General features: G+C 44.6%; 1 protein-coding gene across 1 annotated transcript; it reads right to left on the bottom strand.

The window, feature by feature from the left end:
- Window positions 1-28,519: 28,519 nt before the first annotated feature.
- SPRED2 (sprouty related EVH1 domain containing 2) lies at window positions 28,520-57,590 on the bottom strand (the record flags this gene model as incomplete). The annotated part of the gene is made up of 5 exons (XM_084234710.1): window positions 57,230-57,590; window positions 48,660-48,828; window positions 45,766-45,830; window positions 31,314-31,463; window positions 28,520-29,191 (listed from the first exon to the last, which is right to left on the bottom strand). Exons 1-5 carry the CDS (start codon window positions 57,455-57,457, stop codon window positions 28,520-28,522), a joined length of 1,284 nt encoding a protein of 427 aa, XP_084090836.1. The 5' UTR covers window positions 57,458-57,590.
- Between the last annotated feature and the right edge of the window lie 14,499 nt (window positions 57,591-72,089).

Here is a 72,089-nt window from a genome sequence, read left to right as displayed (position 1 = left end):
GACTTTGTAGGAAACAATTTTTTTTCCATAGCTGGATAATATTTTATCCCGTGTTAGTTGCAATCTCTTGACTGCGAAGCTTGCACATAAGGTCAGGCATCCCATTGTTTAAAGATCTCAGGCTGCATTTCCTAAGTCAAATGGTCACTAGGGTAAAGTAACTTCCCAAGACATTCAGAAGAACTTGAAAGTGTGCTGTCCCCTCCTTCCCTTTTTAAAGGAGCTCTCAAAAACTGGTCTGAAATTAGGGATGTTTAAAATCATTCATATTTGTGTGAAAGTCTCTGGAGTTTAGGAATTGAAGGAGTGAAGTATTCTGGGGCTGGAACCTGCCTAAGAGGCAGCCTGAGATGATGGTAGTATTTTCCCAAGAATGTTCTGGGGACCCAAGTCCAAGCAAGAAGCCTTACAACCAGGTCATCTGTGTGGTCCCATGAGTGAGAGAGATGCCACACAGATTTTGCTGGCAGCACAGAGGGGAAGTCCTTTTACCAGAAATTCTGCAGGAAGGAAACTTAAGAGACTTCATCCAGGGCAAAGGCTCTCACCCATTCAAAGCCTCCTTCCCTGTCTCTTTTCTTCTCTCTCTGGCCACCACCTATTGACACTAGGCAAAGTACATTCTGGAAAATTCCACTCCTACCCAGTAGCATGGACAACTGTAGGTGTGGCCATAGTTGTTACTTTGAGTCTCTTCCTCAAAGTTTCTCTTTAGAACTAAGATTTGAGGATTTTTAAAAAAGATTTATTTATTTATGCATACAAGAGCTGGGGTATAGGCCAGAGATGCGGTGGGGGGGGAAGGGGGTGAGAGGATTCACCAGAGACAGAATGGGGAGCAGAACAGGCAGACTGACTGAAATACACTGCTGAGGGGAGCAGTGGGCGAGACAGGAGAGGTCTGCTGTGCCATGTGGGTTGCTCCCTGGCCAGCCAGGGATCGAACTCGTGCTGCAGAGGCTGTGGATTGCTTCATAGTGCGGTGCTTAACCCCTTGCGCCACCAGGGAGGCCCAAAATTTGAGGATTTTACAGATTTTTTTTTTTCACATTCAGAATAAGACATAGGATGCCAAAACAACATCATCAAGAGAGAGAAGACAGTAACTGAAAAGACAAATGCAATAAATTAACGAATATAAAGAAAATCTAGAAACTAGGTGCTCCCCCTGGATGGAAGTTCCTACACTGGTCTGTTTTAGTAGGTCATGATCGGTGGCCACCAAACATCTTTTGAACTCTCTTCCCATACTGAGGAGCTATTTTTGTGTTCTGCCCCCTAGGACAGAAGCCCCTAACTCTCCCTCCCAGCCTTTCTTGCAGCTGATCTGCCCATCAGACACTTGGGAAGCAGGAACCAGGGGAGCCCTTCCCTGGCCAGGGGCAGCACAGGCTTGGGGACCTGGTGGGGCCAGGCGCCTGGTGTCTAGTCCCGGGTGTCAAAGGGCGGCACAGAAGCTACGGCCAGCAGGGGAGGTGGCAGGGGTCCCTGCTGGAGGCCTCGTCCCTGCCTGGTTGGTCTCCAGCTGGACTCTGGCCCTCCCAGGGATCCCAAATATTACTTAGTAATTTCTTTTAAATCACCGAGGACAGGTTATGTGGTTTGCAGCCGAGACTCTGATTTAATGTAGGTACATCTGCCAAAAATGGCTAGGATGCCTTTGTCTTAATGAAACGGATGCTTAAGCAATGAAGGGCACTGGAAGGAGTTCCAAAAGATTTAACTCAATAATAGAGTGTGTTTATTATCTCAAAGATCTGGGATAAGAACTCTGTATACCATACATAGAGACAGGCTCAATATTTGTCAACTTAAAGACAACTTTCTTTCTCAAGTAAGAGGCCTCTCTCATCCCCGCCCATCCATCTGGTAGAAAGAGACTCTGAGGTAAGAGTTTCATAACAGCAGGTCAGGAGAGCAGAGAATGTACTCAGGTGGAGCCTGCTGAGTTGTGTGTTTTTTTTTATCCTGTGAATATGGGAAGAGTAATGAAATCCCAAATAAATTTCCAGGAAATATTCACGAATTTATAAATGAAAATGAAGTAAGAGAAATTCGCAGTAGGGTTTCCTCCTTTCTTGAAGGAGTTGGGGATAGCGTGGAGGATGGGTGGGTGAAGGAGCAGAATTTTATTTGTGCCATCTCCAAAATCAAACAGAAGTGTTAGAAGCGAAGAAGCCACTTAAAAAAAGACTTTTTCTTGATTCAGGAAACTGTGGGACCGTTTAATCAAATGAAAACAGATTTTGAATTCACTGTCTGCTGTGCGAGTGCCCTGTGGCTGCGGTGAGGAATTTGGCTGCAATGTTTTTCTGCAGGTTTGAGGGTCGTACCCCTTGGAGACCTTGTGCCCCTTGACCTATTCATGTCTCGGGGTGAATGTCCAAGAACAGGATATTCTCTGCACAGCGATAGCGCAGATGTCAAGCTCAGGAAGTGTGACGTGGTGACAATGGTGTTTTCTTTTTTTAAAAAAAAGATTTATTTATGCATACAAGATATGGGGTGTAGGCCAGAGGTGCTGGGGGATGAGAGGATTCACCAGGGACAGATTGGGAAGCAGAACAGGCGGATCCACTGAAATACACTGTGGAGGGGCGCAAGTGGCTGAGACAGGAGAGGTCTGCTGCACCAGTCCTCTCCCTGGCCGGGGATCCAACTCTTGTCGCAGTGGTTGGCCATAGCTTGATAGCGCTGAGACTTTAACCCCTGAGGCCCAACAGGGGTGTTTTCTATTCTAACTTCAGGGTTCTAGTTTTGTCCAGTGACCTCAAAGCACTTCTCTGGCCCCACACTGTACTCAGAGGTGATGGCTCTTGTTTTCTTTACTGGGGAATAGTTCACTAGTCTTTCTTTGTCTTTTATGACATTGAGACATTTAAAGAAAAGAGGCCAGTTTTTAAATTAGCACATTCCTCACTGTGTTTCTCGAATATCTTTCCTCATGAGCAGGTTCAGGTCATGCAGGCCTGGCCAGAGGTGATAGAAGTGATGGTGGGTGTTATCCATCTGCTAACGTCCATTTTGGTCATATGGTCCATGTGTGTCGGGCCTCTGCGCTGCATAGTTACCATTTGCTCCTTGGCAACTGATAAGTGGTTTGAGGGGTGATTGATAAACTGTCTTTTAAAGGACCAGGCCACACATTAGTGGAGGAAGCTGCTGAGGGCAGGGATGAGAACTGGCTTGAATCCTGACACTGCCATTCACTGGCTGTGTGACCTTGGACAAGTTCCTTAACCACTCAGGTGCACAGCTCCTCATCTGTAAAATGGGATAGTATTTCTACTATTTCCCTTCCAGTATTGTCAGTGGGTTAAATATGTAGAATGGTTGAGCACTTTTTCTTCTTTTGAAAGTTACTTTGAGAAGAGTGGTGTGTTGATCTCTTGCTATTGTTTCTGATGCTGTGAAGGGACAGCAGGACAAGCAAGTCACTCAACCAAGGCTGGGGACAAGATACTAAACACTAGATATGTAACAGGGGCCCAGTAGGAAAGGACAGAGTTCTCATTGGAAATGGCGGGAGCAGGGTGGAGGCAGCCACAGATTAACTATCTTGAGGTGCATGGTCATGCTCAACTTAGAGTCAGCCGTCAGGAAAATGGTCAACACAGCCTAAAGGGGTGACCCCAGCCCCAGGACTCCCACTCTGTAACATCAAGGACCTGAGGGCTTCACCCCCCAGCCAGGCTGGAGGCTGAGGATGCAGGGCTGAATGTGCCTGGGAACACCACCAATCTTCTCTGAGTCTCCATTTCCTCATTTGAGAAATAAGGGGTTTTGACCAAATCTGTAGCTGTTAATCCATTACAATCAGTAGGGGAATTTTAAGAAAATGCCAATGCTTGGACCTATCCCCAAAGAATTAAATCAGAACTCAGTCATCAAAATTTTTCAAAAGTTTCCCAGGTATTTCTACTGTAGGCCAAATTTGAGAACCGTGGGCCTAAATAATCTTAAATGTCCTTCCTAGCCACAAGTTTCTTTGAGTCCAAGAATGGAATATTCTGAGGAACTGAGTGTTCTCCTGAACTTAGAATTTACCATCATAAAGTCCTTTTTGTTTCTATTCCTATTTTTAAAAGTGCTTCTACAATGTGTCTAAAGAATCTTGAAGGTCCTTCCTACCTTAATGCTTCTATGGACGGTGAGAGGATCTTCTGAGGAACTGAGTTGTCAGTTTCCACCAAAAAAATTCCTTTTTTTTTAACAATTTATTAATTGTTTTATTTATGAATATAAGAACAGAGGTGCAGGGAGGGGGTGGATGTAGTGAGAGGATTCACCAGAGACAGAGTTTGGAGCAGAACAGGCTGATCTACTGAAATACACTGCAGAGGGGAGCAGCAGACGAGACAGGAGAGGTCTGCTGCACCATGTGGGTTAGCTGCCTGGCCGGGGATCAAACTCATGCCACAGTGGCTGGCGATAGCTTGATAGTGTGGAGACTTAACCCCTGCACCATCAGGGAGGCCCTCCTCTTTTTTTTTTTTTTTTGAAATAGTTATGCATACAAGAGCTGGGGTACAGGCCAGAGGTGCGGGGGGGTGAGAGGATCCACCAGAGACAGAGTGGGGAACAGAACAGGCAGATTGGGTGAAATACACTGCTGAGGGGAGCAAGTCAGGAGAGGTCTGCTTTGCCATGTGGGTTGCTCCCTAGCCAGCCAGGGATTGAACTGGTGCTGCAAAGGCTGTGGACAGCTCCATAGGTTGTGTCTTAACCCCTTGCACCACCGGGGAGGCCCCCTCCTTTTCATTTTTTTTCCAAACAGACAATCACTGCTAGCCTAGAGTCTACCACATGGGACCTCCCTAGCCCGGGCTGGTGATACTTACCTCTGACTGCCTTCAAACCCCGCTCATCCTGAGGCAGTCATGACCAGTCAGTAGACATTTGGGATGACACCCATTTGCCATTCTCAGTAGGGAATTTAGCTCAGTGCGTCTTTCATAATGGGATGTCTCTTCAAAAGTAAGATTCCAAATAACCCTCCAGCCCAGATCCTCCAAGAGTGTAGGCCACAGAATTGGTGGTTAGGGGGCCGTGCTGGGTGTGTACTAGTCTGGGTAAACTCTAGATATAAACACATACAGTTTCTATAAAAGTATGCTTTGCTGCAGTTTAATTCTACTGAATACAGAGATGTTCTGGGGAAACAGCGGAGCAAAGAATGTAAGAACTTCTACCATTCACTAGTTGGGTCACTTTGAACAAGTTATCCAAACTTTCCTCTTCATGCCACAGTTTTCTCATCTACAAAAAATGACTGGTAATAGTTTCTACATCCTAAGGCTATTATTAGTGTGAGTGATGTAACAGACCTGACACCAGCGAATGCTCCATAAGTGTTCTCTGTTTACCTTGTTAACACTGCTCAGCCAGGACATAAATAAGTGAATTATGATCAGTCAAAATTACATGGAAATAGTAGCAACGATACTAGAAATACTTATATCACGCCACGAACACCAGCCAAAGAGAGTGTTGGCTAAGGCAATCTTGGGAGGCTGCACCCCACATCTGAGACATGGTTCTGTAAGCCTGGAGTACTCAACAGGTGCTCCTGGGCCCCAGAGGGAGCTTTTGAGAGTTGGTTTGTGTGTTTCTTTGTTGACATTTGGGGATGGGGAGAAAGCTAGATGTTTGGGAGAGTCCCACACAATGGAAAACTGTCTCGTGTCTTATGTCACATGTGCCCCAGACCAAACTCATTACAAATGTAAATCAGCAATACTTGGAATACTTGAAAATAAGTTCTAAGAAGTTACTTGGAAAGACCAGTCATTGAGAAGATCATTCCATAGAGAGAAAGTTAAACACTAGAAAGAGCTTGTCTAAAATTACTGAGTAACTGTTCACACCAAGCCAGTTGCTATCCAGTTGCTGGCTCTATGCATTAGCATTTCTAACTATAAGTTTTCCTGAAAAGGATTTCAATGTACAGTAGGGTGGTCACTGTACATTGAAACCAATGAAAATATATACTAGATATTTGAGATTTCTTTGAACAGAACTTGAACAAGATATAAATTAGCAGACTTGTGAAATGCAAGGACCTCACTGAATTTCATTAATGTTGTTTTAAAAGTGATCGTTCTATTGTTGTTCTGTATACATATATAGATATATAAAAATTTAGATGTAGCAATCTAGGTTGAGAATGCCACCTTAAAATTCTTTATTTTCTAGTTACCTGTTCTCAGCATTATTCTTTCGTCTTCCCCACTATGTGGTCTCTTCCAATTCATCCTCATTGTCCTTCACCTCTCACAGAAGACAGTCCCCAAGTTTCGGGAGTGCTGGAGACTCCATCACTAGGGCAATACTCATGGCCATAAAATAGGGAACCACTCTGTCCCTAAAAGTCTACTGTACTTATGAATAAGCCCCAGGTCATTTATGACTTTGAGCCTGAAGCTTGACTTAGTATACTATCTCTATTTTATTCTTTTCTCTTATATGTAGATAAGTGTTCTCTTATCATTACTTGTTATTACTTAGCCTAACACTAGTTTTTATGCTAATGTTCACCCACACTCTGCCTTTCATTTTCTTGTTCTTGTATAAACAGCTTCTGACCTTCTTCTCTTAGACCTAAACCCATTCATTAGTAGTAGGTGCAGGAAAGCTGGCTGCCTCATTGTATCCTCTGGTGCAGCTGTGCTTGAGCATTTATGTTTTGAGAGACATGTTGCTGTAGTGTACAATATTGCCTTTTTATTTATCCTTTATGTTAGGAGAGCAGCTCTCAATGGGGTGCAACTTAACCCTTCAGGGGACATTTGGTCATGTTTGGAGACATCTTAAGTGGTCACGTCTGAGAGCAAGGAGCTGTTGACATCTCGATGTGGTGATGCCACTAACCACGCCGCAGCCACAGGAGGTCCCACAAAGTCACGTGGCTCCATGTTCATAGCTCTGAGCTTGAAGGTCCTGTGTCAGAGTTAAGGTATTTACTACTTATGCAAAATGCTGAGATAACTTACACCATCCTGAATTGTATTTGGGGTATTAAAGGGAGTTTGCAGAATATTTATTATACAAACAAGCTATAATCCACTGGCATAAATCAAAATAAGAGGAAGTTGTCTGGGTAGACTTTGGATTCCCCACTTTCATCACAGCCCTTGAGCCAGTTAGGTTAATAGAAAACGACTTGGAAAAATTTTCTGTCCCTTAATTTTGTAGGGAAGCCAAAGGTCAGATGTGAGGCCGCAGTGTGTGTATATGACTGAGTGTCTATCCTTCCAGTCGTGCTTCTCAGCATTCTGGTTTCAGGCGACATTTGTTCAGCATCCGGTGAATGCAGACTTCCCCTCCCATTTTGATGGTGAGATTTTAGGGGATCCTTGAAAGGGTCTACAGTCACGCACAAGATTTGGAAGCACTTGCCTCTGAGCCAGCGCCCATTCTGGGTCTTCATCCCAGTCCCTAGCCTAGAGGGCACAGCTGCAAGGAGGCACTGAGGGCTTCCTCCCTGTGCCACAAATATCTTGAGAAGAATGTATGAGAATTATTTAAAGGCGTGACACTTAGTGTGGCTAATATGTGGGAGAAGTGAGTTTGTATATAGGACCATTCAGCACATTCTTTCTCAAGATGCATCAGGAAGTGTTCACTATAAGAGGCATTAAGCTAATGGAATGGAAAATTCCAGAGTCTGCAGACCTTGAAGGAGTTGCTTACTCTCTTCTGGAGTAGTAAGTCGGTAGGATCTGGACCCCAGTTCTATTATTTGTGATGCAGTGTGGCTTTGGGCATATCCTTATTTCCCACTGATGGTGTCTTTGTAAGAGGGATAAGGAAGCACCTGGCAGATGCCTGACACACAAAGATGCACCCTAGGCTGCTTTTGCTTAATGTGTTCAGAACTGTGCAGGAACGGCCGGGTGGGCTCACCCATGTCAAAACTGGAGCTTACTTTAAATGAGTGACATTTCAGGGCTGCTTAGTTCGTGCTCTGCGGGGGTCCGAGGTGTCAAGCCTGCTTTGTACTCTGAGCATCTTACTTAGGCACTAACTTTGGACATTCAAACCCTGTGGTCAACATGTGCCAGATTATATGTGCCGTTATCTCCGTTTCTTCCCACACTAATCCAAACTAAAGGTGCTGTGGTGCCTTTTAATGCAGGAGAAAAGTGAGGTCCAGAGCAGGGAAACAATCTGCCAAAGTTCAGGGTGGCAAAGGCCCTAAAGACCGAGGCAGGACTGTGCCAAGGCGTGGATCTTACCCACTGCACCTGGTCAGGGCCTCAGCCCTTCCTTCTGGGGGGAATTGCTGCCAAATCAGACTCACACCACCTGGGGGAGAACAGGAGGCAGCTGCGTGAGGCCTGCCAGCCCTTCTCTGGGGCTCCCAGCGCCTGAGACTTCTTGCTTCCTCTCTCCTGCTCTCAAGGCAGCACCAGCCCCTCAAGCCTTGGCTCCCGACTACCATATCTGCTTGGTGGAGAAATGGGAGGAACCCCAAGAGCAGATTTATTGCCTCTCCAGCACCTTGGGCTCCGTCCCAGCCACACAGAATTGCAGCAATGATGAGGATAAATGTGTCTGACTCCAGAGTCAATCACTGAGGACTGACTTATCACCTGCAGGAATAAAAAACCATGCCACAGAACAAGGCACCCGGCAGCCGTCTGGGGAGGCCTGGAGGAGGGCGGGCTTGTTCCTGGTTGCTTGCAACCTAGTGCTAGAGCAGAGGTGGCTCCTTGTAGACTCTAAGAGGGAACAAGTGAGATAGCTTTGGGGCCACCCCAAAGCTGAGAGCTCTGAGGTCACACAGCCAGTGAGAAACCCAAGCTGCAGAGCCTGTGACATTCACACAAGCTTTTTTTCCCTTCCTTTTTAAACACATGTGGAGGGGCCTCCCTGGTGGTGCAGGGGTTAAAGTCTCAGCACTATCAAGCTATGGGCAGCCTCTACGGCATGAGTTCAATCCCCAGCCAGGGAGCTCACCCACTAGGTGCAACAGACCTATCTTGCCCGCTGCTCCCCTCAGCAGTGTATTTCAGTAGATCCCCCTGTTCTGCTCCCCACTCTGTCTCTGGTGTCTCTGTCTCACCCCCCACACCTCTGGCCTTCACCCCAGTTCTTGTATGCGTAAATAAATAAAATAAATCTTTAAATAAATAAACACACATGGAAAAATAAAATAGAAAATATTGCTAAGTGACAGAAAAATCACCCCATATCCCACTGTCCAGAAACAGCCAGCTTGGTCTCTCTGTGCCTCAACTTATAAGCTCTGTGTGTGTGGGTCAGGCCCCTGCTAGTCTCCCTCCCAACATGCACCATCGTTCCTGTGGTTGCATATGGACAGGGAAAGGGGATGCTTCCCAGACTTGCACCCCACTGCAGGTAGCATTGGAGTACAAGGGGGTGACCTTCTGCAGGGCCGCAGAGGGTGGGTGGTGTGGGAGGCTGTTGAAGGGGACCAGTTCAGCTCTGGGGGCTGCAGAGGAGGCAGAATGGAGAAAGGGTGTGTCTTGGGGCTGCTGTGAGTGAGAGGAGGAGCTGGCAGCCATTTTGTGGAAGGAAAGTCCCATCCTCTGGGTTCTTAAGTAACCAAAGCAACAGACTTTCCTGCACCTTCCTACACACCTATTCAGGCACACTTCAGTTGAAAAGAAAGCACGGAACCAGTGTTTTCCAAAATGTGTCTCAGGGAACAAAAATCCCAAAAATCTAGGGAAGGGGCAGAACAAAAGTTGGAGAACCATGAACTGTGGTGACCTCATCCTGGAGAATCACAACACGGAGAAGTTCACCCACCTCTAGAGAAGAAAGATCAGCTTCATCCCACATTTTCCAGGTGTATTCTTAGACTGGCTCTTACCATCCATGGAATTCCTCCCACTCTGAACCTAGTGACATTGGATAAGGCACCACAGGGCAACTGCCTGGGAGTCTGCCCTCATCGAGGTGACTGAGATGACATTCAGGAGGAAGTGCAGCAGGCCTGAGGTGCCACACCTGCCCCAGGGCCCTGAAAGGGCAGAAGGCAGCAATCTCAAGGCCTCCTTCAGCTCCAACTTTCTGTTTCTGAAATTCACCTTGGTCTCATTTTACCCATGGGGCATGGTGGTCTAAGCAGTTGAATTTGTTATTTAAATGTACTCATTTACCCAACAAATATTTAAGTTCCTATTTGCCAGGTGCTGTTCTAGGCATTGGTGATTCAGGAATGAATGACATCTTTTCCCTTATCACTGTAACGGAAAACGGACTACAAACAATGACATAATTATGTCATCTAAGAGCTGTAAGGAGAAACAAAGTAGTATAAGCAGAGAGCAGCGGATGGGCATACTAACAGGGAATGCTATTTTAGGTACAGTGATCTGGGAAGGCTTTTCTAAAGAGGTAACATTTGAGCAGAGACTGAAAGGAAGCAAGTATGAAGCCACGCAGAGATCTCAAGGTAGAGCACTGCAGGTGGAAGGGAGAGTAAGTTCAAAGGTCCTGGGGTAGAGCATGCTTGAGGAACAATACGGGACCGGTGTGGCGGAGGGAGTAAAAGATGGGGAGATTGTTAGGAGATGAGTTCAGGAGATAGTGGAGGTCCTGATCTTGTAGGACTGCTAAGGTCATGGTCCGAACTTTTCTTCAGAGTGAATCAGGAAGCCAGTGGAGGAATTGAGCAGGGGAGCAACATTTCTTAAATAGAATGAACTAGAGCAGGCGACACAACCCCTGTTCTCAGGTTGACTTTTATTTTTTCCTTTGAGAGTAATAGTTTTTAATGTGATTTGTACAAAAAGTTTTCAGTTTCAGTTTTCTGTAACGAGGAAAGGTGTGCAATATGCTGCTTCAGTTCTTGTGAAAGATGCTAAATTTATTTTGACTGTAGAACTGGAACAGATATATTTTCCGTTTTTTCTTAGAAGTAGGACTTTTAGGGCTCATCTAGCTGAGTTGAGAAACCTGGGTTTGTCCCTTAACCTTTTCAAATTCCTTGACCTCTCCAAGCCTGCTTCTCATCTGTTCTATACTCCAAGACTTATCATCTGTCACAGTTGGTCTTTTGCTAGAAACAATAACCAGTTGAAGAGAATTTCATTTGTCTATTCGCGCATGTTCTACTTTTGCTTCATTCCCTGGTAACTCAAAGAAATTTTCATTCAACTCTTTTTTCCTTCAGTCTTTGCCTTTTTTTTTTTTTCCCTCTTCCTTTTTCCTGTTTTGTTTGTGAATTATGAACAGCCAGATGGAGAGGTGCAGAGGATGAATCCAGAAAGGGCCCACATTCAGGAACTTCTGTCCCCATGGACTGGGGTGCACCACCCTCCCCACATTTGGAAGCATTCATCAAGTCAGCAGCTGCAAGTTCATTTTTCAAAGATCACTTGAACTCTGGGTAATGGGAATCAGGCTGGGAATGTTTGTAGGGGACCCACCAGCTCACCTGGATGCTCTGCTCAGCTTAGGAGGCCCCCAGCTCCCCTTTGTTCAGGAAACGGGGGTGCTGCAGTGACCTGTCCTCTCCTGGGCACAGCCCTGTCAGTAGAGGGTAGATGTCAGTTGGCACAGTCCTACAGCATTAATGAAGTTTAGGATGTGCTTAGCTGAAAAGGCCACAGTTGGGGTAATTGAATTGGTGTCCGACATAATGGCTTTGAGAGTCTTTCTCCCTCGTTGGTAAGAAGAGCCCTTTCCCTCACATCCTCAGTAAAAGCTCAAGGAGAAAAGGATGTTCACCCAGCTATATATCAACTCTGTCTATTGAGTAGGAGTTTTGGGAAACCATATGGAGAAGCACACTTTTTAAGAAGGCTTTGGGGACTGTTAAAAGCAGGCTGGGCAGGGCACAGGAAGAGACTATAAATGAGTGTTTTCCACGAGATGCTGCCAGGTGATAAAATATTAAAACCAATACCAACACTCGCTCTTCAAGGAATGGTCTTAATGATTCTGTCAGATATCTGGGTCCTGTGGTCAAACGGGCAGTGAGCTTTGGCTTTATCCAAAATAGCTTAATGGGTACCATGAATGGGTGCCAAGAATACTTAATGGTGCCAGGCCCTGTGCTAAATGCTTACACATCATCTCATTTAATCTGACAACAATCCAGTGAGGAAGGCACTGTCATCCCCACATTGCAGATGCAGGAACTGAGGCTTGCCCAAGATCCTATGATTATGAAGTCAGTAAAGTTCAGCTTGAAATTTAGAAGCGGGATTTCAAGGCCGACAGTTTTCCTTTTCCTTTTTTGACAACTTAATGGAAGACAGACTACATCAAATATGGTGAAAGATAGTACAGAAGAGTTTACAATAAAATTTAACTCTGTCCCACCAGACTCCAGTATGTGGCAGCCACCATTAGTGTTCGTGGCTTGCGGTGTGGCTATGCAGAACCATGTGTGCGTGTACACTTGGGAGTGTACAGATGACGGTGCTTTCCATACTATCTGCACCTTGCTGTCCCCATCAACAACATTTCTTGGAAAGTTTGGTGTCAGTATAAAGAGGGGCTGCCTGAGTTTTTATTGGCTAAATCATGGTTCATAGATTAGATACACAGGAACCTAACCAGTCTGCTCCTTGGTCTACATTTAGGACTTTCTCGATTTTTACCATCAGGGACAATGTTGCACTAAGCATCCTCAGTTATAAGTCCCTGCTTGAGCAACATTGTGCTTTTGATAACCAGAGAAAGATAACATCGATTTGGAGTCACTCTGCAGGTTGTTGGCTTGGAGACTGCACTTCTATCAACTCTAGGGCATTGGGGACGAACCCAGGGACCAGACAGGCTCTTGGCTTTGAGACATGCGGTACACACAACCCTTCAGGCCTGATAGACCTCAGCACCGCCGGCCCCCTGGGGACACTCCTGAATGACAGCAAGAATATGGATAGCGGGGCCTCCCTGGTGGTGCAGCCGGTTGAGTGCAGCACTGTGAAGCTGTCCGCAGCCTCTGCAGTGCAGGTTCGATTCCCAGCAGGCCAGGGATATTCCCACATGGCGCGGCAGACCTCTCCTGTCTCGCCCGCTGCTCCCCTCAGCAGTGTATTTCAGTCAGTCTGCCTGTTCTGTTCCCTGTTCTGTCTCTGGTGAATCCTCTCACCCTCCCATGCCTCTGACTGTACTCCAGCTCTTGTATAAATAAATCTTAAAAAAAAAAAAAAAAAGAATATAGATAGCAGAGGTTCCTCTTTCCAGCCACCATTTCATCACATCCCATTTAGGGCAGTGAGGAGGGCAAAGGTCATGGTTCAAGTGAGTCGCCACAGGCAAGTAGAGATCTTCCCAGCCTGGGTCACCAACAGGTACAGAATGAAGTCCTGAGGGATGAAGCAGTTGCCCAAAGTCACATGGTGCAGAGGACAATGGGCAGGACTGGAGTGTTCTTCTCAGCCCCTATTTGGTTCCAGAAGGTCTGCTCAACAGCCCATTCCCAGTTCTCTAGGTAGTGCTAAGGCTTGAGAAGATGGAAAGCCACGTCTGGGCTGAGGGGAGAAGGTGTGGGACTGATCATTGACCCCTGCCCTGCAGGGAGGAGGAGCTACCACCCTCTTGTCATCTTTCTGCCTTCCCTTCACGAGGGCGAAGCTGTCTCCTTATCTGTACCGCCACGGTCCTTGCCTCAGTCAAGGCAGTCTGCGGTGGGAAAAAATTAGATCCCAAATTAAACGGGTTTAATATCAAGGCTGATATTTAACAGACATTCAGTCCCTGACTTAGGTGACCCCCCCATGTCTACGGCCAGTGGGTGGCCACCATGCCTGCTGGGGGCCGGGGTGCAGGGCTGGGGAGAAGAGAGGAGGCAGGACGCCCACATTCTGACCCTGCAGTGCGCCTCTGGGTGACAATGCTCACTGGCAGGACTGGCCACATGGCCACACGTAGTTGCACAGGACTGAGTAGGGTGTGTGGTGGGGTGTTGTGTCACATGGATAATCCTGAGCAGTGTGTCTGCCACCCCCAGGTGGTTGGGTCCGGTGAACACTGGCTGCACTGAGCAGGGGGGCCACGAGGCTGTGTGAGCCATTGTTAACAGTAGATTGGGAAGCAGTATTAGATTTTTGGTGCTACTCAATTGCTAATTTGTCTATAGCGAAGTTTTATTTTTTTAACTATTTTTTTAAAAGATTTATTAATGCATACAAGAACTGGGGTACAGGCCAGAGGTGCTGGGGATGAGAGGATTCCCAGAAACAGAGTGGGGAGCAGAACAGGAGGAATGACTGAAATGCACTGTTGAGGGGTGCAGCGGGCGAGTCAGGAGAGGTCTGCTTCGCCATGTGGGTAGCTCCCTGGCCTGCTGGGGATCGAACTCACGCTGCAGAGGCTGCGGACAGCTTCATAGTGCGGTGCTTAATCTCTTGCGCCACTAGGGAGGCCCCAAACTTTTATTTTTCATCATCAGCTGGCTTCGTCAAACAAAACATAGAAAATCCCACATGCCAAATGCAGAGCATGCACTTCGTAAATTATAAGGCAAAACACCAGTGAAACTGCCCCTCCAGGCAAGAGTAGACTTCATTCTGGTAACTCAACCTTGCATCTAATGCAGCTTTAGAACAGAAAAGTTTTGAGTTTCAGATTATAAAACTCCATTTTTACACAGATGGCTGTCTGATCTTAACAATGGACCTGCAATCCGCTGGTGATGGAGGGAGTGTGGTTGTCCTTTCATCTCACGAGGAAGGTGCGGGGAGCATGGATGCCTGGGGAAGCTGCTGTCAGGCTCCTCTTTCCCATTTGTCCTAACTGGGCATGTGAGGTCCTGGGGGTTAGCTTGCAGGTCATGACCCTTGCGACCTCAGGGCACACGAGTCCCAGCACGGCCACCACACCCATTGTGTGGCCCCTCCTCTAGGCCAAACTGCAGCTTGGAGGTCAGCCTGACCCCGTGGACTCCCAGCTCTGGGCAGGAACCCCATCATCCCTGCCAAGGTATGTGTCAGCCTCCAAGCAGCACACCATGTTTTGGTAACTTGCAAAAGCCAAATCCTAGAAAGACTGCATGTTCCTGGCTGTGGGCCGCTCAACCTTGGCCATGCCTGCCCCCACCTCCAGGGAGCCCGCACACCTGCTGGGAGACAGCCCTGGGCAGGGCCCTCTCTCAACACATACTTGTACACTCTAGTCAGAGTTGGGAGAGCACCGCTTTCTCCCCTCCTCACATCCTGGTCCTCCCTTACCCTTGAAGCAGCTGACCCAGTTTTTGATAGAAAAACAAGAATCTTCTTTGTCAGATGAGAGGAGAGGAAGCGAATGTCATGCTGCTCTAATCTAGCCCAGACAGGACCTTCCTTCGGAGGAAGGAACGAGGAACTTGGGCCTGCTCACTCTCTCTCTTTCTCTTGTGAGCATTTGGAACAAACTCCCAAAATATCAGAGGCTGAGTGCAAACCTCTTTTGCTGTTGAGAGGAATGATGAATCATGCAAAACACACAGTTTCTCTTGCCCCAGAAAACTGCATACACACTTACATTTAGTGTTATTTTACATGTGCAAGGTATTTAAAAAAAAATTCTTTTCTCTTTTTTCCTAAACAAACACCAGCTGTAAAACCCACTGCTTCCTTCCCCGCCAAGTCTGCAGTGGTAGGAGGTGGCGGCAGCAGACAGCCGGGCCTGTGCTCTGACTCAGGCCTCCCTCTCGGTGGCTCTCTGCCTGCAAAACAAACTTAAAAGCTAGTGAATGGCACTTAGGGGCCCGCAAGCACGCAGGGAGACCTAAAATATTTGCAAAGACACATTACCCTGTTCTCGGAATGAAAGGCCACTATGTAAATATCTGGGCCGTGTTGGGCGAGGAATTTTCAAAGTGGCTTCTTGCAGTCATATCCAGGCAGGGAGGAAGCAAAGACCTTCATTCAAAAGCAGCATGCAGGAACCACACCACAACTTCCTGGCCCCGGAGGGTAGACTCAGAAAGGGACCACAGCCCCGGGTCCCGTGTTTCTCCTTTTCGCCCTTTCTCCTTTACTGCACGCTGTACAGGATGGTTTTGTGCCGGCTACAATGTCAGCTTTCAGGGCTGGGCAGACATGATCAATTTTCTCTTTTGGCAGGGAAAGGTTCTTTTGGAAGACACTCAAAAGGCAACCATAGTTACTAATGGAGCATGGCAAGCATGAGAGAGGTAGTTATTACCCTGGCTTGACAACGGAGGACAAAATGTGGGATGGTTTTTGCATCAAGCCACAAATATTAATTCCAATAACTCCCAGGTGAGTGTAGCAGCAGATCAGACATACCTGATAGCCCCTTGCAGCATCCCTCAAGATTCCCAGAAAGTCTTTCATACAAATGTGAAACCTGGCAACGGTTCTATAACCAAAGATGAGGCCATGAGCCAAAATCCAGGCAGAATTTTCACTAACCGCATTGTCCACTGGGGTGCATTTGCAACATTCCTGGACTTTGTGCCATTTGTGTTGCCCCCCACCCCCATCCTGAACCACAATAGGATATCAGCCCCCAGGAAGGACGGAAATAGTGTTGTACTCCGTCCCCTTGTCAGAGATGGTCTTCTACCCAGACAGGCAGGAATTATGTTCAAGGTTAGACAGCCTAGTTCTATCTTCCTTTCCTGCCTCTCTCCAAAGCAATGAAGACTGCAGCACCCGGCATCCCAGACGGTGAGGGAGAGGACAGCTACAGGCACGTGCCATCTCCTTGAGATGCTGAATTGCTAGAGGAAGTGTTAACAGTGGCACAAAAGGGAAGGGCGCTGGGAATAGCTGCTCAAAAGGCCGTAAACTACACTGGACCGTCCAGCCTACTCAGGGACCCCAGAACATGTGACTTTAGTTTGGGTCAGAAATACCCAGAGAAGCTCACCAAGGTGAGCTCCATGAGGGCAAGCTGCCAGCACCAGCTGGGAGGCCAAGGACATTGCAGTTACCTTGTCTGATGACTAGAGTTGAGCGTGCACAGAGGCTCTCCGTGTGATGGAAAAATACCAACAAGGGACCAGTGAAAGATAATAGAGCCTGACCAAGAAGTAAACTGTTCTTAAGACCCAGAGGCAGTAGATCTTTCTGAACATAACTGCTCTACGAGAAACAGATGCTCATCTCAGATAACTGCTACCCTCTGCTGTCCTCTGACAGATGCAAAAAGATAAGGCCTCAGTGGAACAGGCTGAAGAAGGAACTAGAAGGACAAAATGCCCTGAGATAAGAGATACAGAGAAAACTGGCTCAAATAAGGAGATAATATAAAGTGCCCCAAAGAGAAGAGCTAGAGTCAAAGCTCATTTGAAGAGAATAATTGACTGAGAAACAGGCTGTGAACCAAGGGGAGGAAAGGGTCACACTTTATTCTCAGCGTGCCTCTAGTCTCTCTGAGGACCTCAGAGAGCTTTGGTTTAAGTAATAGCTATGGATATGCTTGCATTAGAAATTAACTGAGAAATTTTTTAAATACTGATAAAAACTTCTTTTAAAAAGAACCAACTTTTGCATGTTAACACAACACTTTTTTAAAATATTTTATTTATTTATGCATACAAGAGCTGGGGTGTAGGCCAGAGGTGCAGGGGGTAAGAGGATTCACCAGAGACAGAGCGGGGAACAGAACAGGCAGATGGACTGAAATACACTGCTGAGGGGAGCTTGGGCAAGACAGGAGAGGTCTGCTGTGCCATATGGGTTAGCTCCTTGGCCAGGGATTGAATTTATGCTGCAGTGGCTGGCGATAGCTTGAAAGTGCTGAGACTCAACCCCTTGTGCCACCAGGGAAGCCCCTACATAAGTAACATTTTTAATGAAAAACATTTTCTAAAACTTTTAGTGAGAAGAATCACTGACTTACGTTTTGCAAATCTCTAATGTCTGTCTATGTAGAAGGCATTCTTTTTCTTTTTTTTTTTTTAAAGATTTATTTATGCATACAAGAACTAGGGTACAGGTCAGAGGTGTAGGGGGTGAGAGGATTCACCGGAGACAGAGTGGGGAACAGAACAGGCAGACCGACTGAAGCACACTGCTGAGGGGAGCAGTGGGTGAGGCACTAGAGGTCTGCTGCGCCATGTGGTCACCGCCCTGGCCGAGGATCCAACTTGTGCTGCAGTGGCTGTGGATAGCTTCATAGTTCTGCATCTTAACCCCTTGTGCCACCAGAGAGGCCCCAGAAGACATTCTTATAGCTGCTTCATAGATTTTTACTGATGTTATAGGTATTGTATCAGTTTCAGGTATACAACATAGTGACTTGATATTTATATAAGGTGAAATGATCACCTCGAGTCTCGGTAACATCCATCATCACACAGTTACAATTTTTTTTTTGTGGCAAGGAATTTTTCTTTTTTTTTTAACTTCTTTTTTTTTGGGACCCTCGCTGGTGGCCGGGGAATGAACCAGTGCTGCAGAGGCTCAACCGCTGTGCCACCAGGGGAGGCCCGAGGAATTTTTCTTTTTTAAGATTATTTATGCATAGAAGAGGTGGGGTACAGGCCAGAGATGCGGGAGGCGGGGGGATGAGAGGATTCAGCAGAGACAGAGTGGGGAACAGAACAGGCAGACTGACTGAAATACACTGTTGAGGAGAGTAGCAGGCGAGACAGGCGAGGTCTGCCTTATATGGGTTGCTCCCTGGCCAGCCACAGATTGAGCTACAGAGGCTGCGGATTGCTTCATAGTGCGATACTTAACCCCTTGCGCCACCAGGGAGGCCCTCAGTGTGGTGAGGAATTTTAACATCTACTCAAAACATACTGCTTACCTACAAAAGATGTACAGTCATCATGCTGTATACTACACACCCAGGACTGACGATAACAAAGTTTGACTCCTTTCACCGTTTCACCCACCTGTAGCAATTAGTTGTTCTCTGTTTGCTCTGGCCATTTGAGGTTGTGTTCCCACACAAATTTCAGAATTTTTGTTCTATTTGAAAAATACTATCAGGATTTTAATATAGATTACATTGAATTTATAGACTTTTGTGTACTATGAATATTTAAGTATTGAGTCTTCTAATCCATGTGCATGGAATATCTTTCCATTGCCAGTTTCATTCATCAATCTCATATTTTTGTAGAGGTCATCTTGCCTCACTTGATCGTGGTGTATGATCATTTTAAGTTACCACTGCCTTGGTTAAATTTATTCCTAGCATTTTTTTTCTTTTTAGCATTTTATTCTTTTTGATGCAATTGTAAATGGGATTTTTTTTTTTTTTTTAAATAGAGGCATGTTTTATTTATTTATTTATTTGTTTGTTTGTTTGTTTTGTTTATACATGCACTGGGTAGAGTCAGAAGTGCGGGAGGGTGAGAGAATTCACCAGAGCCAGAGCGGGGAGCAGAGCAGGCAGAAGGACCGAAGTACACTGCTGAGGGGAGCAGCGGGCGGCAGGAGAGGTCTGCGCGCCATGTGGGACCCTCCTCTGGTGGCCGGGGAGCAGCCGGGGATCGAACCGGTGCTGCAGAGGCCGCGGGCAGCTTCGCAACCCAGCGCTCAACCGCTGCGCCACCGGGGAGGCGTAAATGGGATTTTTTATTCATTTCTTTCTGATAATTTGCTTTTAGAGTTTAAAAACACAATTGATTTTTGCATATTGGTTTTGTATATTTTGAAACTACTGAATCTGTTTATTAGGTCTATCTTTTTTGTTGGAATCTTTATAGGATTTGCTCTATCTGTCTGTCATCTACAAATAGTGAGTTTTACTTGTTCCTTTTCAATTTACTGATCTGGCTAGGACTTCCTAAGTTATGCTATGTTGAATAAAATTGATGAAAATGGATCTCCTTGTTGTCTTCCTGATCTCAGAGGAAAAACTTTCAGTTACTCTGTAATCAGCTTCTATTGTCTTTTGAGTATGGCTGGTCTATAAGGCTAGTTATGGCTTGTGTTATATGACTTTTATTTTGTTGAGGAATGCTCCTGCCATACTCATTTCATTGACAAATTTTATCATAAATAGATGTTTAATTTTATCAAGTGACTTTTCTGCATCTATTGAAATTATTATGACTTTTACTCTTCATTTTATTAGTGTGGTGTATCACATTAATTGATTTGCAGATGTAGAACCATTTTGCATCTCTGGAATAAATCCCAATTGACTGTGATCTCTTTAATGTATATTGTTGAATTTGGTTTGCTCATACTCTGTAGTATTTTTGCATCTGTGTTCATCAGGGATATTGGCCAGTAGCTTTCTTTTCTTGTGTTCTTGTCTTGTTTTGGTATCAGGATAACAGTGGTGGCCTTTTACAATGAGTTTGGAAGTATTCCTGTCTCTTCTATTATTTATTTATTATTTTAATTTTTTTTTAAGATTTATTTATTTATACAAGAACTGGGGTAGGCCAGATGCGCGGGAGGGTGAGAGGATTCACCGGAGACAGAGCAGGGAACAGAACAGGCAGACTGATGAAATACACTGCTAAGGGGAGCAGTGAGCGGGACAGGAGAGGTCTGCTGCCCCATGTGGGACCCTCGCCGCCGGGATTGAACAGGCGCTGCAGAGGCTGTGGATAGCTTCACAGCGCTGTGCTCAACCGCCTGTGCCACCAGGGGAGGCCCTCTTCTGTTTTTTAGAAGAGTTTGAGAAATATTTCTATTAATTCTTTAAATGTTTGGTAGATCAACCAGTGAAACTATCTGGTACTAAACTTTTGTTCGGGACCTCCCCGGTGGCGCAGCGGTTGAGCGCTGGGTTGCGAAGCTGCCCGCGGCCTCTGCGGCGCCGGTTTGATCCCCGGCTGCTCCCCGGCCACCGGAGGAGGGTCCCACATGGCGCGCAGACCTCTCCTGCCGCCCGCTGCTCCCCTCAGCAGTGTCCTTCGGTCCTTCTGCCTGCTCTGCTCCCCGCTCTGGCTCTGGTGAATTCTCTCACCCTCCCGCGCTTCTGACTGTACCCAGTGCATGTATAAACAAAACAAACAAACAAACAAATAAATAAATAAAACATGCCTCTATTAAAAAAAAATAAATAAATAAACTTTTGTTCGTTGGGATGTTTTTGATTACAGAATCAGTACCCTTACACTAGTAACCAGGATGTTCATATTTTTAAATTCTTTATGATCCAATCTTGGTAGATTGTATGTTTTTAGGAAAATATCCATTTTTTTCTAGGTTGTTCAATTTGTTGTTATATAGTTGTTTTTTTTTTAATTTTTTTTTATAGAGGCATGTTTTATTTATTTATTTGTTTGTTTGTTTGTTTGTTTGTTTTGTTTATACATGCACTGGGTACAGTCAGAAGCGCGGGAGGGTGAGAGAATTCACCAGAGCCAGAACAGGGAGCAGAGCAGGCAGAAGGACCAAAGTACACTGCTGAGGGGAGCAGCGGGCGGCAGGAGAGGTCTGCGTGCCATGTGGGACCCTCCTCCGGTGGCCGGGGAGCAGCCGGGGATCGAACCGGCGCTGCAGAGGCCGCGGGCAGCGTCGCAACCCAGCGCTCAACCACTGCACCACCGGGGAGACCCTGTTGTTATATAGTTGTTAATAGTAGTTTCACATGGTTCTTTGTAATTCTGTGGTATCAGTTGTAACATCTTCATGATTTTATTTATGCTCTCTTTTTTCATGGTGAGTCTAGCAACGGTTTGCCTATTTATCTTCTCAAAGAACCAGCTCTTAGCTTCATTGATGTCTTCTGTGTCTTTTGCCTTTCTGTTTTTGCTCTGATCTTTGTTATTTCCTTCCTTCTACTAACTTTGTTCTTCTTCTAGTTCCTTGAAGTGTAAAATTAGGTTATTTGAGATGATTCATGTTTCTTGCTGTCAGCATTTACCTCTCTGACTTTCCCTCTTAGAACTGCTTTTGTCGCATGCTATACATTTTGGGATGTTGTACTTCCATTTTCTTTTGTCTCAAAGTAGTTTTTGTTTCTCTTTTGAGTTCTTCTTTGACACATCAGTTGCTGAGTAGCATGTAACAATCTCTACGTTGTGAGTTTTGGTAATTTTCTTCATAATTTTTAGCATATACAGTTGTGGTTGGAAAAGATGCTTGACATGATTTCAATTTTCTTAATGATTGAACATACTATCTATAGAGAGTGTTCTAAGTGTGCTTGAGAAGAAAGTGTATCCTATTTCTTTTGGGTGGAATGCTCTGTAGATACCTGTTAAGTTCGTCTCAAATAACATGTATAAGGTTGATGTTTCTTATTGATTTTCTGGATGGATGATCTAGTCATTGAAGGATGAGGGGTGTTAAGATCCACTATTATTGTATTGCTATTTCTCCTTTTAGCTTTATTAAAATTTGCTTTATATATTTCAGTATTCCTATGTTGGATACATAAAAATTTGCTAATGTTATATCCTCATGTTGAACTGATCTCTTTTACATTATTTAATGGCCTCTTTAAGTCTTATTTCAATCTTTATTCTTAAGTCTGTTTTGCCTGGCATAAGTATACTAACCAAGGCCTCCCCGGTGGCGCAGCGGGTTGAGCGCAGCGCTGTGAAGCTGTCCGCAGTCTCTGCAGTGTGGGTTCGATTCCCAGCCAGCCAGGGAGATTCCCACATGGCGTGGCAGACCTCTCCTGTCACGCCCGCTGCTCCATCTGCCTGTTCTGCTCCCTCCTCTGACTCTGGTGAACTCTGTCACCTTCCCACTGGTCTGTACCCCAGCTCTTGTATAAATAAATAAATCTTTAAAAAAAAAAAAAAGTATACTAACCAAGCGCTCGTTGGTTTACATTTGAGTGGATTGTCTTTTTCCATCCCTTCACTTTAATTTGTATATCTTCATATCTGAAGTGAGTCATCCTGTAGGGTCTCTAAAGACACATTTTAAATAAAAGAGAGATTCTTAAAAGAAGAAAAAAAAAAAACCACACCAATAGCTTGTTATGTGCAAAGGAACCCCTTCTATGACTATCAGCAGATTTTTTTTTTGCAGAAACTTTACAGGCCAGAAGGGAGTAGCCTGATATATTCAAAATACATCAGGTTTTATTTACTTTTTTTTAAAAGATTTATTTTTATTTATTTATACAAGCACTGGGTACAGTCAGAAGCACAGGAGGGTGAGAGAATTCACCAGAGCCAGAGCGGGGAGCAGAGCAGGCAGACTGAAGTACACTGCTGAGGGGAGCAGCGGGCGGCAGGAGAGGCCTGCGTGCCACGTGGGACCCTCTTCCGGTGGCCGGGGAGTAGCCGGGGATTGAACTGGCGCTGCAGAGGCTGTGGGCATCTTCGCAACCCAGCATTCAACCGCTGCACCACAGGGGAGGCCCACCAAACTGGTTTTAAAAGGAATGTTTAAGGGACCTCTTTAAGCTGAAAAGAAAGCATACGAGTTAGTAATAAAAAAAATATATAAAAATATAAATCTCACTGATAAAGTTTACATATATAGTAAAGATAGTGGTTTAACCACTTACAAAGCTAGTATACAGTTAAAAGTAGTAAAAATAGGTCCTCCCTGGTGGCGCAGCCGTTGAGCACTGGGCTGCAAAGCTGCCCGCAGCCTCTGCAGCACCAGTTCGATCCCTGGCCAGCCGGCGAGGGTCCCACATGTCGCTCAGACCTCTCCTGCCATGCCCGCTGCTCCCCTCAGCAGTGTGCTTCATCAGTCTGCCTGTTCTGCTCCCCGCTCTGGCTCTGGTGAATTCTCTCACCCTCCGGTGCTTCTGACTGTACCCAGAGCTTGTATATATAAATAAATCTTTAAAAAAAAAAAAAAAAGAATGCCAGTAAGCAGAAGACATACTTTTACAAGTTCTATTTCCTCATTCATAGGAATAGCCCTCTGATTGCCTGCTCAAAGTCATGTTTTAATAACTACCTGAAAATACCTGTAAAACAGAACTCTTCCTATAACACTTTTTCCCCTGGGAAGATGTCCCAATTTTCAGGGGTGGGGGGTACCCACATTGGTAATGAGCATGGAAGAGTATTAGGAACAGAGGTCCAGGAAGGCAGTATTCTGCAAGTCAGTGTTTGTCAACCCTGGGTGAGTATGCTAAGCCCTCTCAGAACTGAACTGATGGAGGCCATCAACTTTCTCCAAAATGTCTGCACTGGTTCTTGAGGAATGGAGCCAAATGAGTTCACTTCTGCAGCTATCCCATGGGTTGTTAATGTATCTGGGAAGACCAGCAAAAAACAAATACAAAAACTAAAACCTTAATTTAGAATTGCAGGGAGATTAAGAAAAAAAATCTCAACATAGAGGTTGTGTATCTAAATACTCACAAAACATCCAAAATGGCTTTAGCCTCCTGTGCTTCAAAGAGGTTGCTGACTCTCCAGGCTTCGGTTTTTCCTCAGGGTCCCAGAACAAAGGAGGAACTGAGAAAGAAATTAGCATATTGGAAGTAACTTCTGTGTACTGCCCTGTAAGTACACATGATTACTTAACTTTCATGCCATGCTGAGAGTAGGCATTATTCCATATACCTGAGGAAACTGAGGCTCAGAAAGTGAAGTCATTTGCTCAGAGGGTAGTGGTAACACTAGGAATGGCTGAGACTCCCCAGTGACCTAGGTGGGGTTAAAGTAATGTCTCTGTATTTGCTTCCTCACTTGTAAAGTAGAAATGAACCCTCTGTTCCGTGAAGGGTTAAGAGTTGATGTATGCAGTGTGACCCGCTCCTGGCTGAACACCAGGACCCTGAAAACAAGCTGTTCTGGGGCAGCCCAAGAGAATAAGGTGTCTCTTGACTGCTGCCCACTTTCCCAGTCTGGTCAGGACCTGGGCTCAGGTTTGGTGCTTGCCTCTCATGACTATAGATACGTTATACCTCCTTGTGCCTTACCCTTTCTAAGTTACTTACCCTTTGTAAGCTTTAATTCCACAGTTGTAAACAGGGATCATGAGAAGGACGTGTCTTGAATAGGGCCAGGTCAAGTAAAATTTTAGGATTCCTTCCCTACTGCATCTCTGGAGGTACCTTCCAAGTTTTCTCACTTTTTAAAATCACATGTTTATTCAGGATTAACTGTCATAACAACATGTAAATACACAGATATTATCTTGGCAGATACTATTTTTCAATTCATCAGTTCTACTTCCGAGAAACCCCATTGTTCTTTTACCATCAAACTTCTTGAAAAATTGGTTTACATTTTATATTTTTACTTCCTTTTGCTTCTTCACACCACCATAATTTGGTGTATGCCTTTCTGGTGTTAATGGAGCCATTTTCATTAACTTCTCTGCTCTCTTAGTTACTAATCTTCAAGACTGCTTTCTGTCCACTCACTTTCTGACACATAGCATCTCCTGTTGCTTTTCACCTTTGCCAGTGGCTTGGAGAAGTTACCCCTTTCAGGCAGAGTTAAAACTAAGATGGAGGGGCCCTTCTATACATCTCTTTTTAAGGCTCCTACTCTGTTCTCTAGCAGAAGGAGCTGAAACTTTCCTTTGTGACCCTTGCAAGACCCCATACTCTATCTCCTCCAGGGAATTGTTATTGTAACTTTTGAGCATCCAAAGAGCCCATTTGGAAGGGAAAATGGGCCAAATGTCACTGAAACAGGACCTCTCCAATGAGTCCAAGGGTCTTGCAATTTTAACATTTGTTTTCTGTGAAAAACTATCTTCTCAACTACACACACACACACACACACACACACACACACACACACACAGGGGTTCAGCAGGAATCAGAGGAAAACAACTCAGAGGAAGTACAGCTGTTCCCTCTGAGGAGCACGCGTGGGGGAAGCCAGGACTAGGAAGAGGGGGTGTTCCCCGGGTGGTGACATACAGCATTCCTTTCACTTGAGGCATCTCAGCCCAAGGAGCTGCAGTCTCCCCTGGGGAATATGACATAACCATAGGCGGGAAGGCCTCACAAAAACAGACTGGTGTCCACACATCCTTCTCCAAAGGAAACCCCTTCCCATCCTGTGTTCAAGAACTCCCATGCCTGCCCAGGTGCAACAGCCAACCACCTCCAGTCAGATAAACACCCCAAAGTCTGTGATCTGATAGGATGTTTTTATATTTACACGGTACATTTTAAAGCAATGGCTACATTGGTCATACATATTAGAAACCATAAAAAAAAGTTAAGAACTAAAATGTACATCATACACTTGTATATATATATTTTTACACAGAGGTAAAAAGGCTTATAAAAAATCAATACAACAGGGTTTTTAGTATACAGGTAAAGAATGACTTATGCTTCAGGCACTTTAATTTGTTAATGTGAGCAAATAGCTGGGGGGGGGGGGGTGTCAGGGGAAGCTTCCCAACAGAAAATCTTTTGGTTAATGTTTTGTTACCACAGATACAAAAATAAAATCTGAATAATTTCTCTCAAATGATTGACGTCAGTATGGCAAAGCTGACTGGGAAAACTCTACACACTGTTTAGCTGCAGTGTGGTGATTAGGAGAGACGTATTTACATTAATGTCCCCGGGGCTGTCCTTGTGCCCTTAACCACCGCCTTCACAAACCTAAAAAGTATCCTCAGAGTTAAGATTCACTAGCATAACTCTTCAAAGGGGTGAAAAAAGGCAAGGGGGAATGGAAGATAGAAGCAATCAGAAGACTAGAGAGAGATGACAAATAAAAGCAGCGGGGATGTGTGTATTCTTATTGAAATAAATAGGGGCACTTGAACTGAGGTCTAACAAAACATACATTAGTGTTGTGCTTTGTAGAGAGGAGACCTTGAAAAAGACCCTGAGGAAATACCTCGGGGGTGAGGGGGAGAGGAGGAATGGTGGTCTCTTGACAAGTTTGGAGGCTGGCTGAAGGTTTTCTAGATGTTTCCCAGGCAGGAAGTGTTTCTTTCTCTTCCATCACCAGACTGACAGCTCTCTGCTCCTTGTCCAAACTGGAAGGCCCAAACCAGTCACTCCACAAATGAAAACATCTACCAACTAACTTAGAAGCATCCTGGGTATTTACACCGATGGTCTGACTAAAGAAATTGACAGGCTGAAATGTTTCAGCAGAGCTGAAAACATTCCCATGAAACTGAATGTGGCTAGTCCTTTCCCAATACGATTGGCAGACTGGAAAAAGTCGTTTCCTTGAAGACTGATGTCCTGTGTGCAATAAAGAAGGGATGGGGGAAGTGGGGAGAGAAGGATCAGGCCATGCCTTTGGCTGGCAGTTACCACGGGAATATCACCGTGGGGAGAACAGCCAGCGTGGACAAGCCTGTTCCCTATGGTTTCCACGGCGTTCTGATTGTACTATGCTAGGTACAGGTAATCACTCTTCACTTTTCTTCTTTCTGTAGTAAGGTTTGGCTATTCCTTGCAATATATTAGAAAAATACTCTTTTCCAGCTTATTAGAAGCTATGTGGCAAGGCGACAGGTAGACCCAGGCTGCTAAACTAACCCTCTGTGCACCCAAAGTGGCAAGTCTGGGTTTGGAGTTGCAGGAAAAAGACACTTAGGCATTGAAAGGGTTTTCATATATGGCCTTGTTTTTTCCCCAAGTATAAATGAAGAATTTGGTGACATGAAATTGACTCCAAAGTGAAAACAAAACATGAACCCACAAACAAAATGCAACCCACCACTCTTCAAATTTATGATTTAGAATCCCCCTTTCTCCCGGTTAACAGAAAATAGTGTGTGTGTGTGTGTGTGTGTGTGTGTGTGTGTGTATGTAAAGCTCCTGCAGTTTGATATACCACAACCTTAGTGTTCCTCAATGGACCTTGGTTAGGAGAACACTAATTTGTTTGAATAGACTGGTTTGCCAAACAATGAGTAAATAATTTCTTCATTAGCATTTTCTTCTAATATTGTTAAATTTTTAGATGTGGTGGGCACACAATTTTAGTAAGTTCTACTTCAGTGGTAACTGGGGAGGCTCAGCGAAACCTGAAATTTCCTTTCTAACCCTGATCCAAGAGGATGCAATACAGTTTAAGGAATTTTCCTGATTTTCACGGTTAATTTGAAATTAAGGCTAAATTCTCATGTTATGGGTGAATGTTTTGTATCAGTGATAACTGACAAATGGGGGGAAGTTTGCAGAAAAAAATGATGATAGATTCAAGATAGAAACTGCAGCTTGCATGGGAAATTTGGCTTTATAAAAAGTTAAAGCGCTCTGGTTTTGTGGTAGAAGTTAACTAGCTCATCTCCGATACATAATAACTGACTGCAGGTTAAAATACTTCTGGTAGGGTTTCGTCACTCTGCTATCCCATGGCCGCAGGAACTCCGTTCTCACGAGCAACAGGCAAACTGAATCCAAGGGAAAGACAGTCTTCCATGCTCTTGGAAAAACCAACTATAAAACCCACCAAAAATCAGCAGTTCTACTGCAGGCACCTTTGAACTGGAAGAGGTGGGGTGGAAAGACAGGAAATCAACAACGTGTGTCAGAGTTAGCTTGATTACAGGTTAATAATAGTACAGGCGAGTCTATAAGAAGGTTCCTTTCCTCAGAACACTGCATGGGTGTGTGGCTGATGCAGAGTGGGCGGCTGGGGGGAATGCAGAGTCCACCAGGCAGGTTCCCGAGGCCGGAAAGGTGCCTTAAGGTACCAGGAAGCTGGGAGGCCTCTCGGTCTCCTGGCTCCTTTGGGTGGGAGGGAATGGGTGGGCAGGGGGGTTATGTGAGAGCCAGCTCCCTGCAGGGGAGGGAGGGAGCTGAGTCATACCGCCGCTTTGTGCTTCCCTCCGCAGCACCTGCACATCACTCCACAGTTGTAGCAGGCCCGCAGGGGCAGGTAACAGCACATACAGGGGGCCAAGAAAGACAAGGCAATAAGGGCCATCCACCGGAGGCAAAACTTCTCGTCGCTAGTATCGCACGAGCACGGGTCTGTATAGTCTCCCTCGGGGTCCGACATACAGTGATAGAGCATGCTGTCCGCACACCACATACAGCTCACCCGGCGGATGCAAGTTCTCACGGCGTCGGGGGCGTCCTGACAGTGGCCCCTGCGGTTTTCCTCGTGGTTGAACATGTCCCTGCAGTACTCGCACCGCGAGCGCTCGCCGTCCTCCTTCCGCCGCCGGGACTTGCCCCGCGGCGGCTGCGTCTTGATCACGCCGCTGCCCCTGCCCCGGCCTTTGGGGTCCTCGCCCAGGCCGAAGTCCGAGGAGTCCACGTAGGGGTAGTTGTAGTCGTGCTTGGGGACCTCGCCCTTGGCGAAGCGCACGTAGGAGTCCGCGTCCTCGGAGGGGTCCGGGTATTTGGCCCTCACGGGCGCGTGCCGGTAATCCTCGTACCCCGTCATCCAGATCTTCTCCCGGGGGTTGATGCGCACGATCTCCTCGTCGTCGTCGGGGAAGCTCACCTGCCGGTAGGGCCTTGGCATCGGCTGCCCCGGGAAAAAGGAGACATTTTATAGCAATGGCAAAAAAGGAAGAAAAAACCCTCTAACTCGTACCTTTCCATCTCGATGGAGGCTTTTCTTGAAAAGACCGAGGTACCCAAACTGTGCGTCTCAATCAGTTCCTGGGCCAGGAAATCAGTTTAATGGGTGGAGGCCAACATTTCCTCCCTTTCTGTCGATGACTACATATGTAGGAATAGTGTGTACAATGAAAAAAATACAGGTGAACTTTTCAGATGGAACACAACCAAACAGCAATCAGAGGGGGAGCGGCACATACCGCCTGCCCTCGCAGGTCACCTCTTAGCCCTAACTGAGGTGACCACTATTCTGAGTTCTAACAGCATAGATTACTTTCAACAGTTTTTGTATAGTATGTTCTCTTTTGTAAAACCCAGTTTTCTTCAGTGAGATACAAGGACACTGGAGTGTGCTGTTATAAGGGCAAGTGCTTTTCATTACGTGTATATAATCTGTGTATACTGGCCCACAACAGGAAGTGCATTTCTCACTGTGGGTCACGTCCAAAAAAGCAAATGTGGGTAGGAACTATAGGGATCACAAGTACTTTATCATCTGGTTGGGAAGTGAAGTTGCTGGGAGCGGAGGAGTGAAAATGCACACTTGCAAGCCGGCTGCCTGGTTCAGATGCTGCTGGGATCTCCCAGATAGTGACTGTGGGGCTGGAGGCTGAGTCCAGGCAAGCTGGATTCAGAGTCACACCCTCTAGCCTTCAAATCCAAACTGCAAGCTCCTGGAGAGTCAGAGAGTTGTCTTTGCAGAGAGTCCTGCTAGAATTTGCGACAATATCTTGTCCTGACGGGCAAGTGCTGAGTGAACAGTTACTGATAGATTTGGGTAAGCCTGTGTTGTACAGGACATCTCAGTTGTTACAGAGAAAGTGACCATCCATCTTTGTCCTTCTTTGAAGTACTTTGGGCAGGATGGTTTTTTCCCAAGGGGTGAGGGACATGCTCTGCAAGAACTCACTGGAGTCAAATTTGGACTACGGCATTTACTAGCAAGCTGCTAAGCTCCGACTCAGTTTCTCTATCAAATTGCACAGATGTGAGACTAAAAAGAAGCTATGCATGTCAGCTCAGAGCCCCCCACAAGGATGTGCTCGATACCCGTTGCCATTAATTCATTATAATATCACTACAGAATTTATCCCATGATGATTAGGATTACCCATCACTTCCAACCAGACCACGAGCTCCCTAGGAGCAGGGCCATGTCCCATCCACTTTTCACCCTCATGCCTGTCCAATTCCTGACATCAGTTTCCTGGACTTCAGAAAATTAGTCTTACAGGATTTCAAAATCTTGGGAGTTGACTAGGCTTTGCTAAATTGCAAAAGTAAGGACTGTCAAAAATGTCAAGTCCCATCTATTATTACCACAAATGTCAAAATAATAGAAAGCATACAATGAAATGTTTATAGAGTTAGAGAAATACAGCTTTATTTGAAAAAAAAACTCACTGCCCAGTGCTCCCTTTTTCTCCATATAGAGCAGAGAGGTAGCCACATTCCCCCATGGGCACCAGTCCATCCCCCACACTTTGGGAACCTGCTCCCCAAAACAGCCACTGCTCAGTAAATATTTGTTGAACTACTGAATTCCAGGCTTCAGTTCTATCTCCCCTGAGCAAGCCTGGGCCCGCAGCCCGTGATGCCAGGGGGCTCGAGCCAAGCGCGCAGCATTCCTCAGTCCCAATCCTGGCTCTGTGCTCTCACAAAGCCAAGAGGCCCTTTGGATAGAGGAATGCAGGAGGCAGTGTAGCAGGCGCCCTGGGTGAGGACAGCCTTGCATTTGAATCTTGTTCTACCAGGAACTCTGGGGGTGTTGAGGACCTGCTTTATGGGGGTAATTTGTGAGGACTGGTTGAGATAAAGCACATAAAGCATTCAGTAGGAATCTGACACAGAAAATTCTGAGTAAGGTGGTGTTGCCACTACCTTCAATACCGATTGGGGGGTGTAATGGGGGAGTGCACAAGGGGCTGGGCTCAGGGCAGTTAGCTCCACAGGAGAGAGGGGAAGGCGGCTGTTCCAGAATCAAAGGCCATCCACCTGGATGATCTCAGAGCAACGAGTGTGCTCACCTGTTCAAGGTGACAGTGGTCCGTGGGGTATGAGTCGTGGAGGTGGCCCAGGGTATAAATCCTCCGGTGCTCACAAGACGTGGGAGAAGAAATTGTCCGAGTAGGTTGTTCTTTCTTCTGAGAGGAATTAGAAGAACTGTCTGTAGCTGTCTGTTTAGAGGGAGGCAACCAAGAGTTAATTAAAAAAAAACAAACCCACACAGCAAACCCTAACACGCTGTCTACCCTCACTTGTGGCATCTCGCTGGATTTCCCGAAACCTTGAGTTTATCCAGGCCATGGGAGGACCCCTGAAGGCTGGATTGTCTAAACATGATGTGGCTGCCTCAACGGGCACAGGAACCCAGCTGCCAGACCCTGGAAGGTTGGGTTTGTTTTCTTAAATGTGGGAGCAGTGACCAGCTTGGGAGAGGGCTCAACACAAGGCCTCCTGCTGGGATATCTCAGCTTGATCAAGACTGGCTGCAAGGTACTCTGGCCTGCAAGGGAGGTGGAAATAAGCAAAAATAAAACCCCAATGTTTATATGCTAGGTTGACCCCCGCCTGGGACTGTCTCAGAGATAAGGAAACCTCCTGGGTATCATGGGCACTGGCTTTCCAGGAAGAAATTTTGTAATTTTGGGGTTGGAGGTAAGTTTTGGAGGTCACTTTAAACCAAAAAGAAGGTGGATAACTGCACAGAGAGACAGAGGTCATGAGCCCTGGAGGGTGAGTGTTGAGCTGTCAATTCAGCAGCGGCTGTGAGTCCAGACTGGCGCCTTACAGTGACAGACCCTTCTTTTTTCCCCCAAACAAAAGGTTTTTCCTGGTGTCCTATTTCTGGCTAACATCTAGGAACAGTAAGAAGCTATTGCTTCTTACCCTTATTTTCTGCTTGTCTTTTTTTTTTTTTTTTTTTTTGGTTATAAATTCTTTTGGGGCAAGGCAGGATTAAAACAAATACTTATAAAGTTCATTTTATCATCCTGCCCATTTATGAAATAATAAATGCTCAGTAATAAATAAATAATAAATTAGTCAGGAAAAAGAATACACCCATATTTCCATCGTGTAGCATAATCACTACTCATTTTTAAAACTTGGTGCAGCATCCACTCGAGGACACAGACCTCCTGGGTTTTTCTCTGTTTTTTTTCCCTTTGGCCCAAGTGATGGAGGGATGACACCTGTTTCCAATCCCCAGACCCACAGTGACTGATTTGGCTATAGATGCATGGTCCTCTCTGAGGCAAATCAGAGTTTTTACAAAGAAGTCAGGAAATTTGCTGTCTGTATTTCTGACGCTCTGATCTAAGGATCTCAGAAGCCTGGAATCCTGGTGCAGGCACAAGGGAAGAACCTGCCTGAAGATGAAACGAAGAGAAACTAAGAGAAGGCGCCTCTACCCTGCCCACACCCACACCACTGGAGCTTCTGGATCTGGTCACATCTGAATCCTGATCCACCCTAGGATGTCCTAATGATGTATTGAGTCAATTCCCTTTGGTAAGTAAAGCCAGAATGTGCTGGGTTCACCACTTGGGAGCACTTTTCCTTCACTCTGGATTCCTCCTCTATGGCAGAGTTCCACCTGCATCACACTCCTGGCCCCTTTCTGGCCCTCACTTACTCCTCTCTACAGAGGGAGTGAAACTGGGTGTGCAGAGTCTGCTGCTTCCCTCCCCTGCCTCGCGGGAGCCATCCAACCGGCAAATAGAACATGCTGGCAATTGTGCCTGCCTGTGCAATCCACTTGGAGGTGGAGGGCCCCCAGAGATGCAGAGCCTCTGTGCCTGGTGGAGCCTAATCCTGGGGTCTGGTCCATCTACTGCCCAAGGATGTGAGCAGGAAGAGCATCAGTAACACAGGCTCTCCTACCCCTCCCGCCCGGAACTACTGTGTTCAGAACTCAAATACAAAAGAGCTGCCATTTATCCTGCAAATTCTACCTAAAGTACAATGTTCCTATTTGGTGTATCTGGCAGTTTATTGCAGGGAGGAGGGGGTACTCAGAATGCTATTACCATTAATTTATATGGATTTTTTTGTTAGTGTTCCTGGATCCAAACCATAACCTACACCAAACAGAACTCTACTTTCAGACTGGGAGCTGGGAGGAGCCTGTGACTACAAGACCAGACTGATACACAAGTTCTTCCAAACTCTGGCCTGCTCTCCAACTCTCACCCATCCTTCCTTATGTCCTCAGAGCCCTGTTAACACATGCCAGTTGTAGATACTCTGAAGTAGTCTCACACTGAATGTGCACACCGTGTCAGGCCTGGCTACATGTAAATACCATCTCCACATCATCCACAGGAAAATGGGAGAGTGACCTGCAGCTACTGGCAGAGATGGACTGAAATGTAGCCCAAACAACACGCCCTGTGGGATTTCAGGTCCACACACTGCTGCTTCGTACACCCAGCTCATTCCAGTGGCTACTGAGATCAGCACAAGTGCAGCTTATGCAGCAGGTAAGCCAGTGCACCCTCTTTGAACAAACCCAGGAGATAAGCAGATTGTGACTTGCAATACAAAGGTTTCCAAAGATCTCAATAAATACCTTCGGAATGAGTAGACACAGGCCCTGTGGTGTGATTCCAATACCAAGGGTTTAATTCTAATCTAACACCGAGGTGTCAGTCATCCCTTAGGCTCAAAGCTACCCTTGTATGGAACACTATGATATGCACCCCACATTCATTTCTTAGAAACCCAATTAACCCATCAGGGTCACTTCCATGTTAGTCATTTGTTCACCCTAATCCACCCTATTTCCTGTGACCCATGTCCAGGTTAACAACGTGTCAAGTCATTCTGAGAAACAAGGCACGGCCACTTGTTCTCATATTCACTCATCAATCAAATGCTATCTTCCACTGTAGCCATCCCACCCACTCTCCAATCCAGAAACGCCTCCCGCCACTGCACAGTCAAGAGAACCTGACACTGGAAAGGTCTTCCAATATCTCCTGATTTAAACACAAGGTTGTACTAGAAAACTTTTGCGCATGTCCACAATTCACTGCCTCCTGGGCACAGCTGAGGATAAATCCTATACTACAGACTAGCCCTAAAGTGCTCTGCATTTGGACCCTGGGAAGGCGAGTAGGCAGGACAGGCTTCATCAGAAGCTGAGGCCTATTTCAGATCTAGACCTTCAGAGAAATCTTGCAAAGTAGTGCATGTGACCTGCAAACAAAAGGAAGGTGCTGTCAGGGCATCTCTAAGAATGGCCAAAGGGATAAAACCTCCATTTCAGCCCCTTGTACCGCTAAGCCACTTCTCCTGCAGCTCTGCCCATGGTTTCCAACAGAGCCGGGGAAAAACAGCCCATCTAAGCTGTGCGTGCACACAAATTCAGAAGTATGATCCTTGTGCTTCTCTGCTATTTGTGCTCACAAATTTGTGACACCTTCCAATCTGCCAGCCTCACCTTCAACTCTGAAAAACTCTGGCTGCATCATCGACTTGCCTGATCCCTGGTAGCTGTCTGAACTACTGGGGGTCTGAGCTCAAGGAGAAAGGGGGAGGTCAACTGCGGCTACACTGAGCTGAGGAACCTCAGGCTCCTAATAGGGGATGGCTAGTTTTGTAAGCTGAGCAGGCAGCTTTGCACCTTTTTCTATGCAGGCACACTCCTGAGATACTACAGGTCCAGATACCAAAATAAAGCAAATGTTGTAACATAACTAGCCACATGGATTTTTTAGTTTCTTGGTGCACATCAAAATTACATTTATACTACACTGCAATCCAGTAAATGTGCAATACCATTCTAAGAAAAATGTGCATACTTTAATTTTAAAAATACCTTATTGTAAAAAAAACACAGTGTGCTTGAAGCGCAATAAAGCAAATCGCAATAAAATGAGGTGTGCCTGTACTTTGGAACACTATAACGTGGAAATTGTGTTTCCTAATCACCTAAGTTAGGTCCTGTTTTAAAGGGGTAGTCCTTGAACTACATTTTCAATTTTTTTCTATGGTTATGTAAAAACTCACATTTTCAGTAATAACTGAAAATATGTGAGCTGGTTCTAAAGTCCTGTGACATGCTTGTAAGCTGAGATAAGACTTGCATAAAGAAGAATCCGGAAAAAACAGGAGGTAAGGAAAGGAAGGGACAAGAGGTAGAGGCAAGAGTCACAGTATCAAGTTGAAAGAGCGGACGCTGCCACCCTTAAGCAGAAAACAGCCCCATCGGTCTGACCAAATACATTCTGGCAATAAAAGCACTCCTCTCTTCCCTGATGGACTTTTGGGCCTGGGCTTTGTGGGATGTGGGCTTAGACGCTGAAAGTGACATGAGTGGGGTGTTGCTGGGTGGCTTCCCAAAGGAGGAGCACCAGGGATGGGCAAAAAACCTGGACCAAGTCCCAGAAGGCCAAAAAAGCAGCTCATCTGAAAAACCTCTTCAGAAGGAACAAGTTTCCAACGGCTGGACTCTGTAGACTAAGTTATACTTATTTTAAGAATTCAGGTATTTCCTATAATTCTCCAGAACAAACAAGAGGAAAACCATGGAGCTTCCAAAAGTTGATAGGGACTTTTAAGTCATTGGCTTCAGTGTTGTAGTGTCTTGACAATAAATCAAAATCTGAAGTAGAAAAGGCCCTGGGCTGAGGATGTCTGGGCTAACGAACTGGCTGTTTTCCCCAAGGTCCAGCGCGGCCTGGTTTGATGGGAATTGGTCTGAACGGAGAAGAAACTAGAGAGTGGACACCTGATATTAAACCTGTGGCTGGTTCTCTTGTACTCTATGGACATGTTTTATAAAATGTGACTTACTCTTGGAAACTGGGCTATTTCCTCGCCTGCAGAGAGACGTCACATTTATTTGGGAGTTCTTAAGAAGCACATCCCTCTGTTCACATGCCCTGGGTCGGGGCCTGAGCCTTCTTTTTGGGAGGCCAACTTCATTGACCAAGGGCAGCTCAGGGAGGGAGGGGAAGAACTGGGAGTCCAGACCAGCTGAGGAAGGCAGTTTGCTTAAATTACCTATCCTGGGATGGAATCCTGGCTGCTGTTCACATTTCCAAGTGAAACAAGTGTTTTTGGGACTATTTGCATCCCCTCAACTCCCCTGGGTTTTCCTGCTAAATCTTTGTTTTTCCAAAAAGGGGGGGGGGTAGGTGGAGAACAAAGGCGCAGCAGCTGGCAAACAGTGCTTGAGGGACAGGAAAGGTGTGCCCGGGGCTGTTTTTTCAAGGACACTTGGACTATGAAGGGGCACCTGGTTTACAGCTTTCTGGAACAGGACACTCCTACTGAGCACATCCGTGAGACTACAAAAAGAAACCCAGCAATTTTCTCCTCCCTCTTGGGGATAGAGACAAATGGGACAAATCCCACCTCGAGAGAGGCAGGCAAACAAGTACAGCCACTGTATCATCTGTGTTCCCAGGAACGTGAGCTGCTGACAGAAGAAAACACACACTGTGTAAGGAGCCAAGCCCACTCTGACCAGTCCTTTCAGGAGATCAACAGCCTGTGTATTTTGAATAAGGCATAGAAAATAAAATGTTAAGAAATCATTTAAGAAGCCAGAACGTATCATCCAGGAATCACAGCACTGCTAAGCAAAAATAGCACTATATAGAGAGAATCAGAAAATCCTGATGCCAGGCCAGGCCACGCCACAAGTCTGGGACAAGTTGTTTAACTTCTTTGGACCTCAATTTCCTCATGTGTAAAATAAGGTGGTTGCACTGGATGCCTGCCAAGGTCTGTGTGAGCTCTAACAATTCTCTGTGTAACCCTTCTCTCCTCGCAAGAACAGTACAGGTCACCGGGGTTTTGACGAAGGCTATTGCTTAGCTGATTCAAGAATTATAGGATTAATTCCGATTGCTTATGGAGAATTTCTGCCTTGTCTTTAAGTGCTATTTCGCATTCTTAAAAGTGGCTAGCTAGTATTTTCACGAGCTACAGTATTTTAGTATTTGTTTCTTCAACCCACAACCAAAATAGATCCCACCAGCTGATGCAACTAAAGCAATATTCAGTCTTCTTCCTATGGCAAACTTCTTGTTTTTATTTTTAAGTATGTACTCTATATCTGTCTAAATAAGAAAATACAAACATATACCATGCCCCCCAACCTCTGGTTAGGAGATGAGTCACATGCAAATCGGACATCTTCATGCAAACCGGACATCTTCTGCTTCTCTTGTAGCAGACAGTAAACTGAACGTGTAGCTTAGAAGGTCTGGGTAAGCTGTTGTTTCTAACTCTTCAACAAAGCTTGCCTTTCTCCTTCTACCAGCTTTACTCCTCAGTGTCAGCTCATATCCAATGGCAGACAGAACCATGGCCAATGCTTGTTCCTTTGGTAAACAGGAAATTGTTGCCTATTTTGTCAATAGGTCTTCCAGAACAGGTAGTGCAGGCTCCCTTGTCCTAAGGGCCTACAGGGATTCCAGGTGTCCTCTTTCAAAAGAGGCGAGCAGTGCGCAGGAAATGGGCCAGGCACCTACTTTTTTTTATGGCTCTAGCTAGCAACTTGGTTCTAAGAGGCAGCTGTGTGGGTGAAATGACTGACTGCCCTAGACTCACGGCATCCTCCTCTGAAACACAAGGGATAAAAAGGGGCATTTTTTTTCATTGTGAAAGAACAAAAACCAAATTCCCACACATTACAAAAGTGTTTCAAAAAAAAGCATTTCTAAATTTTGAAGTTAGATGTGTGTGGATATGAAAAGAAAGATAAACCCCGAGTGTAGCTTTACTGCAAGCACTGCTGGGTTGAAGAGAAACCAGGTTTCGGGTAACCATGAATATGTACTGTGTATGAATTAGTAAAGTGGAAATAATAGCCTTACTACCACCGCTTAAAAAGATGAGATGATATAAGTGTAAATGAAGAAAGACACAAGTGGGAGGGCTAGCAAAATGCCTTTGGGCTTCCTGAAATTGAGAGCATTTCAAAGCTTTTGTTTGAGTCTGAGACATTTAATTGCTTTAAATTGAGCCACTGTAGGCATACATGTTGAATAAAAAGATCCTCCTCTTACCATGTAATGTGAGCTCGATAATTATTGTCTTTTAGGAGATAAAGCAGCTTTCAACCTTCACTGAAGACCTTGCAGCCAACCCATGCCATGCTGGAGTGTCAGCCAGCAGCAGTCACAGGGTGTTGCCCCACAGGGTCAGCCACACAGCACTGCCCCTCCCCAAACACTTTTGCTTTTCTTAATGAAACATCACAAATCAGTTTCACTACTTAAACTTTGTAAAAGCAGTTCATATTTTCAACTTTTATTAAAAAAACTTTATCTTCTCTCCTCCATTCTGCCAAAATCCCTTAATCCCAAGGACAGACAACAAACACTTTTGATCAACTGATCTCCCAAAATGAGACAGGGCTCTCGACTAGGGAAGGGGTGGCTCAGACCTCCACTGATGGACGGCTGTAAGCCAGTGCACTAGAAACTGACATTATTTAGGGGCCTCCCTGGTGCTATAAGGAGTTAAGCACAGCACTGTGACGCTATCTACAGCCTCTGCAGCAGGAGTTCAATCGCAGGCCAGCCAGGGAGCTACCCACATGGCTCAGCAGACCTCTCCTGTCTTGCCCGCAGCTCCCCTCAGCAGTGTATTTCTGTCAGTCTGCCTGTTCTGTTCCCCATTCTGTCTCTGAATCCTCTCACCCCCTGCACCTCTGGCCTGTACCCCAGTTCCTGTATGCATAAATAAATAAATCTTTTTTAAAAAAGAAACTGACATATTTAATATAGGCAGAAGAAGATTTGGGGGGGCATTCTGGGGAGCAGTGTGTGGAACTGAGCCCGGGGTTGCTCCATCTCTCTGAGAAATGGCAGTGTCAACGTGTGGCTCCCAGGGTGATGAGGACCAAACACAATGACATGTGTGCAAGTGCAGGCACAGTGACAGGGACAGAGCCATATTAGTTCCGGCTCCTTGCCCTGAACTAGTGAAGTGAAATGTAAGGAACTACTTCACCCTGAAAGGGTTTTGGATCAGAAGGATCAGTGACTACAGTGACCTCATGTCAGAATCCTGTTTGGAACCCAGGCCTTGCCTTAGACACCAAACTCCAGGTCCACATAACTTGTCTTTTGGAAAAACTCTTTGTTAGAAAATCAGTAAATATACCTCATTAATTACAAAACTGGTAGATTTGCCTTCAGCTTTAATATTTGTTGGGGGTGGATTCAGTGGAAAGGTCTCTTCAAGAAAAGGCAAATTCTGTGATATTCTGTGCTCTTCTACTTCTATAAATGAAACCTTGATAATGTCAAAATTCAATGAATTCACTGGTTCCAATTAATCAAAAATGAAAATCAGCACAATCTGCAAATCTTCAAAAGTGCCTCCATGACAAAACAAATTGTTGCTCGCTACTTTGGTTTTAACCACTTGCTCTAGCCTTGCTTTAGAAAACACCTGGGGTGGCTGGGAGGAGTCCCAGATGTTATTAGGGACAACTGCTCTGAATAGCCAGAAAGTAATAAAATGCAGCCTGTAATAAACAGGATGTCAAGGGGTCGGGTGTAGGGCATGAGGAAGAATCAAGTTTTCCAGTTGCGGCAGAGACCATGGCTGGAAGCTGAAGATGTTGTGAAAGACAGGATATTTTTCCTATGTGAAGGAGGACTACCCACCAGAGAAAGTGCGAGAAAACACCAAAACACAAGCCAACACTCGAACTCAAATAAAAGTGTGTCTGGGAGAGAACTGAGACCCCCTCAAAAGGATGTGAAGGATGTGCAACTCCACAAAGACGCTGTACAGGAGAGCAGACCGTGCATGCTGTGTGGTGATGCCTCCAGACCAGAGCTTATGTAGGAATACCGATGGGAAGGGCGGCCCAAGCCCAGAAACACCATTTAGAGGGCTAGAGGGTGGTAGAAACCAACAAAGGGTAGGTCTTCCTCTGGAAAAGCTTCGAGTTGCTACCTTGGAGACCTCTAGGCTGCAAACTTGCTGAGTAGATGCTAAGTCTGGCCCCTGAACCTGCGGTGGTGACATTCTCCCCTTAATTCCCTCTCCCTTTCATTTTGGGTTCAAGAACACCCTAAAATATAACTCTTGTATTTAGTTGCTAAAACCACGGTGACGAACTGAAAGCTTGGGAGATGGTGTTCCTGTTTTCCTCCGCTACGAATTAGCTGTGTGATCTTCGTCAGCCCATCACCCATCCGACCGGGCTACAAGTGTAGGAGAGAAATCCTATCTCATTTGTCAGCAGGAGGGAGTTCGGCTTTCGGACATGAATTCAAAATCCTTTCTCATTCTGAGACCTGCGATTCTAAGGAATTGGCAAGTCTGTTAACTGGCCTTGCCTCCCAGCAAGTCAAACAGTTCCTGCTAACTCCTGTCAGTCATTCCAGCATTAAAGTGCCCTTATCTCCATCAGAAGCACTGCTTCCAAACAGTAGGTAGGGGAAACTGTGTCTCGAGTCATACAACTCAACCTCTTTGTGTCTCTACAGTTAACCCCAAGATAGGGGAATCAGGATTGCTGTAACTAAGCTATCTCCCTTGATTCCTACTCTCTTCATGTCACAGCCTAGATTCCTTCTCATTCTTTCCTTTAAAAAAAAAAAAAAAAAAAAGATTGCTGTTCTCTCCATCTCAGATTCTAACTTCCTAGTGAAATGTACGCTCAATTCTTGGGCTCTTCCCCGCCGCCCCCTCCATTTTTTTCAATGTCATGTGGTTATACTACTATTTCCTGATTTGCAGTTTTGGATATTTAGAGATTGCATATTATGGAAGATGAAAGACTTAGCCATTTTACATACCCCCAACTATCTTTCTGTAAAGCAAATATTTCTCTAATCCCCCAGCTTCAGCGCCAGAATACAGCCGCTTAGTACAGTGACAGCTGAAGTCCCAACACTTGGCCACAGCTCTAGACCAGCCCACTCCAGAAGGATGCACACACTGCAGCTGCATTCTCCCAAGATCATATGGGAATTATCCTTGTCTATGAAGATGCTTATAACACTTTTAAATGATTTTGGAATTCTGGAGCAGCAAGTAAACCACCAGTACCAAACCCTACAAAACAGGAATTTGGCAAATTGTTCATTAACTGGCTGTAAAAGTCAGGGACCCCCTAGCTCTATGCATCCCACTTTCCCTACGCACCCACTCTCCCAGGGAACCTCCATCCTTTGCAGACTCTAAACCCTCTGGCCTCAGAGTCCTCCACTGTAGGGGTTTGGGAGGAAGTCAATCTTAAGTTGGGGGGCAAACCAGCTCAGCTTATCCATGGAGCCAAACTGTTGATTTCTCAAGTTTATATGGGCCTCCTCGACTAGCTGTGCCAAAACAGTCTCCTCCACAAAGACAAAGACGTAGGGTCCTTGCTCTTCATCCCTCTCAGGCTCCCTAGCTCTGAGGTGAGGGAAATGAAAAGCTGACACAAGCATCAGCAAGCATGTGTGGACTCTAAGCAATGCCAAAAACTCCATTACTGAACACTGACTTTTGTGGGGGTGGTTGTGCTCTCTTCCCGACATTACTCATCGTATAAATTAGTACCAAATGGTGCAGGCCCTTGAATCCCCCCTATTTAACAGTGGTCACGTTCTGGACACCTAGGTAATGTGTTCACCTAGATCCATCATTGCAATTGAGGTGCTCTCTGGAGTAGAGAGGCGGTGAAGCAAACCCGCTCTAAAATGGGTTGCCTGACTATGGGTCCTCACCCACACGCTTAAAGGGGACTTAAAGTGCAGGCACACACTAAAAGTTAACAAAGGTTTATTTACAAGGGAAGGGGAATGAGGAAATGTACAACTCAAGGAGAAAAGAGGGAGATAAATTCTTAAATGCGTCCTACGTGTTCCGCTGACCTGGAATCCCAAGTGACCCGCCAAGACCAAATCTACCTGGCCAAGAGCACTAACCCCACTAACATGGCTGGTTTTTATTTACAAACAGAGAAAATGGCTGCTTAACTCTGCCCTTAGGTCCTCACAACTTCCCTTTGGGGATCATGGGATTTCTAGTTCCCAGTGTTTTGATGGAGTGGGGGTGTCATCCACAAAGCCTGTATGGAATTCACTCATTCTTTCCTTTATAGATATGAATTCATCCTTTCCCCCTAACAAAGAGACTGTGCTTTTAGGCAGAGCTGAGTTGATGGGGGCAAGCAGCAGCATGAGGAGTCAGAGCTGAGAGTAAGCAACAATGCCAGGAGCTTACTCCTATTTGTAGATTCAGTGGAAAACACAGTGAGAAAAATATGACACAAAGCCCTCAAAATGACCCACCTTTAAAAAAAATCACCTGCCCAGGGCAACAATAAAGCAAAGAATTTTCATACATTATTAAAAGCTATGAATGTGGACACTATCTGCTACCTATTGAGCACCTATACAGAAAGCTTTGTAAGGGTTGCAAGAACCAGAAGGGTGAAGAACCTGCCAATAATCCAATTAAATGAAGATTCATTCATTCACCAAATAAAATACAAAACCCCCCAAAGGGCAGGCTTTTAAGTGGCAAGAGAAATAAACAGAGACTTGTTGGAATTTTAAAGGAGAGAACAGTTGTGATCAGTTGAGAGAGACGCATTAGGACACATGAATGGAGAAACGGTGCCAAAATCCTGAAAAATCAAAATACTTGCTAATCAGGAGTCTCTGCCGGTGGCTCTGGCAGGAAAGATGGCGAATGGCAGCAGATGCCAGGGGAAGGCAGGCGTGCAGTGTGTGTACATGCACATGCGTGTGCACGCATACACGCACATACACACAAAACAGGATGCTCATTTCACTGAGGAAACTATGACATGGTTTTATCTTCCTGAGAAGTTGGGAGGGCAAACCAGAATGGAAGATAATCACAAGAGCTGGGGAAGTGTGACAGTAATAGTCCACACGGGGCAAGCACCCCAGTCGAAACCACCCCTCTCCACAGAGAGTTGGAGGCACCCCTTCCTTGCCTTTATTCCCCAATGCAGTGTGTGCACCAATACCCTCGCCATAATGTCTTGTTTGCCTGAAACCAGGGGAGCCCTGACTTTAGCAGCAGAAACAGAAAAGACATAGACTTGGTTCCTTAAGTTATACCTAAGTGTCTCATCTACATGCTGTTCTCTCAGAAAACTCCATAATTCTGGTCCATCCTAAGTTGAAGAGGGTCTCATCACCATTAATACCCTTTCTGTAATAAGTGAGCTCTGAGTTCTGCACCTCTGTCTTACCAGCACGTCCTAGAACACAAGCTTTGGGAGCTGCGAATATAGGAGTTGAAGCAGCTGCCCACTTCATTGGCTCCAGCTTTCAGACACCTCATTTACTGTCTTAGGATCTTGGGGAGCTCACAAACAAGTGGTGGCCCAGTATGTAAACCTTGGATGACACTCCCATCCTTACATGGCATGTGTTCCCAGTCATTAAGGCCTAACGACTGGGCTTTCTTTGGGGACGGGAGATATCACTGCCAATAAAACCTTGTGTGTGAACAAATGGAATGAGGGCAGTGATCACACACCAGGGCCCACACAAAATGCCATCAAGTGAGGCCCCGCCTCCAGTGAGTGTCTGGAAGCAGCAGGGCTATTTCTTCCCCTCCTTCCATGCATTTGGTGTTATCCTATAGCAGCCCATTGATCCCCTGTGGATTAAAGGACAAAACCAGGAGGGATGCTGGCTTCCATCACTCCTGTCCCTCTTGTCCTCTCTTGAGTCTATAAATCACTTCTGGCAGGTAGCTGGGAAGCAGCTGCTAATGACAGTTTTGCTCTGGAGCACAGGAAGCCACCTTTTAACCTGCCTGCTGTTGTTTGTCTCTCAAAACGTGACAAAGGACAGATGTAAGCAACATGCCAACTGTTGAGAGGATCTGCTTGAGCACTATAGGAAGCCTGCTCAGAGCCACATCACACCAGCCGCTCCATGGAAGGACAACTGAGTTCATTTCCTGAAACCCCTACACACGCTCTGTTCACATCAGATTGGGATCGGTAATGTTGGGGCAACTCATCACACGCAGCCCTGCTTCTGCTCTGGCCCCTGGGGTTCCCCAGCCTCAAAGTTCCTTCCTGAATCCTGTTCAAATGCCACCAAGGTGCCATCCAGCAGCCTCACCTCCTAAGTGGTCATCTCTGGCCCCCAGACCTCCCCCTCGTCTCTGGGTCTCACCATCTGAGCCAGCCTCTATGCCTTCCAGGGGCCAGTCTCATCTCTGTACACACCATCTGTGATCTCCACGAGGGCTAGAGTGTGGTTGATACACCTCTAGTCCCAAAGTGGTGTTTTTCGAATCACTAAGTGCATGATGAGTGCATTAACAAAAAAATTTAAAGGGTTGCAATGTGTATTTAGAACTTGAAATAAAAACTAGTTTATAAAAGACATCCTTGGGACACCTGAGGAGCTATTGGGGAACTCTTAGATGATATGAAATTCCTATTAAAATTTTCTTAGATATAGTCTTGGTATTGTGGTAGTGTACAATGTCTTGTTTGTAGGTGATGTATGCTGAAGTACTTAGAAGGGAGCTTGCTTTCAATTGCATCAGCAATAAAATGTGTATGTGTGCATTAGAAGAACACACACATGCACACACAAATGCACAGATAAAGCATATGGAACAAAATGTTACAACTGCTGAATCTAGGCATAGCTTATATAGGTGTTCACTGTACTATTTTTTGAATGATTCTGTGGGCTTGAAAATTTTCAAAATAAAAAATAGAAGGACATGAAAGAGAAGAGAAAAAAAATCAGGATGCGGGCATGAAGTATCATGTGGCTTCAGGTGTCTGTGGATGTATGCATGTCCTAGATTATCATGTAAATGCATTTCTTACTGTGAGCCAGGCCAGTCTGATGCTACTACCCTGTAGCTCCTTGCTGCACCAAGCAGACAGCAAGCTGGAAATAAACCCTATGTTAATTACCTTCCAGAAGCACAGGATTTAAAAGAAGAAGCAAGCCGAGAAATTATTCGGTCTCCAGTTACATCCCATTAACTCAAACTGTGTCACAACAGCCAAGCCCTTTCCTGCCATGGCGCACTGGAGCCTAACCTCAACTGGGCCTCCAAGCCTTTATCAGATGTCGAATTACTCATTGGGAAGGCTCTCCCAGGCTCTTCCCTCCATGCCAAGAAGGGGATTGTGTTGCAAGCAAACTCCCAGTAGGGTGACCAATTGCCTAGTTTGCTTGTGACTGAAGTGTTTCCCAAGACGAGGGCCTATCAGTGTTAGAGCTAGGAGAGTCCCAGGCAAACTGGACAGCTGGTTATCCTAACTAGGAAGATTCAAGAGAACCATAGACAGGTCTGAGAGCTTCCCCTTCAGGGCCATGCTGCAGCCACAGGTGTACAGGGTAAACCCAGCACAGCAAAAATTATGACAAGCAACCTTCCCTTGGCAACCTCAGAGCAACATCAGATGGCAAATCACTATGTCTCTCATGTCTTTAAACAGACCCTCTTTCTGATTATTCATCCATATTATCTGGAAAGCAAAAGGGAACTTACCGTAAAAACGTCATCATCGCCAAGCTCAGCTTCATTATGGATGGTGGAAGAAGATGTTGTGGAGCCTAAAAAAAGACCAAAAATTGCAATAAAAGGTGTTTCCAAGAAAATTAAGCCAAATGCCATCATTTGAAAGTATATTTTAAGGAAGTCATATTCCATTCCTTTTGCACGTAAGCTACCAATATGTTAACTTGGAATGAAATGCTTTTCATTTACTCTGTAACTGATTCTTGCCAGAATGTTCCCTTTGTTCCCTATCAATCCCTCAAACTTCTGTGCCGGCCACTTGGGAACAAACAGAGTCCCCATGGAGGGGAGGGGTGAGGAGAGCCTGCCCATGCTGAAGGGCAGGTATCAGGAGGTCTCCCCCAGGAATCCTCTAGGTACCCTATGAAAGGGAAGCACACTGGACTGAACGCCCTGTTTAGAGCTGCCACAACTGCACTGTGTAAACTGGACTTAGTTCTGGTTCTGGGGTATTTTCATCTACCAATGAGAGGGGGATTTAACTGGTATGCCTGCTGCCTGTATTAAATTCAGGCACCCAACACTAAAATCCACACTATGGGTGACACCTGGCTGACACCTGGGCAAAGGTGTCAATGTGAATACTGGTTTTCTCTTGCAACACCAGGGTGCCAGTGAGTTTTCTCCGTGTTGCAAGTCAAATGCAGGCTCAGGTCAACCCAATTAATTCCATCATGGAATGAACTGGTCATTTAGGGATCAATTTATTAGTTCATTCTTCATATTTTTCTTCATTCTGGTCTGCAAATTAGTGTACCGGCTTCATTTCCCACCTATTGTATTCAGTAATGAATGGCTCAACTTAACTGACATTGTTAAAGGAAAAACATGTTTAAGAGATTAAGATACCAAAAGGGAAATTTATTCTTTATCTTCTCCTTTTCTTGGTTAGGTCTTTAAAAATGTGCATTTAGGGGCCTCCCCGGTGGCGCAGTGGTTGAGCGCTGGGTTGCGAAGCTGCCTGCAGCCTCTGCAGCACCAGTTCGATCCCCGGCTGCTCCCCGGCCACCACAGGAGGGTCCCACATGGCGCGCAGACCTCTCCTGCCGCCCGCTGCTCCCCTCAGCAGTGTACTTCAGTCCTTCTGCCTGCTCTGCTCCCCGCTTTGGCTCTGGTGAATTCTCTCACCTCCCGCGCTTCTGACTGTAACCAGTGCTTGTATAAATAAATAAAATAAATAAGTAAAGATAAATCTTTAAAAAAAAAAAGTGCATTTAGCAAATGCTACTACATAAAACCAAAATTCAAAGAATGGTTCAGAAAGTGATAACAAATACTGCAATTTCCATTGAGGAACACAGGAGGAAAAGTAACAGTTCCTCATTGTTCTCTGTGCAATTCTTTCTTTTTTTTTTTTTTTTTAAGATTTATTTATTATTTATACAAGCACTGGGTACAGTCAGAAGCGCGGGAGGGTGAGAGAATTCACCAGAGCCAGAGCGGGGAGCAGTGCAGGCAGAAGGGCCCAAGTACACTGCTGAGGGGAGCAGCGGGCAGCAGGAGAGGTCTGCGCGCCATGTGGGACCCTTGCTGGCGGCCAGGGATCTAACTGGCACTGCAGAGGCTGCGGGCAGCTTCACAGCCCAGGGCTCAACCGCTGCGCCACCGGGGAGGCCCTCTCTATGCAATTCTTATTGATCTTTCAGGATTCTTTCTCTACAGTTTGAATTACTCTAGTCAATCAACATTTGAGGCAGGTTTGAAAGGAAACAGAGTATATATATATATATATATATATATATATATATATATATCTCATATACACACGCACACACACACACATATATATAAAAGTTACAAGTAGCAGAATCAAATTTTGTGTGTAGCGTCAATGATAGAATACACAGACATATTACAGATTTCTATCAAAAATATACGAGCAGAGTGATTTTCTCTCTAAACATTTAAAACCTATGTTTAATAACAACATTTTAAATATATGCCACTCACAGTGTGCACACTGGTTTTTACTATCCTTTTGGTTATATATGATTATAGTTAGCAGATTCACATTCTCACTATACTTGTCTTGCTACTGAAATTAAATGATTGTTTTAAGATCTGCTTGTCTCTCTCTCCCCAAATCTATAGTTAAGACTATGACTTTAGAACACTCTGATTTCATAAACAAATGAAACATACATTCTCTTGTGGTTAATTCCCCCAATTTCTGAATTTGGCTTTAATATGCCTTGCTTGATTAATTTTTATTTCGTGTGACCCTGGCTATGGCACCTTTAACCCTCTAATTTGATAACTGTCGTGAAGTAGAGAAATTTGTGTGCTTCCATGGGTGGACTCTAGAAAGGTTCACCATGAGAACTGACTGTCCACAGGCTTTCCAGGCAACCATCACATACACTACAATGTCTACTACCCACTCACTCACAGACTAAGACCTAAGCAGAACCCAGACTCTGAGAGTCACAGATCCCTTTGCTTTTCAGTGGCAACAGTAACCCCTGAGCTCTGGCTATAGGAAATCAGTTGGTAGTTTTGGAGTCTTCTTGGCCTATCAGAGTCCATTCTCTACGTCTGAGCCAAAACATATCAGACTAAAGTTGTTTCAATAGTCAAAGTGAGGTGAAATCTGTCAAAAATTCACTCTCATTAAGTCCAGAACCTGTCTTTTCAGAGCAGAGTCCAAAAATCAATTGGAGTCATTCCTTACTCTGAAACCCATCTATCTCCTTTCTTCCTGAACTGTCAATTTAATTGTTATTGTATATTTCCAAAGTTCTGGCATCTACTGGGCCTGGCCCTCAAGCACCTAGCAAATAAGTCACAAGAATATGGTGGTAGAATTAGAAACAACCTGGAACATGTTCACAGTCCCACTAAGAGTGCAGTGACTAATTCAATACCTTCTATAAGGTCTTCGATTGCTTTCCTCACCCCCCTGTCAAAGGCTCGAGCATCAGCAGGGCTTTGGAAAGTAAGTCCAAACTTCCTGTTGTCGACCTTCCAATGATGAAATGTTGGGTTGGCTTTGGTGTAGACCAAGTCTTTTCTTACATAGCATTCCAATACCACCTGAAGGATTGAAACACATAGGCTGGTTACTTGTGGAACATCATGATGGCGTCTGGCCACAAAAAAATCTATCTAGGAACCATCATCCATCATTGGTGGCTGCTAATGAAAACCCTCCACTGTTGCCTTTGCTTATCAGGTCTCCCCATCTCAAAAGAAACCTTTGTGCGTCTCTGCTGACCATCCACTCTCTGTTGACACCCCTTTAACACTCTTGGCTTTGCTGATCCTCACTGTACTCCTTAAGTAGGCTCTTCATCTCCTCTAACTCACTCCTCTTTTTCCTGCTCTGACTTGGAGTGGGAGGAGGTGGCATTAAGCTGAGACCCAGGTCTTGGGACTTTGCTCTGCTTTAAACTTACTGCTGTTTTGTCAGGGCTATTTTACTAATGGCTTTCAGTCTCCCCTCCTCTGTCCTAATGGGTGTTCCCCAGTTGACCCCAAATTCAACAAGTAGAAAAATTAACTAATCTGCTCTGAAATTTCTGCCACCAGTTTCCTCTCCTTACTTCCCCAAATCTAGCAATACCAACCGCTCTTTATTTATTCTCTTTAGCTCATAATCTCTTTGCCTCCTCTGCTTTCTCTACCCCCATGCTATTAATCACCTACTCATTGCATTTTTCCTTCAACATCTTTTATATCAACCCCATTTCAGTTGCTGCGACCCTGATCTAGGTTTCTGCTAACCTTTTACCTGGATTATTAGAACAATATCCAAGTTTCTCTAGTAATCCAGATTCAGAACTGCCCTTTATTAAACTGTAACTATCTTCAAACTTGAATCTTTTTATCTCTAAATGGGATTACACCAATATCAATGAGAACACATACACGATCATGCTCTGAAAACACTGAATAATGGGTCACAGACTTAACACTCATTTCCTGGTATATTTCCACTATCAGATTTTACGCTCCTATTTATTCCATTTCTTATCACCTTCACAATTTGGTGCTTGATTTCTTACTATTCTCTAACAGTTTCATGTGCATTAGTCTTGTTCCCCTAATAAGACTGTAAAAGACCAACATGCACTATAAAATAATCCCTCTATGTCTAGCACAGTGCTATTGTTGATAAAGATGTTGGAGTTGAACATTATAGGATAAAAGTAGTACAGTCATTTGTCTACAAGTTTCGTTCTTATAAAAACTCTAATATATGGACAGTATTTATTCCTATGGTTCCACTTTATATACCAATATGTTTCTCAGTTTAAAAACTTTAGTTTTGTTCTGGCAAATAATAAGCACAGCATTTAATAAAATGAATCCTTATTAATTTTAGAGTAAGTGAAGGGAAAGAGTAATGGTCTATCTCAGTAACCATAGTGCAAATTCATCTGTTGAGATTACCTTTGAGTAATACAAACTTCAAGAATACATCTAAGCAAAGAGAAATTAAATGCTGCCTAATAAGCATTCCCTAACTTAACAGATGAGCGTAATATTCAAATTGGTGTATCAAATAGCAGCTATCTTTATTACATTGCATTGAAAGAAGACAACAGTCCCCTCACACAGTTCTATTTTGATAAAATTGCTTATTATGGCCATTTTCCCCCTAAGAATAGTGCAATGATTAAATGTCAGCCCAGCCCCATTCCAAATTGGGGAAATCCAAATAACCAAGGCTTTAACTAACAAATGTTATCTATTTTAGAATTTAACAAACTCAATTCAAGTCTCAAAATAAACTTTTTGGAAAAACAAAGACTTCCAGTTTCTTCATATTTTTAGGATGAAAAGAATTAGTTTTTTTTTTTTTTTTTTTTAGAGGCATGTTTTATTTATTTATTTATTTGTTTGTTTTGTTTATACATGCACCGGGTACAGTCAGAAGCGCGGGAGGGCGAGAGAACTCACCAGAGCCAGAGCGGGGAGCAGAGCAGGCAGAAGGACCGAAGTACACTGCTGAGGGGAGCAGCGGGCGGCAGGAGAGGTCTGCACGCCATGTGGGATCCTCCTCCGGTGGCCGGGGAGCAGCCGGGGATCGAACCGGCGCCGCAGAGGCCGCGAACAGCCTCGCAACCCAGCGCTCAACCGCTGCGCCACCGGGGAGGCCCAAGAATTAGTTTTTGATTGACATTTTCCAAGTTTAAGATTATTCCAAAGGTACACTGTTAGAGAAGTAAAATAAGTCCAATCACCTAAATTAAGTGAAGTGTGGGGGTGGGGGTGGGGGATGGGGGGTGGGTATGATCAGATAGCATTTCTTTAGGTCCTCTTAATACAACATCATTACATATCTAAATTTAATGATGAAAATGAAAAGTTCAGAGCTTTAATTTTTGTAAGACATATAAAAACCTTCAGTGAAGTTTTGGCACATGTGTAATTAGGTATTAACTTAAAACTTGAAAAAGAGGTTTTAGGGCCTCCCCGGTGGCGCAGTGGTTGAGCGCTGGGTTGTGAAGCTGCCCGCGGCCTCTGCGGCGCCGGTTCGATCCCCGGCTGCTTCCCAGCCACCGGAGGAGGGTCCCACATGGCGCACAGACCTCTCCTGCCGCCCGCTGCTCCCCTCAGCAGTGTACTTCGGTCCTTCTGCCTGTTCTGCTCCCCGCTCTGGCTCTGGTGAATTCTCTCACCCTCCCGCGCTTCTGACTGTACCCAGTTCAAGAAAGAAAGGAAGGGAAGGAAGGAAGGGAAGGAAGGGAAGGAAGGGAAGGAAGGGAAGGAAGGGAAGGAAGGAAGGAAGGAAGGAAGGAAGGAAGGAAGGAAGGAAGGAAGGAAGAAAGAAAGAAAGAAAGAAAGAAAGAAAGAAAGAAAGAAAGAAAGAAAGAAAGAAAGAAAGAAAGAAAGAAAGAAAGAAAGAAAGAAAGAAAGAAAGAAAGAAAGAAAGAAAGAAAGAAAACATGCCTCTATAAAAAAAAAAGGTTTTAAAAATATCTTTTTAAATGAGATGCATAGAGAAAAAAAGTGATTACATTTTTTTTTTTTTTTTTTAATAGAGGCATGCTTTATTTATTTGTTTGCTGGTTTGTTTGTTTGTTTTGTTTATACATGCACTGGGTACAGTCAGAAGCGCGGGAGGGTGAGAGAATTCACCAGAGCCAGAGCGGGGAGCAGAACAGGCAGAAGGACCGAAGTACACTGCTGAGGGGAGCAGCGGGCGGCAGGAGAGGTCTGCACGCCATGTGGGACCCTCCTCTGGTGGCCGGGGAGCAGCCGGGGATCGAACCGGCGCCGCAGAGGCCGCGCGCAGTTTCGCAACCCAGCGCTCAACCGCTGCGCCACCGGGGAGGCCCAAGTGATTACATTTTTGATGAAGACTTAAAAAAAATACACACAAAGAGGAACACATGAAGGCTCATTCTTATTCATCTCTTTATCCACCCCTGAGTATGGTAGACAAGATCCCAGTTTCCTTTCTGTGGCTTCTTTATATACTCGCGAAGTTTGTGTCTAAGCTTGAGAGAGCTTAAATGGAGTCACACCTGTGAACTGTTCTGCAACTTGCCTTTTATTGTCAATTAATTTAAAAGAATTAATTGCATGATTGCTCAATATGGATGTACTAGAATCATTCAGCCATTCTCCAAATGAATGGGCATTTAGGTAATTTCTACTTGGTCACTTTTACAGATAATGCTTCAGTGAACATCCTTACACATGTTCTCAAACTCTGGTATGTGGGCCCTTGAGAGCTATTTCTCTGCAATTCCCAGACCCCTCTTGGTGGGGGGTGGGGGGTCCAGGATAGCAAAACTATGTTCCTATGAAACATTTTTGTGTTTTCACGGAGCTGCTATTCTGCTGATGGTACAAAAAGAATATGGTAGGTAAAATTGCTGTGCTAGGGACCTCTCTGGTGGTGCAAGGGGTTAAGACGCAACCTATGAAGCGATCTGCAGTCTCTGCAGCACGAGTTTGATCCCTGGCCAGGGAGCTACCCACATGGTGCAGCAGACCTCTCCTGGCTCACCTGCTACTCCCTTCAGCAGTGTATTTCAGTCAATCTGCCTGTTCTGTTCCCCATTCCGTCTCTGGTGAATCCGCTCACCCCCCGCACCTCTGGCCTGTTCCCCAGTTCTTGTATGCATAAATAAATCTTTAAAAAAAAAAAAACTGCTGTGCTATAGAGGAGTCAAGGCATCGCAGGAGCACCAAAACACCACCAAAGTCACCCATGTCTTTTCACTGTCAAAATAGAAAATGGCACCTTTATTTCACTATCCTTGATGAATCAGTAAAAATTATTACTTTATTAAATCTTGACCCTTGCATACACATTTCATATTTTGGGGAAGTTCATGTAATTGGATTTTTATATCTGCTTCTGCATTCAGTCTACTGTAATATGTTGCTTTGATTGAAGTAGATGAAGAAACTCTGGTTTTGCACAAATGCATAGTTGGAAAAGAGAAGAATGTTTCTAATAGCCTTTTCACTTCTGCTGTGCTGGAAGAAAGAGGGTTGTCTCAAGGGAAAGTACTTGTGTAACTGTTTCATTTGTAAGTTAAACTAACTGCTTCTTTCATGGATCACCAGTTTTACTTAAAAGAACAACTGACAGACAAACTATAGTTACCCAGACTCCAGTATTTGGCAGATTTTTTTCCTGAAAATGAACAAAGTGAGTCTATCACGTCAAGGAAAACAATTAGAGGTATTTGTTGCCAATAATAAAATTTGAGCTTTCAAGTGAAAATTAAAATTTTAGACAACTTCCTAATAATAAAGACTTTTTAAATGAGATTAGTGGTGATATTTTGGAATTGTAGAATTACATTTCATTCGTAAGATCTGCGTAAGTCAGTAAACCATTATTTTCTAAATGATCAATGCATGATCTTACAAAATCAGGAAAAACTAAAAGATCCCTTCAAAGTTAAAGAGAAACATGGATTTTAATGTTACAGGGCATGAAAAATTTACTGATATGGCTCTAGATCCCACATTTAAGAAACTACTACTGGCCAAGTTTTGGTACAGTATCAAAGCAGCATAGATCTGAAAAGACTATTAAAATAGTTCTCCCTTTTCCAAGTACGTGTCTCTTTGAGGCAGAGTCTTTTTCTTTGTATACTTCACCAAAACAACAGATTGCAATAGGATGAAAAGCAGAAATAGATATAAGAATCCAGCTATTTTCTACTAAATCAGACATTGTAGAGATTTGCAAAAAGGTAAAAGCAATGTTACTTTTCCCACTTTTTTAATTCTAGAAGTTACTTGTCATAAAGAATGTTCACTACACTAACACTATTATTAAGACCTTTTAAATCTGTTTTAATTTCTAATATGGTAAATATTAGTAGCTAGAAAACACATGCAATAGCTCTTTGGGATTGTCAATAATATTTTACAGTGTAAAGGAATCCTAAGACCAAAAATGTTTGAGAACTGTTGCTGTTCACAGTATTTCTAAGGCTATTTTTATAGACAGCATTTAGATGAGGAAGTACCAGGTAAAACGTTATGTACATTTAAAATTAATACCCTGCCAAATTGCCTTTCAAGGTGCTCTGCCAGCGGGGACTCCCAGCAAGTGTGTAAGCGCTCCCTGACCTGCTCATAGGCCTAGAACCAACCTCTAGAGTCTGTGATTGATCTTCATAGTTTCTCTCATCTGTTGAAGGAGTAAACTCCTCTAACCATCTAAAATAAGATGGGACTCAGAAATTTTAATTTATCATAACTTTTTTCAGGAAAACTTGGTTGTCCCAATTTACAAAAAATGATCTGAAAAACTTTTTTTTTTAGATTTAAAAAAAAAAAATTTGTTTATGCATACATAAACTGGAGTGTAGGCCAGAGGTGCAGGGGGTGAGAGGATCCATCAGAGACAGAGTAAGGAACAGAACAGGCAGATCCACTGAAATATACTGCTGAGGGGAGCAACAGGTGAGACAGGAAAGGTCTGCTGCGCATGTGGGTTAGTTCCCTGACCAGGGATCAAATTCATGCCACAGTGGCTGGTGATAGCTTGATAGTGCTGAGACTTTAACCCCTGTGCCACCAGGGAGGCCCCTGAATAACTTGAGTGGATGTCTGAACACAGACTTTTCCCAAAAACAAAATGGCAGTTAAATTCACAGGTTTTAAAATGTCATGTAAAGAAGCATTAAACTAATGTGCTGGATTCTAGAACTGCATTATGTTAGGAAAATAATCAACAGCACGTTGCTACCAGAAAATGCACTTCATGTCCTAGCTGGAATACTGAGAACTCTGATAATACCTATCTACTGTATCCTCAAAAGATCTCACCCACTCCTCCCCAGTCTACCATTTAGTGTTGGGGAGGGGGGTGCAGGGAGGGTGCTGCAACAACCCAGCCATTTGCAGAGCTCCCCTGTGAGCTCATCCTCTCCAGCAGACATAGGTGCTGCATTATGGAGGTCAGGAGGACATGTGCTGTTGTGGGGACAGGGCAGAAGGAAGGGGGTTAGTACCACTGAGTAGAGCAACCCAGAATTTTCCAGAGTGTGAGATAGGTAAGGAATGGAAAGATGGAGAAGCACAGCTGCATGTATGACTTACAGGTACTTGTAGACATAGTCGGGAAGTGGAGTCACAGAATCACCAAGAATAAGGATTCTTTCTAAATTTACATTCTTCATTCTCCAATTATAATCATACAAATTGCTATCAGAACACAAGAATACAGTCTATATAAAGGGTGAGCACTGTTCTTAGCACATGGTAAGTGCCATATAAGTGGGAGTCACTTCTCTCTTTATTGCTGGGGTTATATTGCCTTTGTTGTGAACACATCCCGAATAGACAACAGTTGTTAAAATGAGCTGAATTCTCCCTTTAAGTACTCAGAAATGAATCAAGTATGAAAATTGCTATTCTGTTAAGCACATATATCATTTACAAACTGTTCCATCTTATCTACTATGGAAAACCTTTTATTTATTTTAAAAATTTATTTATTTATTTATTTATACAAGAACAGGGGTATAGGCCAGATGCATGGGAAGGTGAGAGGATTCACCAGAGACAGAGTGGGTAACAGAATAGGCAGACTGATGAAATATGCTGCTGAGGGGAGCAGCGGGTGAGACAGGAGAGGTCTGCTGCACCATGTGGGACCCTCACCGGCCGGCTGACCAGGTCGAACTGGCACTGCAGAGGCTGCGGGCAGCTTCACAGTGCAGTGCTCAATCGCCTGTGCCACCATGGGAGGCCCTGGAAAACTTTTTAAACAATAAGAAATGGTTGCAAAAGAAAATTAAACGTGTACACTTATTATATAAAACTCAAAGGAGGCCGTTGTTAAGGGTCTGCAATGTAACAGTGACATATTCCTATTCTGTAGTTTCCCTGTTGAGATCCTGGAGGCCTCTGTTCTGTGAATCATCTGCTGGCTTCTAAATACACACGCCCCAATCAAATAAAGACAGAAGCAGTGCTCCTCCAGGTTAGGGGCCGCCCAGTAAAGCAGATTTGGACATTCAACTTTCTTTCATATCATAGAGTCTTCGTAACAGAGAAGCCAAGGGCCTCCCTGGTGGCGGAAGGGGTTAAGCACAGCACTATGAAGATATCCAGAGCCTCTACAGCACAAGTTCGATTCGTGGCCAGCCAGGGAGCTACCCACATGGCACAGCAGACCTCTCCTGACTTGCCCACTGCTCCTCTCAGCAATATATCTCAGTCAGTCTACCTGTTCTGTTCCGCACTGTCTCTGGTGAATCCTTTCACCCCCCGCACCTCTGGCCTGCATGCCAGTTCTTGTATGCATAAATAAATCTTTTAAACAAAACCAAACAAGAGAACTGGATATCCAAGTTCTTAATGAAATTATATGTTTTGAATTATCAACACCTCTTACCCATGTGAAATTACGATAATTCTCCAAAGCATAAATTTATAAACCAATACTATTATTACAGAAATGTAATACCTCTACCTTTTGTTATTTTCTTTTTCCAAACATGTTTTATTCATTAGCTGATGAAATAAAAGCTATAGTATTTTTTAGATAACCTTTATTTAGATATAATCAAAGGTTCAGTTGACCCTTGGCATTTTTACCGTTCACCAGTCAAACTTTGATGGCATGCTTCATGAATAAACCTACTTTAATAGAAAAGCTGCCTTCACAGCTTACTACAATGTGATTCATAATAAAGAACACACTTTTGTTTTGAATATCTTGCAACGGTGACAGGAAGACAGCTTAATTAATCAAGGAAGCAAATAGGACAGCCAATACATGACTCGCAAGCCTCTGAATTATACAGAGTGTGGTAAAAAGTGACTTCGCTGGAAGTGAAGGCTATGTTCTGCAATTTGGCATGAGCTCGAGAGTTCTAACCTTTCAAGTTTTAGAAAGAGTTTGCAATCAGAAAAAGGAAAAAACAACCGAAAGCTAAGAAGAAGGCTGTGATTTAACGTTAATCAGTCTTTGCTCATTTAACCCATGAGTGGCATCTGCCATTACCAGTTTGTCCTTCTGTCTTTCCCCGTGGATGAGAAAGCTGCTGCGTCCGTTGCCTTCTGGGTGCATGACCTTACAGACCCCCACACGACTGATCCCGCCTCCTTCCTGTGGGAACCATCCCCCGCTGGAGTCATCTCTGGTCATAACCACAGCCTTGACACGCACAATATAGCTGTCACTGAAACGACAAGAGCAGGACATGACAAAGGTCTGGTGGCTGCAGGACATGTTTCACAATGCAAGATGATCCCCAGTCTGCACTTTTCTAGGCTCATGAAAAGAAAATCTGTCTGGGAGCAACCTTATAAGGTAGTCCATTTCAACATTTATTTTGTTTAAAAGCACATTTTTTCAAAAGACATTCAGTAATTAAAAGACACTTGTGAGTCTACGTCCAAATCCTAAGTTCACCATAATCATTTATTTAGGTGGGAAAATATTTCTACTTAAATACCCTTTACACACATGTAGCCTTCTGTTTATGATTTTATTTTTTCCAGTCTAAACTGCAATTTCACAGTAAGTTCTTTTGCACATTTGCCAAAAACCCTTTTTCTCTTCCAAAGACCAACTCAAGTTTCTATTCATTCTTCGTCACTTTTGGGGAAATTTATTTGCATTTTCAGAGAGGTCATTAAATTCTCCTTGCTGTTTTCTTTTTTTGACTTGAATTAATTTTTTTTTTTATGTACTTGAACATATATTCACACTTCTTTATGCTGGGTGAAGTGCCAGATTCTAGGGAAACAAAGATGCAGAGAACACAGAACCCCCCTTGTTCCTAGGGTCTCAGGGAAGCCCACAACCTTCATCTCTGGGTTACCCCTCTCATTTCCTGAAGTTAGTATAAAAAACAAGTGGGTTCACTGCATCCATCGCCCCACGATGTTCCCTGTCATGATTCTTGGTAACTTTATTATTCCCACAGAGAATCCTTCCAACTGCTTGGCCTCTCAATTTCTAAAAACCTTCTTCACTACTTTTGTCTTACACCCAACCCTAGTAATACCCTTGACCATGTCATTACCAATATCTATCCAACCTCCATAGCTTCTGCTTTAAATCATGCTGTTTTCCAACCACCTCCTAACTTGGCAGCTCACTCCCTCCAGACTCCAGGAATTCTTCACCGTGTTTGAGCCAACAATTTCTTGTCCTACCTTGTTTTGGTTATCCATACCCCTCATATTCTCATTTGATTTTCTACCAAACTTAAGTTCCATGGTTTATGGTAACACTATTTTGCACAAAACCTTAACATCCTTACCTTCTCTTTTCTCATTGTAATTGCCTGGAGAAACTCCAACAATCTAAAGCATCCCCTACCGCCACCCCAAACTGTTGTTCATGGTGAGAGGGGGGGCAACCCCCATTTACTATGCTCAGTTTTAAAGCCATAACCACTATCCACAAATGGACCCTTATGTGTCACCCAGCAATCTGCTACTATTCATTGATCTGTTCCCAAGAAGATTATTTCATATGTCCTCCCACTCCAGTCCTCCCACAATGATGGAGGAGTTTGCTCAAACATCACTGAGAAAACAGACACACTCAGAGGCCTGTACACACCAGCATGCCCCTACTTTCTACCAGTGCTCTCTGCCTCTCCTATGACTAAGCCACCATGAGCCAGGCCAATGACTCCACTTAAATACTTTCTATGTGCTTAACAGTGCCCAAATTAGTGTCTCCACACACACACCTCTTCCCTGAGCTTCAGAACAGCAAAATCAGGGCCTCCCCGGTGGCGCAGCGGTTGAGCGCTGGGTTGCGAAGCTGCTCGCAGCCTCTGCAGCCTGCCCTGCAGCCTCTGCAGCGCCGGTTCGATCCCCGGCTGCTCCCCGGCCACCGGAGGAGGGTCTTGCATGGCGCGCAGACCTCTCCTGCTGCCCACTGCTCCCCTCAGCAGTGTACACTTCGGTCCTTCTGCCTGCTCTGCTCCCCGCTCTGGCTCTGGTGAATTCTCTCACCCTCCCGTGCTTCTGATTGTACCCAGTGCTTGTATAAATAAATAAATAAATAAATAAATAAATAAATAAATAAAAGTTAAGGAAAAAAAAAAAAGAACAGCAAAATCAATCCATTGCCTGTGATTTCTCTGCTTGTACATCATATAGGCATCTCAATCAACATGTTTCAGATTGAACTCCTGATTCCCAAAACCTCCTAACCCACTGGCTTTCCCTTCAAAATATACTCAGGGGCTTCCCCTGTGGCGCAGCGGTTGAGCGCTGGGTTGCGATGCTGCCGGCAGCCTCTGCAGCACAGGTTTGATCCCCAGCTGCTCCCCGGCCACCAGAGGAGGGTCCCACATGGCGCGCAGACCTCTCCTGCCGCCCGCTGCTCCCCTCAGCAGTGTACTTCGGTCCTTCTGCCTGCTCTGCTCCCCGCTCTGGCTCTGGTGAATTCTCTCACCCTCCCGCGCTTCTAACTGTACCCAGTGCTTGTATAAATAAATAAATAAACAAATAAATCTTAAAAAAAAAAAAAAACAAAATATACTCAGAGTCTCCTTTTTACCACCTCCATTCATACCATCCCGATCCCAGCTGCCATCACCTCTGAGACCACTGCAGCAGCTTCCTTGCTGGCCTCCTCATTTTTGCACTTGCCCAACTTTCTGAGCAAACAGATATATAAGTGAGATTATGATGCTTAAACAAGCCCTCCAATAGTTTTCACTATATTCCTTGGAGTAAAAGTCAAAATCTGGCACTCATCTTAACTACTCTTCCTTGTTCATTTGACTTCAGTCCTATTGTTCCTGCTGGTCCTGCACATCAAGCACACCTTAGGGCCTCTGAACTTGCTATTTCACTTATAACTCCATATCCCATTCTTCTCCCCACACAATTAGGCTCAACCCCTCATTTTATTCTGGTCCAAGATTAATTTCACCAGCAAAGACCTCTCTGTCCACTTCATATGAAGTGGTACCATCTGCTCCTCTTAAATCTTCACGCTGCTGTCTTTCTACATGCTAATAAATCAACATCTGCCATATCACATGTTTGTCCACTTTCTTAACTAGAATGTAACCTCCATAGGAATAGGGATTTTCCATTTTCCTAGAGCCCAGAGCAGTGTCTTATATAAGTTAGTGAGCTATGGAAGGATAGGATAAGCACACAGTATATACAAACAGTTTTTGAAAAGCTATTTGTAACTAACAGAATCTGAGAAAATGTAAAGTGTTCAATACTCATATATTGTATGAGCCACAGTAGCTTAACTGGGATAGGGTAAAGATTTCCTTTTCATTGAAAACAGGAAAATTGAATTAAAAAAAAATTGCGGGCCTCCCTGGTGGTACAAGGGGTTAAGATGCAACCTATGAAGCTATTCACAGCAACTGCAGCATGAGTTCAATCCCCGGCCGGCCAGGGAGCTACCCACATGGTGCAGCAGACCTCTCCTGACCCGCCTGCTTCTCCCTTGAGCAGTGTACTTCTGTGAATCCGCCTGTTCTGTTCCCCACTCTGTCTCTGGTGGATCCTCTCACCCCCCCACACCTCTGGCCTGTACCCCGGTTCTTGTATGCATAAATAAATACATCTTTTAAAAAAAAAAATCGCACAGCTCTATCACTTATCCCCTCATCTCAGGATTCAACATGTATATTCCCTTAGGTCCTAGAGATTAAGAACACTTTATAACATTTGTTTAGATTAGTTACATACAAATTGAGTAAATTCTCTCCTTACCCCAACCTACTTATTCTAGGAAAAACTAAGGCTCCCCAAGGTTTAGAATTCTCCAGTGTGAAGTACGGATTTCTCAAATCGTCTGTGAATGTACGATGGGCTCATCCCAACAGGAAATGACCAAGGTGAAGAACAGAAACTACATACCTCTTGTGAAGACATGCTTTTAACTTTTCGTGTGTTGCCACTGTGTGCTGTTCTCCCTTCCTCTGAAGGGATTAAGTAAACATGAAAGAGGGATGTTTGCAACGCTTAAGTGACTGCCACCAACTTATTTCCAAAGAGGACTCATTTACCAGAGATTCAGAAAAAAGACCAGTGGGGTTGTTAGCTCTGTCCTTTGCTTGTGATCTGCAGCACCTCCTTCCTGCCAGGCCCTCCTCTGCCCCTTCTAAGGGCACAGACTTCTGTGTTGGGGGTGGGGGGCTGTGGAGTAGAAGGCCCCTCTGTCTCCTCTGGCAACAGCTCCGTCAGCCTGTGTTAAACGGAGGCATCTGGCTATTAAAAACAAGGCAGGGGATAAAGTGCTGCCCTAAAAGCTGTGAAGGATGTCTGGATAATCCAGCTGCATGGCTGCACGCCAACTGCTTCCTATCTGCTGTATTTATGCTATTCAAGCACTTCACCCCACCCGTAACAGAAATGACAATGTATTCCAATACCAAAGAGGTATAAAGGAGAAAACGCTCTCCCCACCTTCCCTCCTTTTGGGCTCTGGAAAGAATTAAACAACATGTTTAAACCAGATGTGGGATTTGTTTTGGGGGGTGGGCGTGGAGGGTAGAGATGGAGCAGGAAGGGCAAGGGCAAATTAGTTTTTTAGTTTACATGAGGGAAATACTGCTGATAACCTTTAGAAGAGTTTCAAAAAATTCTCTTTGTCAAAAATAACAAAATTATTTAAAAAAAAAAAAAAAAACCTTCTGAAAGGGGCAACTGCCACATTGATGTAACTGACTAGAACCTGGTGAAGTTCCAGACGCTGATCCAAAATAAACAACATAAAAATCCTGAAAGGAGCTCCAGTGTCTGACCTTGAACTGCTCCAGAGAATCCATGTCATTACAAATGGTGTCTCACCATCACCAGGCAAACACCACCGAATTCTTTAGGTGTGTTCTGAGTAAAACTGCCTTTGACTTAAACCCGGTATCTAACTTTTAAATGTGACCTCTTTAAGGCAAAAACTGTGTCCCCACCTGTGGCCTTATTTGTAGAAATAGGACTTGCCCTCCTGTGATCACTCAGCACATGCAAGAAGTGAGTGCTATTCTGCAGCAGGATGGAGACGCACAGCATATCTCAGGTCTCGGGCCTTTATGTTCGAAGTTCTCTCCAGATTCAAAGCAGGCTCTGTCTGGCAGTACTGTGGTGTGGAAAGAATGCTCAGGGCCAGACAGGTCGGCATGCCTTGACCTTCTCAGTAGTGAAGAAGTGTCTTTCTGAGCTTTAGTTTCCTCATTTGCAAAAATGAGGAGGATCTACCCTGCCGATATGTCCTGAAGGTTAAAAGCAGCAACAGAGGTCAAGTGCCTGCCACGCAGTTTGATTTAGCTGTGGCCATCATAATTATTTTTGTTGAAAGGCTGACTTTGATTACAAAATCAGGTCTTTTTAAGACCAGCCCCCCTGGCCACCGAGGAGTGGGTTTCCAGGCTGCCTGCTGTTTTCAGCTGTCAGAGTGGAATGGCAGGGAGGCGGTCAGGCTCTTGACAATAAAAAGAAAAATCCAACGGACCTCCAGCAATTATCAAGGCAAGTCAGATTTATAAAAAGCCCAGGTTTGAGCCTACATTTCAAGCACACCTGTAGAGAAAAATAACTCCTTCTGCCATCTTTGCCCTTGGCTCCCACCCTACCCGCCTGTTTCAAGGATGGAGAGAGAACTTTTACATCCCCCCTTCTATATTTCTGGGGCCCTTCTGTAACAGGGTGGTCCCCAGGAAAGGGGGAGGTTCCCTGCTCCACCCAAGAGGGTGGAGCTGAGCAGGGAGAGGAGAAGCTACAAAAGAGACTGAGGAATGAAGGAGCAGGATGGAGCCTAGAGACACATAAAGAAACTGAGCTTGTCTTTTGGTCGTGGACTGGGTGACACAGATGTGGGTGAGATCCATGGGGAGGGGACAATGGCAGCTTTTATCTTGATGTTGATTTTGCTCCTTTCCTTCCGGGCTTGTCTGGTTGTTTCTGGCCCTTTTCTGTGGGTCCCCACTGGAAGATGCTTTAGACTTGTGGCAGGCTTTAGGGCCTTGCTCTGGGCCAATCCCATATGGATGGACTTTAACCACGAGGGGACGGGTAACTTTGGATGCTTCATTTAAAAACTAGACTCTGCCTTACCTGTATTGTTTCCTAGTTTTATTAAAGTTCCTTCCCATTAAAGTCTCCTATGTTTTGTGTTAATGCGGCAGATGACAAAACCCATTTAAAATAGACAGGTTTGGGCCTCCCCGGTGGCGCAGCGGTTGAGCGCTGGGTTGCGAAGCTGCCCGCGGCCTCTGCGGCGCCGGTTCGATCCCTGGCTGCTCCCCGGCCACCAGAGGAGGGTCCCACATGGCGCGCAGACCTCTCCTGCCGCCCGCTGCTCCCCTCAGCAGTGTACTTCGGTCCTTCTGCCTGCTCTGCTCCCCGCTCTGGCTCTGGTGATTCTCTCACCCTCCCGCGCTTCTGACTGTACCCAGTGCATGTATAAACCAAACAAACAAATAATAAATAAATAAATAAATAAGACAAGACATGCCTCTAGAAAATTTAAAAAAAAAAAAAAAATGTTTAAAAAAAAAAAAAATAAAATAGACAGGTTTGCGGGGTTTGGGCTGCCCCTCTCCCTGTCCTATAACACTTCCTCAGCCAACCCTTATCTGATTACACCCTTCTTTATCTCTCCATTATGCTAAATATTACATGCACTTCCTCCCAACCCTCTTTTCTACCCTTCTCCACTTCACCAGGCCTTGGAGAGGGATTAGCCAAGATCCCAGCCTCTCCAGACACTGCTTCTATCCAGCAACCCCCCCAGCCACCACCAGCTGAGCCAAATATAACACCAAGTCCTCCATGGGAGCACTCTTCACTGCAATCACATCCCCTTCCCAGCCCCAGTCTGCTTGGTGCCTACAGATTTATAAAGGCTGTTTGATCTCACTGAATGCTGTGTGTATACATAGGATTATGTTATGTGTGTATAAAGTATGTGTATATGAAATACATTATGTCTATTCATCTTTTTAAAAAGAATCAAAAAAATATCTCAGAATCAAATGTGTAGAGAAGTCAAAGATATTGGTCACATTCTAATTATACAGGTGGTGGTTTCATGAGCACTTTTTTTTTTTTTTTTTAAAGCTGGGGCCTCCCTGGTGGCGCAAGGGGTTAAGCACCGCACTATGAAGCAATCCATAGCCTCTGCAGTACGAGTTGGATCCCTGCCGGCCAGGGAGCAACCCACATGGCACAGCAGACCTCACTTTGTTATAGGGCAGCCCTGATACAAAACGGGGTGCCTGACTGTGGGTCCTCACCCGCGTGCTTAAAAGGACTTATTAATGCTCTACTGCAGGCACACGCGAAAGGTTAATAAAGGTTTATTTACAAGGGAAGGGGAAATGAGGAAATGTACAACTCAGGGAGAAAAGTGGGAGACAAAGTTTTAAATGCGTCCTACCCGATCCACGGATCTGGAATCCCAAAATGGCATTCTGAGAGCCGGCTGCAAGCCAGGAGTGAAGCCAGGAGGCGAGCGATAGAGAGCCACCCCAAGGCCCACGCGTTTGGTTTTTATACCACACCTGGCTGCTTAAATCCAACCTCAGGTCCCAGCCACCTTCCCTTTGGTGGTGACAGGATTTGTCTTTCCCAATGTCTTGATGGCTTTGGTCTGGAGTGGGGGTGGAGTCCACAAAGCCTGCATGGAATTAGCTCAGGACATCCTTTCCCCCTAACACCTTGACTCGCCCGCTGCTCCCCTCATCAGTGTCCTTCGGTCATCTGCCTGTTCTGTTCCCCACTCTGTCTCTGGTGAATCCTCTCACCTCCCCCCACCCCACATTTCTGGCCTGTACCCCAGCTCTTGTATGCATAAATAAATCTTAAAAAAAAAAAAAAGTATCAACTACGTAAGAATTTTTTCTGTGGCAGCCCAGTTTCAGAAATTTATGTCTTCTGAATTTTATAGACAAGGAAAATTATGTATAATTTTGTTTTTTTATGCATGGTGGTGGTGCAATTTTCAGCTCTGTACAAGCCACTAAAAGTAGAACACTTGCTCTGCCCACTTAATACCTCACAGGAAATACTGCTTCTACATTAAGGCAGGATTTCCTAGACCCTCCTGGCTCTTCTAGGCTGACAATAATCAAATTAACATCAGACAGTGACAAGAGGAAAATAAGTTCACAATGAATACCTCCTGTATGCATGGGAGACCTAGTAAACACTGAGTAACTCCCTAAAGCAATTTAAGTCGCCTCCTTAAATAACTTCAGCTAAAGACAAAGGGTGTGGGGGATGGGGAGTCATGGAAGGTTACCAAGAAAGGCAGGGTAAACAAGGGTAAGACTATTAATGCAGATTTAAATCGCTTCCTTCTCCATGACTAAAAATCAAGAGATCTGGTTTGCCCTTCCAGTAGTCTTCCTCACAGTGAGTGAAACATCAAAAAATGTTGATTCTCTCTTGTATTATTCATGAAAACGTCTTTTAAAAAAAGGGCAATGTCTGCCTGGCTTTCAGAGTCACACCGATGAAATAATACTATTCCAAAGTGGCATATTTTGGGGTAGCAACTTTTACTCCCCTATGCTAGCCAAGTGTGTACTATTTGTGCAGTTAGCCCATATAGAACAGTGATAACAGGCCCTCAAGTCCTGCAGTGGGAAGGCTGGCAAAGATGGCAGACTTAGTATTAGCCAAACCGGGCAAAGACACTATTATTCTCCGCAAATGTTACTGAATAGGCACAGTGAAGAGAAGAATTTTCTGAACATTAAACATTTGATTCATTAAAAGAACTGTTTTGCACAATATCAGTGTTGGGGAAGCTGAAAAGTAGGCTAAGATCTTTTGTGAAAAAGGCTTTCCCACAGCTCATTGACATCTGGGAAATTAGTCTTGAAGCACACTTGATGGGGAAACTGCCGCAGCTCAGGATCTGCTAGTAAAAGAACAGGCACTGGCACAGTTGCTGTCGGTGTGTGCCCGTGATCAGACATACAGAGACAAGACAGGCTCCTGGGTCCGAGCTTCTAGGGGGTTCTGCCTTTCTGAGTGGTCACCCACTGCCCACCCAGGGTGATTCTTCCCAAAGGGTTAGAGCAGAGGTTTTCTACATTTTATCTTCATGATCATTTTGGGTTTTAAAAATGAGTTTCCAGGAAGGAAGCCCCAAAATATTATGTGATGTCTGGAAAGTGGTGGTGATGGGTGCTAGCCTTGTGACAATGAGGGATGCCATCTTCATCCAAGGGCCATGAGGCTGAAAAACCCAGGAGTCCTGCTTATGTTGTGGGAGCCGCAGAGAGGAGAGAAATAGGTTTTCCTCCTCTGAATCTGTGAATGAAGACACGAGGAAATGTTTTAGGAGCCCCTGATTTGGTCTTGCCTGACAAGCCAGCATGTTCTGCTGTTCGCCAAGGTGACCAGCAGTCCAAGTTCCACCCTCACCCAGAGGGGGCGGCTCATCCTTCACGACATGTGTAAGCCCAGCATCTTTGTTGTTGATGGTACCTAGCTACGCTGCAACATATAAACAGACCTACTCACCCACATACCATTTTCCAGCACATACACATTAGCAGGGGTCACTCTCTCTATTACCATGAAAGACACTGACAGCTCAATAGATGTTTGAAATATGAATGATGACTAAATTTGATGATTTATAAAACATTCTTAGAATCAATCCTAGCAGGTTAGACAGGGAACCGCTAGCATTTTTACTTTCATATTGAAATTTTAATACAAAAATACTCCTTCGGAATAACTGCTATGATTTCTATGATTCAAAATAAAGGCACATTCTCTTGAACATGGGACTTAGACACACAGACATCTGAGCAGTGTGCACTCTGCAGGGCTATCTGCGGTTGAGGGTGCACCTCACCATGCTCCCTCTTTCTTTGTTGCTGTGTCCCATGACCCATGATGGTCAGGGAGAGGCAATGAAGCAAAAACACAAATGAACAAAGATCAGGGTGGAAATTAAACCCGTAAGCTGTCCAGAGGCTTAAAGAAGTACTTGAGGAAATAGTTGAGGAAATACAAGAGGCAATTAGGGATCCTTTGACATCCCTGCAGCCTGTTGGAGCACGGACCAACAGTTCTAGTTATCCAGAGAAAATCAGGGTCCAGGCAGTCAGAGCATCCAGAAGCCCCTGTCTCCTCCACCCCTTTAGTGAGAGCTTCAATTCTAGGGACCATTCTAGAAAGTGGCAATGTGCATGGCAGTGCCCCGGCACACTGGAAATCATCTTGTTAGGGGGAAAAGGATGTCCCAAAGCAAATTCCATATAGGCTTTGTGGACTCCACCCCCACCTCAGGTCCCAGCCACCTTCCCTTTGGTGGTGATGGGATTTGGAGTTCCCAGTGTCTTTGGCTTTGACCTGGGGTGGGGGTGGAGTCCACAAAGCCTATATGGAATTTGCTGGCTGGGACCTGAGGGTGGGGGTGGAGTCCACAAAGCCTATATGGAATTTGCTTTGGGACATCCTTTTCCCCCTAACAATCTTATAACCACCGGTTTTGGGGTTTCCTTCTCAGCAAGGTTTACAAAGACATAGCCGACTCACTCTGCTGTTCTTGCAACAGGGTGGTCCCCAGGAAAGGGGGAGGTTCCCTGCCCCACCCAAGGGAGGGTGGAGCTGAGCAGGGAGAGAAGAAGCTGCAGAAGAGACTGAGGAAGGAAGCAGGATGGAGCCAGGAGACCTGGAGGAGGCACATGGAGCCTAGAGACACGTGAAGAAACTGCGCTTGTCTTTTGGTTGTGGACTGGGTGACACAGATGTGGGTGAGACCCATGGGGAGGTGACAATGGCAGCTTTTATCTTGATGTTGATTTTGCTCCTTTCTTTCCGGGCTTGTCTGGTTGTTTGTGACCCTTTTCTGTGGGTCCCCACTGGAAGATGCTTTAGACTGTGGCAGGCTTTGGGGCCTTGCTCTGGGCCAGTCCCATTTGGATGGACTTTTACCCACGAGGGGACGGGTAACTTTGGGTGCTTCATTTAGAAACTAGACTCTGCCTTACCTGTATTGTTTCCTAGTTTTATTAAAGTTCCTTCCCCTTAAAGTCTCCTATGTTTTCTGTTGATGCGGCGGATGGCAGAACCCATTTAGAATAGGCAGGTTTGCGGGGTTTGGGCTGCCCCTCTCCCTGTCCTATAACAGATTTGGCGTCCAACGTGATTTAGGACATAGCCATCGTGGTTACTCAGCCCCATGGGGAAACTGGGCTTCCCTATGGCACTGGCTACCCTAAGCACAAATGTGATTTTTGGTTTCTCCAGTGTGTTTGTTTCATATGTCGATTTGCTGTCGAAAAACTGGCTTGGGCTTTGTGAAGATTCTGTGTGTTTGTGTGTAATTTGTTTGTCGTGACTAGCTAAGACATTTTAATTTGTGGACATTTTTTTCTGTGCCAGTTTTACTCAAAAGATAAGGCAGTACATTGGACCATGTGACCAGATCAAAGATGGCGTCTGAGGGCACTTGGTGTGCTCTTGTAAAATTCAAAGGTTCTTGTTGCTAGGACTTTGGAACTTTTTTCTTTCTTTTTGCAATCTCTGCTGTCTCATTAGCATTTCTAAAGGCAATAATGGCTCTTCAGTGGTATGTTGCTTTGTCTTTGGCTACTTCATGCTCTCTGCCTGATGGATTTTGCAAGCCAATTGTGGAGCAGTGGTGTTTAAATTAGCAAATGTATGCCTGGGTGTTAAGGAAAGAGTAGCCTTAAGCAGTAACTGGTAATTGCTGGTAGCCTTGATGGATTCTTGGAGATAACTTGAATTTTTGCAAAGTCTGGATCAGAAAAATTAACAAGATTTTGTCTGAGTCTGAAAGGATTTGCTACTGTGAATTTTGTCTACACAATTTGTTTTGGGCATGTTTGCCATTTTGAATACTGGATTTGTTCAATTGCTGGTGTAAGACAAGATTCTAAGTTTCTGCTTCCTACTGAGGAAGGTCTGTTATGGAAAGCACTCTTTAGGGTGCATCATATAACTACCAGGTTTTCATACCTGTGTTGTTGTTGTCCCTCCCTAGTGTGGGGGAGGAGTAATCTGTGCTTAGATGTTTAATCTGCTCTTTCAGCTTCTGTCCCAGAGTGGCTAACAGAAGTAAGGAGATGACTCCTTTTAATTGAAAGTTAATTACTGATAATTTGATTTTGCTTTTTCAGGTCCTATTCCAGGAAACCCAAGGAGTGCCTGCTTGGTGGCTAACAAGAGATGACTCCTTTTGCTTAAAAGTTAACTTTTATTCTTTCAGTTGCTGTACAGAATACCCCAGGATTGACTTCTAATAAAAAGTCTTCAACACTGAAAACCCTAAGGTGATAAACAAGGTCATGTAACTCTTGTGATTAATAAAACTTTTCCTTCCTATTTCCAAAGTCTTAGGTTTGTAGGATGACAACTGGAAATTTTTCTGCCAGCAACACTCCACTTTTTTTTTTTTGGACTTTGACATTTTTTTTCTGAGACTATGGAGTAAAACTGCAGTTACATAACATATCTACGTGGCATAACTAAAAAAAAACTGTCTTTGTCTATATGTTGTATGTCTGTATGTCCTTGTGTCTGTCTTGGCCTAGAGAGGTTGAAAAATTGGTATATGTGGTGCCCATAGGTTATGAGAAAAACTAAAGGTTATGGTTTGATTGTCAACATTGTGCTACTGAACTAAGCCGGTGCCTTCATAGACATTGAATATTGTTGTTTCTGTTAATTTTCTGATATTTATGGCAAAGCTTCCCAGAAATCAAAATTCAAGTACAAATTTGGTAGCCTGTCATTTGGCTGATGCAAGGAAATTTTGTGGAACCTCAGTAGAGCTCCTAAGACACTCCACAAAGTTTCTGCCTTTCCTCCTGGGAAGGCATTAGATGAATTTGTTCTATTTGGCTTTTACCTAATGAAGTAACACTGGAAGGGAAGCATTGTCACTTGAGGAAATGGTAAAACTTCGGTATGTACAGAAATGTTAACAGTGTTTTCTAAAATGTGTATAAAAAACCTCTCAGTATCTGGTATGTATGTAAATTGTCAGTGGTGATTGTCACCTTGTAATATTGTATAATTCAATAGTTTAATATCTACAGAAATTGTATCTGGCAATATAGGGAGAAAAGGTCTCAACAGATTCCTATTGATGGAACTGTTGAGAGTGAAAAACTTTCCTACAAAGGACTGAATAGACCTGGAAATACACCTGACATTTACAAGTTTTCTTTGACATAATACTGGTAATTTTTTTATGCATTTTGTCCTGAATCCATAAAGTTTTGTTTTGTTTTGAGTAACCAGGATCTGCATCAAGGTTGCAATTTTTTTTTCCAGCAAAGCTAACTTGTCACATTTTCTCTCTCCTTGATACCAACACAGCATACAAATAGTGGTAGTAATTTTTGCTACTTATCTCAGAGTCTGTTTTTGCATAACTTCCATAGGGATTTTGTCTGTTTTAACAAAAATTGGACGTGAGTTTGATTGTGTGGCTTTGTGTGGAATTCTTCCGGAAAGTTGAAAAAGAGCTGAACCAAGAAGAGGAGAACCTGTTTACCTTGTTTGTAGGGTTCCAGAGACCTCCAAAGAAGGTGAGGAAGCTTGCCTCCATTGGCAGGACTGGACAACCCGGCCAACGAAAAAGCCCTGGTACCCTCAAGAAGAGGAAGCCCAGGTGGAGTCTGATGAGACCAACTTTGTACCTGAAGCATACATCGACTGGATGCCAATGGTTCGCTCTGATCCTATATGGAGTATTTCAACAAAGCCAGCTAAAAATTGCTGTTAGTTATTTCTGCCCTGTGATTTTATGCAAAAATAGGAAAAATGGTTTAAAGTAGATTTAATTTGCAAACTTTTGCTATGCTGTTAAAGTTTGGGATCAAGGTTGAGAGAATTCGTTTTTGCATAAGTTGAACCATTTTAACATTTTTTCCCTGTGATTTTGATATATTTGCTGTCTTGTTTTAGCTAACGCTCCAATTTTTTTTTTTCTTTTGGCTGGTATAATGGACTATTTTTCAGAATGGAAAACTGTCATACTGGACATTCATAGACAATGCTGCTGACTAATTGTTGCTTCTCTTACACACATTGTAACCCTAAAAAAGACTGTCTCCTAAGACTACACCCTGAGATTGTGCCACCATAGATATGGTGGAATAAAAATTAAAAGGGGATTGCAACAGGGTGGTCCCCAGGAAAGGGGGAGGTTCCCTGCCCCACCCAAGGGAGGGTGGAGCTGAGCAGGGAGAGGAGAAGCTACAAAAGAGACTGAGGAAGGAAGGAGCAGGATGGAGCCTAGAGACACATAAAGAAACTGCGCTTGTCTTTTGGTCGTGGACTGGGTGACACAGATGTGGGTGAGACCCATGGGGAGGTGACAATGGCAGCTTTTATCTTGATGTTGATTTTGCTCCTTTCCTTCCGGGCTTGTCTGGTTGTTTCTGGCCCTTTTCTGTGGGTCCCCACTGGTAGATGCTTTAGACTTGTGGCAGGCTTTGGGGCCTTGCTCTGGGCCGATCCCATTTGGATGGACTTCGAGGGGACGGGTAACTTTGGGTGCTTCATTTAGAAACTAGACTCTGCCTTACCTATATTGTTTCCTAGTTTTATTAAAGTTCCTTCCCCTTAAAGTCTCCTATGTTTTCTGTTGATGCGGCAGATGGCAGAACCCACTTAGAATAGGCAGGTTTGCGGGGTTTGGGCTGCCTCTCCCTGTCCAATAACATTCTAAGATGCAATTTTTAATTTAACCTCTAAATTTTTATCTCCAGTAGTTTGAACAACCATAAATCTTTAACAGTAAAAAAGTGGTTCAGCTGGCTTCTGTTTAGATTGGTCTTAATGTTAGGGGGAAAAGGATGTCCCAAAGCAAATTCCATATAGTCTTTGTGTACTCCACCCCCACCCCAGGTCCCAGCCACCTTCCCTTT

The sequence above is a fragment of the Talpa europaea genome (genome assembly GCF_964194135.1).
Source record: "Talpa europaea genome assembly, chromosome: 6".
NCBI classification, from domain to species: Eukaryota; Metazoa; Chordata; class Mammalia; order Eulipotyphla; family Talpidae; genus Talpa; species Talpa europaea.
The sequence above is the reverse complement of the archived record's forward strand: the minus strand, read 5'-3'. Positions and strand labels throughout refer to the sequence as shown.